Source organism: Stomoxys calcitrans, chromosome 1, assembly GCF_963082655.1.
Source record: "Stomoxys calcitrans chromosome 1, idStoCalc2.1, whole genome shotgun sequence".
Taxonomy (NCBI): Eukaryota; Metazoa; Arthropoda; class Insecta; order Diptera; family Muscidae; genus Stomoxys; species Stomoxys calcitrans.
The window spans coordinates 29,113,620-29,169,086 of NC_081552.1; the positions used below are offsets into that span (position 1 = coordinate 29,113,620).

Consider the following 55,467-nt stretch of genomic DNA (forward strand, 5'->3'; position numbering starts at 1 on the left):
CAATATTCAAAATGGTTTTAAACAAAGAGACAGCCTCTCTTGAGAGTTTTTTAATATACTGCCTCAGATGGCTCTCCCATACCCCCATCTTCAAAAACGTATTTGCATGCCACCGTATTGTTCCCCCAAAACATGAAATCGGGAGATCATATAAATCGATCTATAGAAGCTATTACAGGTTATGGACCGATTTTGACCGTACTTAGCATAGATGTTTGATGTCACAAAAGAACACTATGTGCAAAATTTCAGCCAAATCGGACAAAAATTTTGGCTTGTAAGGGCTCAAGAAGTCAAATCGGGAAATCGATTTATGTGGGAGCTATATTAGGTTATTGACCGATGTGGACCGTACTTGGCAAAATTGTCGGCAGTCAAAACAAAACACAAAGTTCCCAATTTCATCAAAATCGCACAATAATTGGGACTTGGTTTATATGGGAGCTATATCTAAATCTGAAGTATTTCTGTCGAAATCGATCGCTATCGTGATTTCGACAGACGGACATGGCTAGAACGATTCAGAACTTCGAGACTATATGTATACTTTATGGGGTTTTAGACAAATATTTCGATTTATTTTTATATCCTCCACCATAGGATGGGGCTATACGAATTTCGTCTCTCCGATTGTAAGACCTCGAAATATTCGTCTAAGACCCCATAAAGTATATATGTTCTTGATCGTCATGACATTTTAAGTCAATCTAGCCATGTCCGTCCGTCCGTCTGTCAAAAGCACGCTGTATATGGACCACATCGGTCCATGTTTTAATATAGTCCCCGATATAAACCGATCTTGCATCTTGACTTCTTGAGCCACTACAGGGCACAATTAGTATACGATTTGGATAAAATTTTACATGAAGTGTTTTTTAAAACTTCCAACAACTGTGCAAAGTATGGTCCAAATCGGTCCATAATCTGATATACAATAGATGCCATATAAACCGATTTCGGATCTTGACTTCTTGAGCCGCTTGAGGGTGCAATTATTATCCGATTTGGCTGAAAATGTTCATGAAGTGTTCTGCATTAATTTCCAACAGCTGTGCCGAGTATGGTCCAAATTGGTTCATAACCTGATATATTGGGTTGCCCAAAAAGTAATTGCGGATTTTTTTAAAGAAAGTAAATGCATTTTTAATTAAACTTAGAATGAACTTTAATCAAATATACTCTTTTTACACTTTTTTTTCTAAAGCAAGCTAAAAGTAACAGCTGATAACTGACAGAAGAAAGAATGCAATTACAGAGTCACAAGCTGTGAAAAAATTTGTCAACGCCGACTGTATGAAAAATCCGCAATTACTTTTTGGGCAACCCAATAGCTCCCATAAAAACCGATCTCCAGATTATACTTCTTGGTTCTATAGAGAGCGCAGTTCTTATCCGATTTTGCTGGAATTTTACACAGTGACTTCCAATTTGGTCTCCAACAGCCATACCAATTATGGCCCAATCGGTTTATAACTTGGTATAGCTCCAATAGCGTAGCAATTCTTATCCATTATCATTTGTTTCCCTATAAAGAGATATCGGGCAAATACAATAACTTGACAAATGTGATCCATGGTGGAGGGTATATAAGATACGGCCCGGCCGAATTTAGCACGGATGTACTGGTTTTCTCTTCACCTTCACACCTCTATCCCCTGGTCTGTGAGCTTACTATTTGCGGTATTTATATCTAAATTTTACAACATTTCATGAAACATATGTACATCACCCTATACCCCATTTTAACACAAATTCTATTATATTATGGCCTTATCAAAACATCATCTTATTTTACACTCTGTCTCACCATTTCTTTCCTCTACTAACTTTGACAACATAGTCTCATAATCTCATTCACTTCATGATTATCATAATAAGAGCCACCAATACCTGAAATATATTAAATTTTCCAAAAACTGGTAAAAAAAGTACAACGGCAAAATAGAGCTCTTTTTTCTTTTTAATAATCGCCCAGGTTGGGTGGAGAGATACGGGCTATTGGGGCTCTTCACAAAGTTTTGTTATGATTTAAGTTTTTAGCAACCACATATGACAAACGTTATCATGAGCAGTGTGTTGAGATTATTATTGCTCTTGATATTTTGTCCATTTAGTTGTTACCAGAAAACCGGTCTCGGTCAATGCGAAAGCCACAAAAAAAAAAAAAACATAACAAAAGACCAAAAGGTAATTACCCCTTGGTTCAACTTTTTTGGAATTCGAAAATTACATACAAGCATACCTTCACGTTCACGGCTCCAGCATGAAAGTAAAAATGCTTTGCCTTTTTTGGCAATGATGGTCCAGCTATCGACACTACCAACACCTTTACCACCGGTGACACACAGGTATTAATGTAACCAAAGGCATTGTTTATGGATAAACCAGTACCGGTAGATTAGCAAGGCCATCCGAAATGTCTGCCTACATGGCCTGTGAAATAATCAATGACGGCATTTTACAGCCTCAGCGCACCTTAGCAGAAAGTCTGCAGAAAGCAATGCCCTGAAAAGACAAATGCGCAGCTGAAGAGTATGGCCATGATTGCTGAGAAATTAGCTTCTGAAGATTGACCTCCAAAAGAGTCTGTCAATAGCCAATCACAAACGTTGAACAAATCACAAATCTTTTCAAATACGTCGGACAGAGAAAAGAAAAGACAATGCATGAGTTTAGGGTTGCCAACAAGTTATTTGTTTGAGAAAAGGGGCATTACAAAGTGTTGGGGGTTATGTTTTATTCCCTCGTGGAATTTGCGTGGACCAAAGACAAGTAAGAACACGTTGTTTAAAATCAAGAGTTTATTACATAAGGTGTCTATAACTACTGCAATACAAAATGTAGTATGTGTAACAAAGAAGATTCAAAAAAGTGCATGACAACATATGTTCATAATGGAAGTTCGAAACATATGGATTCTATTAACATTGTTTTAGTACATTTGAGTTGTAGTGTTGTATTTTATTGGCAACAATCGCCCTCTCAAATCAAATGCACTAAATTTTCCAAAATTCATCAAAAAGAAACAAAAATTTTCAATATTTTATAATTCAACTTTAAGTAATTTACAACCAGTTAAGTGCTTTTGCTTATTTAAACTTTTTGTTAAAATATCCGCAGCATTTTCATCCGAAGTAACATATAAAACATCGATATCCTTATCTTCATACTTGTCCCGTATGTAGTGGTAACGTATATCTATATGTTTGCTTTTCTTTTGTACGGTTGGGTTTCTGACCATAAATTGCGCTCCTTGGTTATCGCAATAGACAGGAGTAGGATGGACAACATAGTCTTCAAAACCCATCTCTCTCAATAGACCTCGATGAAACATGACGTCTTTGGTACCTTGGCAAAGTGCAATGTACTCGGCTTCCATTGTACTTAAAGCCACCACGGACTGCTTTCTAGACTCCCACGCAATGGGCCCTCCAGCAAAATATACAACATGTCCTGAAAAGGACATTCGATCGCTCGTATCATTTCCCCAGTCAGAGTCTGTAAAGCATTTGAAATTTTTATAAGTAGATAAATAAGATATTTTACCCTCTGGATTATTTTTGAGGTATCTCAAAACGTGCTTTGCAGCCTGCATATGCTCCTTGTGGGGGTGCGAGTTGTACTGAGATAGTTTGGATACCACATGAATTAAGTCGGGTCTTGTTACGACAGCCAGATACATCAAAGCACCAATTAAGCTTTGATAAGTCTTCATATCCAAATCTTCGCAGTTTTTCCCACACTTCGTCAATACTGTTCCGTTCACCCAAGGTGTAGCCGCTGGTTTACAATTCATCATTCCCCATCGCTCCAAAATCTCTTCGGCATATTTATTTTGATGGATGGTTATATCGCCTGTCAAACCTTTTCTATCTATTTCCATTCCTAAGTAGAATGATATGGGCCCTCTATCAACCGCATCCACATATTTGTTCAGATTCTCCACGATTTCTTTTATTTCCAGCTCACTTGATGATGCCAGCAATATATCGTCAACATAAATTGCAATAAAGCTTAAACAGTCATTTTTTCTTCGAGTGTAAACACAAGTATCAGATTTACATCTTTGAAAACCATTTTGGATTAATAAATCGTTGATACATTTATTCCATTCTCTTCCGGCTTGTTTTAAGCCGTATAAAGCTTTATTTAGCTTACAAACAAAATTTTTCTTTTTGGCATCTTCAAACATAGGCGGTTGGCTCATATACACCTCGTCTTCTACGGTTCCATTCAAGTAGGCTGACGCAATATCGATACGATTAACATACAATTTGTATTTTGCAGCCAAAGCCAACAGCAATCGTATTACCGAATGTCGTACCACAGGTGCAAAGGTTTCTTGGTAATCGATATTGTATTTCTGAGAACATCCATAAGCCACTAACCGTGCCTTATATTTTTCAACCGATCCGTCTGGCTTTTGTTTGACGGCGAATACCCATTTGCAGCCGATAATATTTTAATTGACAGGTCTAGGTACAAGCTCCCACGTTTTGTTTTTCATTAAATTCCCATATTCTATTTCCATGGCTTGTTTCCACATTTCAGCGTTTTCCGAATTTAGAGCTTGAGCAACCGTGACTGGATTTTCAATAATCGAATTTAACATTTCAGGTCCAGCCTCTGTACAATAAACCTTCCTTGGTCTTCCAACACCACCAGTTTTAAGAATTTTAGGCCTTCCTCTTTTCCTTTTGTTTTCGACAACTATTGTCTCTTCCCTGTCAGTTTCATTTTCAGACGATTCTTCGCTGACTGCATTATCCGAATTCTCATTTGCTTCAGAAAACATTTCTGGGTTTTCCCCACACGATATTTCCATAATTTCTTCATTATTACTATTTCCGTTTTCAACTGGCTTCAAAACTTCAATATAGAATGGGCTAGACTCGCCCTCAGCATCTACAACTTTCTCAAAAGACTCCTCAAAAAATATAACATCCCGCGCCGCTACTACTTGTCGAGTATTTGGGTTGTATAGCCTGTAGCCTTTAATATTCTCTGCATATGCAATAAATTTCAATTTCATACCTTTTGGTAAAAACTTTCCGCCTTTTGGTTTTGGGCCTTTCTTCAAAATTACGGCATCACAGCCAAATGTCTTAAAATAGTGTATGGACGGTGTACGCCCAAACCATTTTTCGAACGGGGTAACGTCTCCCAAAACATTGGTTGGAGTTCTATTTCTCAAGTACGTCGCCATGTGTATAGCTTCTCCCCATAAACCTTGTGGTAGACCAGAAAATTCCAACAAACATCTTGCCATTTCGCATAGGGTTCTATTTGCCCTCTCTGAAACACCGTTCTGTTGCGGGGAATATGGTACAGTGGTCTGATGTACAATACCACGTCTTGCGAAATGTTGTTTAAATTTGGAATTTACAAATTCCGTCCCATTATCGCTCCTAACTGCTTTTATTTTACGGCCTGTCTGCTTCTCCGCGATCGCAGCAAAATTGCAGAATGCTTCAAAAGCATCCGACTTCTTTTTCAAACAAAAAGTAGATATGTAGCGAGTAAAATCATCAATAAAAGTGATGAAGTAGTAAGAGCCACCCACCGACCTTGTACCCATCGGACCGCATAAATCAGTATGCACTAATTCCAAAATGCTTTTGGTCTGCACGCTAGTATAGCTCTTGTATGGCACAGATGATATCTTGCACATCGCACACGTCATACATTCAATCTCTTTAGATAATTTCAATGGCAACCCTTTAACCATTTTATTTGCCGACAATTTCTTTAAATCATTCATATTTAAATGACCCAATCTTTGGTGCCATTTCTTTGCATCCAATTCCTCTTTGATGGAATTTAAACATTCTTTTGCTTTGTTTATGCCCACATTTGCGACAAACATATCACCAACCAAACCAGCTGTTAATATCAATCTTTTATTTTCACTCAATATTCGTGCTTGACCCTTTTCAAATGTTACTGAGTGACCAGCCTTTATTACTTTTGTAATCGATAAAAAATTTGAGTGTAATTGGGGTACGTACCATACGTTTTGTAGAGTGAGAGTGGTTGTTTTATGAGTTCTAAGTTTAATTATTCCAATACCTTGAGCATCAATTGTTTCTCCAGAAGCCAAGACAATTTTTTGTTTTTGTTCTTTTAACGACTCAAAACACTCTTTACGCCTACACATGTGTGACGTCGCACCGCTGTCCAGAACCCACGACTCTTACTTCATTATCACCTTCAAACAAAGAAGAAACAAAATCATCCCGTTTATCATTGAATTTGCATTGACTACGTATGTGGCCCCTTCTCCCACAGCGAAAACATTTTATGTTGTTATTGTTGTATACTTTACCATCTCCCCCGCGTGTGTCATTGCTTGGATACCTGTGTTGCTTACTTCGATCATAGTTGTTGTTGGGCCTTTTGTTGGTCTTATGATCATTTCTTGAATTCGCCGCAAAAACAGTATCAACTCCACTTGTGTTGTTTTTGTCCCCTTGGCGCATTTCTTCTTCAAGAATTTTGGACACTAAATTCTCATATGGAGGCAAAGTATCACGACACTCAATGGCAACAACAAAACTTTCTAATTCGTCAGGCAAACAGCACAAAAGTAGGATACTTAGCAGATCTTTATTCAGATGGACTCCAATCTCCTTAAGCTCATCCACGGTCGAGGAAAATTCATTTTAATTGTGGGCCAAATTTTTCGTTGCTGTTTATTTTAAAACGAACTACCTTTTTAAATAATTGGACTTTTCTCGATGGTGTTACTGCGTTGTACACATTGCTTAGGGCATCCCAGGCTCCTCTTGCGGTAGGTGAATTTTTAATATAGATCAGCTCACTCGGCCTTACACATAGGGTTATCGTAGCAAGTGCCTTCTTATCGTTGTGAATCCATGTTGCTCGTTCCGGATATTTTTCAGGACATCTGTCTTCAATGGTGTTCCAAAGATCCAACGTTACCAATAGGCTTTTAATCTGGACACTCCATGTAGAGTAGTTATCACCGCTCAGCTTTTCAATGCTTGCAATTGAGCTAGCCATTTTACTTGTTTTTTAACACCGGATAAAACAATACAAAACCGAAGTAATTCCAATTGAATTATTTTAAACTTAAAACCAGACTTGAGCTTTGGTTCTCTGGGCCCATAACCTTTGTTGGGGGTTATGTTTTATTCCCTCGTGGAATTTGCGTGGACCAAAGACAAGTAAGAACACGTTGTTTAAAATCAAGAGTTTATTACATAAGGTGTCTATAACTACTGCAATACAAAATGTAGTATGTGTAACAAAGAAGATTCAAACAAGTAAAAGCGTGCTAAGTTCGGCCGGGCCGAATCTTATATACCCTCCACCATGGATCGCATTTGTCGAGTTCTTTTCCCGGCATCTCTTCTTAGGCAAAAAAGGATATAAGAAAAGAGTTGCTCTGCTATTAAAACGTTATCAATTATATGTTGGACACCTGTGTAAAATTTCAGCCAATTCGTATAAGAATTGCGCCCATTGGGGCTCACGAAGTAATATAGAGAGAACGATTTATATGGGATCTGTATCGGGCTATAGACCGATTCAGAATATAATAAACACATTTGTACAAACGTCGTACAAAATTTCGGGCATGTCGGATAATAATTGCGACCTCTAGGGGTCAAGAAGTCAAGATCCCAGATCGGTTTATATGGCAGCTTTATCAGGTTATGAACCGATTTGAACCTTATTTGACACAGTGGTTGAAAGTAAAAATAAAATACGTCATGCAAAATTTCAGCCAAATCGGATAGGAATTGCGCCCTCTAGAAGCTCAAGAAGTCAAATCCCCAGATCTGTTTATATCACAGCTATATCAGGTTATGAACCGATTTGAACCATACTTGGCACAGTTGTTGGATATCATAACGAAATACTTCGTGCAAAATTTCATTCCAATCGGATAAGAATTGCGCACACTAGAGGCTCAAGAAGTCAAGACCCAAGATCGGTTTATATGGCAGCTTTATCAGGTTATGAACCGATTTGAACCTTATTTGACACAGTGGTTGAAAGTAAAAATAAAATACGTCATGCAAAATTTCAGCCAAATCGGATAGGAATTGCGCCCTCTAGAAGCTCAAGAAGTCAAGACCCAAGATCGGTTTATATGGCAGCTATATCAGGTTAGGAACCGATTTCAACCATACTTGGCACAGTTGTTGGATATCATAACAAAACACGTCGTGCAAAATTCCATTCCAATCGGATAAGAATAGCGCACACTAGAGGCTCAAGAAGCCAAGACCCAAGATCGGTTTATATGGCAGCTATATCAGGTTATGAACCGATTTGAACCATACTTGGCATAATTGTTGGATATCATAATTAAACACGTCGTGCAAAATTTCATTCTAATCGGATAAGAATTGCGCATTCTAGGGGCTCAAGAAGTCAAGACCCAAGATCGGTTTATATGGCAGCTATATCAGGTTATGGACCGATTTAAACCATACTTGGCACGGTTGTTGAATATCAAATCAAAATACGTCGTGCAAAAGTTCATTCCAATCGGATAAGAATTGCGCACTCTAGAGGCTCAAGAAGTCAAGACCCAATATGGCAGCTATATCAAAACATGGACCGATATGGCCCATTTACAATACTAACTGGCCTACACTAATAAGAAGTATTTGTGCAAAATTTCAAGCTGCTAGCTTTACTCCTTCGGAAGTTATCGTGCTTTCGACAGACAGACGGACGGACGGACATGGCTACATGGCGGACTTTATGGGGTCTCAGACGAATATTGCGAGTAGTTACAAACAGAGTGACGAAATTAGTATACCCCCCATCCTATGGTGGAGGGTATAAAAAGTAACCTAGAAAAAAATTTTAGGTTGGGAATTCCCTGCTACTTACAAAATAATTAATTGTTTTCCATACCACTCCCCTATGTTGGTTCACGTCTGGCATCGTGTCTCCACCTAAATACCGGTATTTGTTAGCCTCGAAAGCCGGGCAATCACATAAGAAATGCTCCAACGTCTCATCATCTTCCCCACATGCTAGCACTTGCCACACGGATTTTGCATAAGTGAGCTCGTATACCTATATGTCCCGTTATAAAACCAAAAGCTATACTGACCTCCTTCTTATTTCCCTTCAGGAATAGCATCGTCCTCTCACGATCCGGATCACCCCATAGGATATTCGCCGTCCTACCGACTGTTTCGCTTTTCCACGGTGTTGTCGCCTACGTCCTTACATCGGACCGCCTCGACAGGCTTCAGGTTAACCAAGTTTATCAACGGTAGTTCTCTGGTCTTCACTGTCAAAACGTTTGCCCTTTCATTCCCCTTTACCCGTCTACCTAGTGCCCAACACCTGTGAGCCTTCTCAGTACGCTCCTCAATGTGCAACTTCCAATTAAGTTTCCTATCCAAGATCACTCCTAAGTGTTCGACCTTGTCATAAATATTTCCCGGTCCACCCGGTACTGGTCTAAGGATTTGATCAATGTGTCGGCCCTCACATTATTAAACTTCCTCTCGATGTCAATGCAAACCGCCAATATTTACGTTTTGGCATCGAAGAATTCTTCTATTTTATGCCTTGGCATAGGCATGCTGTTTATAATAAAGCAGTTCGCTTGATGTCCTACTCTTTACCATGGTATTCACAATGCGTTCCATGGTTTTGATTAGAAAGGCGGTAAGGCTTATAGACCTGTAGGCCTTCGGTGTCGCAAAATTTGTCTTGCCGAGATTGGGTATAAACACCACCCTTGCCTCCTGCTAGGCTCTCGGAGTATATGCAAGCCCTAGGCACGATGTGAAAATAGTGGCCAGACAACACGCCAGACAGTCGGCCTCCTTTTGTAGTAACGCCGGAAATATTCCATCAGTTCCGGTGTCGCAAAATTTGTCTTGCCGAGATTGGGTATAAACACCACCCTTGCCTCCTGCTAGGCTCTCGGAGTATATGCAAGCCCTAGGCACGATGTGAAAATAGTGGCCAGACGACACGCCAGACAGTCGGCCTCCTTTTGTAGTAACGCCGGAAATATTCCATCAGTTCAAGGCTTCCTTAAATTCCGTTATGATAAACCTTCCGTCAACCTCACTATTCCAAGATTCCGGTGTCTCTGTGAGTCCCGTCGTATCATGTGGATAATTCGATTTCATTAAAAACCTCAACATATCCTCCATTGTCTCTGCTCTCACTCCTATGTCGTCTACTAACGTTTCATTTTGGACATAGATTTTTGAGAGAAACTTTTTTATCTTGGCGTCGTTATTAACGCTATCAACCTGGTCACAGAAAAGCTTCCAGGACATTTTGCCGCTCAGGTAGTCTTATTGTATTCCTTCACCCGTGTGTAATACACATCCCAATATACTTCCGCATTTTTACGACGTGCTGCGGATCTCTTTGCCAATTCTGCGAAACTCTCCGGTCATCCTGGGTTTTTTTTGGGCCTATTTCCATTCCCGAGGAGGACAACTATCTTCGAAAGACTCCACTAGTGCAGTCACAATCCTGTTGACATTGTCGTCAATGTCTTCTATGCTTGGACAATCCAAATTACCTTGCCCAAGTCTTCTTCTGAGTAGTCGCAGAAGAAGTTTTCAACTTATTACGGAAGCACATCGGATGCGGCGCTGGCCGTGCTATTCTAAACCTGATGTAGCGATGGTCTGAGAAGGAATGCTCCATGGAGACCTTCCAATCCAGAACCTCATCGATTAGACTTTCCGAACATATTGTCACATCTAAAACCGAAAGAGAGATAAAGTGATGCCGGGTATGCTCCACCATCTCCATGTCTCACCACTGTTGCATCCGACGTTGACAACTATGGGGAAAATACATAATTTAAATGTTTGTGTCAAATAACGCAGGTCCTCGGCCGAGTACCAGAAACGTTGTTCCGTGTCGCCCCTTGCCTTGCTGATTTTCTCCATCCGAGCGTAAGTACCTGTTTCGCTCCGGTGGAGGTTTGTCTGGATGACCGCAATCATTGGTCCTCCATTAGATGGGCTTCTTGAGAGTGGGTGATGGTCACATCGTCTGCTCCCAGTTCTTAAGCTGCATTGAGTTTCCCGTCACTGCACTGCTTGATGTTTTAGTATTAGTATCTTTGCATATCCTAGTCTTCCGAATCTTGAGAAAATCTGTAATGGGTCCATAATCCGGTCCCTGTTCGATAGGCGTTAGTATTGAGTGTACCGTCCCTGCACTGTCTGATGTTCCAATATTAGGATCTTTGCCCATACTAGTCTTTCAAATCTTGATTAAATGGGCATCTTGGGAGTAGGTTACGGTCTCATCGTAGGTTCCCTGTGCGTTAGGCGGCATTGAGTTCTCTGTCACTGTACTCCCAAATGTATCAGCATAAGGATCTTTATCCATCGTAATCTTCCAAATCTCGATAAAGTCGTTGATGGTTCCGTCGTCGGGTCCCTGTTCGTAAGGCTGTGTTGGATCTCTCGCCCCTGCACTGCCTGATGTTTTAGTATTAAGATCTTTACTTATCTTAGACTTCCCATTATTGAGAGAGTTGGTGATAATCTCGTCGGCGGCCCCATGTCCGTTAGGCGTTATTGAGTGTCCCGTCACTGCACCGCCTGATTGCTCAGTATGAGGATATCTGCCTATCCTTGTCTTCTCAATTTTAAAAAGATGGCCAGGGACCCGAAGTACGCCATGCCTTTATTCTTAGCCAAATTTCTCACGGAGACTTGATCAATGTCCACCACAAGGAGAGTTTCTTCCTCCTTCTCCTCCCTGTAGAAAACCTCCCGTTTCTCCACGACCAACTCATGGTTTTGTTTTTTTAAGACTTCCATCATGCGTTCTGTCGCGATTTCACCGCGCATATGGGTGATGAAGACTGTCGCTCTTGTGAGCTGTGGGATGTGCATCTTTCTCACCAGGTCGATTTTTGTGCCCCAGGGAGTTTAAATACTTCCAACGAGTTTGTTGACGGTATACGGAATACATGCCGCTGACGCGAAGCGCAGCCTTGAGATGTCCCCTCTATACTCACAGCTTATAATTCGAATGGGTGGACTCCCTTCAGAGTTCAATACATGTTCCATAACCCGATGGTTGACGAAATGCGTCACCTGGGACCTACCGGATGCACAACCGATATCGATAACTGCATAAGTCATCTCATCTCTGTTGTGCTTCCTTGCCACTCCGGCGTAAGAGGGCGGCTGCTTACCTTTCTCAGTGACCATCTTCCCCTTCTGTGATGGATGTGGCATCTTTTTGGAAGTCACAGTCCTCCAGGAAAACTCAGGGACCGTGCGCGCTTCCTTCGTTGCTGTTCCGACTTTATCTTCCTCTACAGAACACTGTCTGATGTCTCCATTGCGAGAGGGCTGGTTTGGTCTTCCCACAGTACTTGAAAGCGGGGAGCTCTTTTTCTTCTTCAGCATTTAAGCAGTGCTATGCTCTCTATCCAGCTTCCATAGAAGTGCTTGGAATGTCAGGTCTATAACTTCCAACATTCAGCACTTTCGCCCGATTGCGCTGCCGGTACATACTTCTCTATCTCCTTCGTCGTGCCCCGGATCGTTTTACCGGTCTGCTTGTGAGCTTCACCTCTGCCGTCATCCTGTTGCCCTCATCTCTCGTTTCGGCTGTGATGACTGTTTCATTGATACTATCGCAGTCTGAATCCGAGTCGGAAACACCACCTTTACTTAAGGCTGGGGACGAACTGTGCATCCCTCTGGTTTATTCGTCTCTTAATCATTAATTAGTCTGACGACCAGTTGTGCGCTTGAAGCATTACTCTCGACTAGAGGTGCCAAGGCACCCACACCCATAGGAAGACAGGACAACATGCTGCGGTCTGACGCCACTACAGGAGCTTTTGGGTGTTTGGAGTTAATTTTGAGCCTACTCCAAAAAGGCTTTAACATTTTTTCGTAATAGGAAGTACCTATTCCCAGATGCGCATATTTTTCTTCGAGGAGCGAAATGAAAACACGTCCGCTAAACGAGTCAGTGTAGATATAGCATAACTTAGTTTGTTGGCTGCTACAGACCATTTGGGCCATTAGTCAAACTCAGAATGGATATTGATCGGCTCGATCTTCTAGGTTTATTTCATGGATCGATATTCTCCACTATAGAGTAGAGCCATATTCTCTAAAAGGGGACTGAATCCCAAGATGGCCTACTGGCTATCCGAAAGTGTGATCAGCCCGGTAGTGACGCATCGTTAGTATGGTGGTCGGCAAGGAAGTTCAACTTAAAAACATTACAACTGGTCCAACGGACATGTTGTCTTAACATTAGTGGAGTTATAAGAATTACGCCAACTGGTGCGTTAAAGATGAGTTTTAATATCAGGCCCATAGACATACAGATAAAGTATAAGGCATCCCTCGCGGCTAAGAGACTTAAGAAGATGGGGGACTTGATTGATAGGAGCATGTCTCACCATGGTCGGCTAATAGTTTCCATTAGGGAACGGGATGTGTGTAAAGGTTTTGGTTCGAATACCCGAGACGACAGAAATGGACGGGAGATGCCCAAACAGTAATGCCTACTAGTAGCTGCTGTTACACAGATGGCTCCAAGCTGGGGTAGAGAAGAGAAACGCCAACTTTTTAGTGGCAACGCGATTTAAGTTAAGGAAATTGGCATGGGACGCGCATATGAGCGGAGCTTTAGATTTTAGAGCACATCATTTCCCAATGCCCAGCTTTCGCAAAGAAAAGGTGCCACCGATTGGGATTAGCTGTGGGATCTTTGAATAACTGAAATTCTAATTATTTATGCAGCATTCTTAGCTTCTGCAGCATTTTGAAACTCTATGGGTTTTTTGCGGGGATGCTTTTATTAACCAAATATGAATTATGCAGCATTTCTTTTAAGATGGGGCAATGATGTACCATTGCTCGGCTATAACATTGGGACAAGGAGTGCTTTATTCAAGCAATTGGGTTATTCGTGTTGCAGCTTTTCAATATCCAGCTTACATGCGAACAACAAGGTAATGATCCAAATCGATGTTGGCTTAGTGGATCGATCACAATTTAATCACGCTGGATGCCCTCACCAATTTTGTTTCTCGGTGTTTGATTGGGGCGTTGAGAATATCATAATATTGGTACTCGTAAAATACATCATTGTCTGTTTGCCGTTGTCTTTTGTGGTGGCACCTCTAAACCATCGGGGCATACCTGGAGACAAGATATCAATGCAGAAACTTTCCGTTTTGTTCTGTCCCCTCTTCCAACCCATCGCACTTTCTGTAAGGTGGTAACTACGAACCTGTGCATTTCTAATACATGGGTTAGAAGTATACTGCATCTTTTCTTTATACCCAGTTGTGCAATGGACTACACTGAAAAAAAATTAGCTATGAAAACGTGCCAAAGAACCAATACTTTAAAATAAAGACGCTATCTTTAGATTTAATTTCCTATTAGTTAACGCACATGACCATCCATTTCAAATTTTGATCGCTGATTGATTCTTATTTTACTTCATAGATGACTGTCCCATTATTATTTTTGAAAATTCTTTTATCAAACTTTGCATCTTAAACTAAACCAAGTAAAAGCGTGCTAAGTTCGGTCAGGCCCAATCTAGGGAAGCCAAATTTGGCAAAACAAATTTAGTTGAAGCGCACATTTTTATCCTACATTCCAAACAAGAATGATCGAGAGATCGGTCCATATGGGAGCTGTATGAGGTTATAGATTGGTTTGGCACATTTGTTGAAAGTCGCAACAGAACACTATATGCTAAATTTCAGCCAATTCGGACAAAATTGCAACTTGTAAGGGCTCAAGAAGTCAAATAGGGAGATCGGTCTTTATGGTAGCTATATCAGGTTATAGACCGAGATGGGCAGTCTTTGGCACAGTTGTTGGCAGTCATAACGGAACACCACCTGCAATTTTTCAGACAAATCGGACAAAAATTGCAGCTTCCAGGGGCTCAAGAAGTCATATCGGGAGATCGGTTTATATGGGAGCTATATCAGGTTAAAGACCGATTTAAACCACACTTGACACAGTTGTTGGAAGTCATAACAAAACGCTACATGCAATATTTCAGCCAAATCGGATAAAAATTGCGGTTTCCAGGAGCTCAGGAAGTCAAATCGGGAGATCGGTCTATGTGGGAGCTACATTAGGTTACAGACCGATTTGGACCGTACTTAGAACAGTTGTTGGAAGTCATAACAGAACACCGCATGCAAAATTTCAGCCAAATCGGACGAAAATTGCGGCTCGTAAGGGCTCAAGAAGTCAAATCGGGAGATCGGTTTATATGGGGGCTATACCTAAATCTGAACCGATATGGCCCATTTGCAATCCCCAACGACCTACATCGATATTAAGTATCTGTGCCAATTTACTTACGCGTTCGACCGCTATAGTTATTTCGACAGATCGACTCAGGACGTCGAGACGATCAAGAATATACATACTTTTTGGGGTCTTAGACGAATATTTCGAGGTGTTCAAAACGGAATCACTATATTAGTGTACTCCCATCCTATTGTGATGGGTGCAAAAATGGCATATTTTTTTCATCTGATTTTTGTACGTAAAACGCCAGATTTTGTTTAATGATTTAGCTGACCGAAATGTTTGCTAATGCAGCAGCCCCATGTTGTAATTTCTTCTTTCCCATTTTAAGGAGACAAAATCTGCAGTTATAGCAAAATTTTTTGCTGTTTTTAATTGCGAATTTGATTTAGTGTATGTCTGTAAGGATTGTAAATGCATCAAATCGGTCCATGTCTATTTGAAGTTCTAAGAAACATCGACCGTCCTATAGTATGTTTTTATACCCACCACCGAAGGATGGGGGTATATTCATTTTGTCATTCCGTTTGCAACACATCGAAATATCCATTTCCGACCCTATAAAGTATATATATTCTTGATCAGCGTAAAAATCTAAGACGATCTAGACATGTCCGTCTGTCTGTTGAAATCACGCTACAGTCTTTAAAAATTGAGATGTTGAGCTGAAACTTTGCACAGATTCTTTTTTTATCCATACGCAGGTTAAGTTCGAAGATGGGCTATATCGGACTATATCTTGATATAGCCCCCATATAGACCGATCCGCCGATTTAGGGTCTTAGGCCCATAAAAGCCACATTTATTATCCGATTTTGCTGAAATTTGGGACAGTGAGTTGTGTTAGGCCCTTCGACATCCTTCGTCAATTTGGCTCAGATCGATCCTGATTTGGATATAGCTGCCATATAGACCGATCCGCCGATTTAGGGTCTTAGGCCCATAAAAGCCACATTTATTATCCGATTTTGGTGAAATTTTAGACAGTGAGTTGTGTTAGGCCCTTCTACATCCTTCGTTAATTTCGCTCAGATCGATCCAGATTTGGATATAGCTGCCATATAGACCGATCCTCCGATTTAGGGTCTTAGGCCCATAAAAGCCACATTTATTATCCGATTTCGCTGAAATTTGGGACAGTGAGTTGTGTTAGGCCCTTCGACATCCTTTGTTAATTTGGCTCAGATCGGTTCAGATTTGGATATAGCTGCCATATAGACCGATATCTAGGTTTTAGGTTTTGGGGCCATAAAAGTCGCATTTATTGTCCGATGTTGCTGAAATTTGGGACAGTGAATTGTCCTAGGCTCTTCGACATTATTTTTTAATTTTGCTCAGATCGGTTCAGATTTGGATATAGCTGCCATATAGACCGATTTCTTGGTTTAAGGTTTTGTGCCCATAAAATGCTCATTTATTGTCCGATGTCGCCGAAATTTGAGACAGTGAGTTAAATTAAGCCCCTTAACACATTTCTGCAATATCGCACAGATCGGTTCAGATTTGGATATAGCTGCCATATAGACCGATATCTAGGTTTTAGGTTTTGGGGCCATAAAAGACGCATTTATTGTCCGATGTCGCTGAAACTTGAGACAGTGAGTTACGTTAGGCTCTTCGACGTCCTTCTTCAATTTCGCTCAGATCGGTCCAGATTTGAATATAGCTGCCATATAGACCGATCTCTCAATTTAAAGTTTTGGGCCCATAAAAGAGGCATTTATTGTCCGATTTCACTGAAATTTGACACAGTGACTTATGATAGGCTTTCGACATCCGTGTCGAATATGGTTCAGGTCGGTTTATTTTTAGATATAGCTACTGTACTTATTAGTATTTGGTCCAAATCGGTCCAATAACTGATATGGGGCATAAGGTATGAAAGTTTCACCGAATTTTGATGAAAGGTGGTTTACATATATACCCGAGGTAGTGGGTATCCAAAGTTCTTGATTTAACTTTACGCCTTTTTATCTGTTTTTTTTTTCTTGTGTACGATATTTAAATACATAAAATTAGATTATTTTTACATATGCATGGTAACTCTATAACCAGCATACATGCAAATATCTGTGAAAGCTTATAACCCTCCAAACATTTGGAAGTGACTTTCTCACTCCCTCCCAGAATAGTCACTTTTTAGGTCCTTTTGTATGATAGTTTGTAGAGATTTCAAGATTTACAACAACAAAATACATTACTGTCGGAATTCTATCATTCATGTTTCGCTAATTAGTTTCTCATAATCAACTGTTGTTGCTGCAAATTTAAAAATAGATTTTTTGTTGTTGTTTTAGACGCTAATTTAAAAAACCTCAAACAAGAGAATGTATGTTAACTTAGCCTTCTGTAATAAAGAAAGGCCGGTAGCACAGAGGGATAGCATACGCCTCACAATCCTAAGGTTGGCTGTTCAAATCCCAGTCAGGGAAAATCATTGCAAATAAAATCTTCGATTATTAATCTTGATTTGGAAAAGAAATAAATTAGAAAGAGAAATAAAAATTAGCCTCACTCTAAAAGGTAAAAAGAAAAGAAACATTTGGCAAATAAAAATTTATTTTTATAAATGACGTTGATAATCGAATTTTACACTTTTTTTAGTCCCTATTTAGTCACTTATGGGTATATATCGCCAAGTGGCACGTTTTCTCCCGTACCGAGACACTAATTAGAGTAAAAAATGATATCGCCTGAGATTGTTTTCAACTTCCTTGAGTGCAGATTTAGTGACTCGCACGATAGAAAATGTTTGGAGGGAAAAGGTAAATATAAAATTACTTAACTAGAGCATTAGCCAATGCGTGGGCATATGGTATTTGACATACAATAAGATTATGTTCCTATTTATATTAACATTTAACAAAGACAACAATTAAACAAGTGATAATTTGTTTCATAAACGACTTTTTAAGACTTCTTAATTGTTAAATTGTTCAACAAACACTGCTGAGATTGAAGGGAAGAGCAAAGAGACTGCATACAAACAAAAATAAATGAGATGAGTGTAAATTAACTGTTATGGTTTCTCTTTTATATACAAAAGAGAGTACGCACTTGACACTTAACGATCGATGACTACTAGCCAACGAATGGCTTGCTTGCTTGTGAGTAGCAGCTAACCATCATTGTGCTGTTTATGATTTTATTGTAGTTGGGTTCCACATTTGTGTTCGGTATTTCAGTTACATTTTGTGACTCGCTGCAAAGTGTCGTATGGCGCGGCGGACGACATAGCATATTCACATTTTAAAAATAATACGACAATTTTTTCATAAATAAGGCAAACACGGGGTATTGGTGAACATTATAAAAATTGCATTCAATTGTATATCGTTTTACAGGAAGAACAGAGCAAAAAGTCTCGGGTGTAATAAAAAAAACTCGATATCTACTATAAAATAAACAAAACCAAAAATATTAAAAGAAAAACGTGAGTGATAACGGATAATATGAATGAGTCTGTGAAAAGTTGACATACATTCATCATATGACACAGTGCCTTACAAATTTTAAAAAGAAAACAAAAACATCATTTTAACGTAGGAGATCATTGATATTTCATAGTGAAGTAGTGAAATAATAATAGTTGAAAATTTGTTTAAATATTGGAAACTTCAGAAAATACTTTTGTTTTAAGAAAAGCGAAAATCAAAAATAATTGAAAGGCAACAAAATTTTTCTTTAACGAAAATTTATTTTATTGAAAAAAAAAAAAAGAAAAAAATCAAATTGAAGTCAAATTAATAGAAATGAGTTTATAGAAAGAAACCTGTATTTGCAAATAAAAAATGGTTGGAAAATTTTTTTTCCTAAAATTCACAAACTTCACAACTGAAGATTTCTGATGACGACCACCCCTTACGAAGGAGTCGAAACGAGTCAAATCAAAATTGTGACAAATGAGACCAATTTTAGCAATTAAAAATTTCGAAAAAAACCATGCTGCTAATTAAATTAGAACAGTAGCATATTAATAAATTAAAATAAACCTGGAAGATTGCAGAATAATAAAGTCAGCAATAATATTAAGTTGAGGTCATTCCTAGTCTTACTTTGTCGGAGGTTAATTTGATTAATGAGATTAATATACATTTCCTTTAACGTGGTATATAAAATTAATATAAAACAAGTAAGAGCGTGCTAAGTACGGCCGAGCCAAATCTTATATGCCCTCCACCATGGATCGCATCTGTCGAGTTCTTTGCGCAGTATCTCTTTCTAGGCAAACAAAGAATAATGAATAACGACGGAGGAGGAGGAGCTTTATCAAGTTACAGTTCGATTCGGGGCTCAAGAAGCAAAATCGGCAGATCGGTTCATATGGGAGCTGTATCAAGCTATAGGTTGATTCAGAACATATAGAATACGTATGTTGAAGGGCATGAGAGAAGCCGTTGTACAAAATTTGTGCCAAAACGGATGAGAATTGCGCTCTCTAGAGGCTTAAGAAGTCAAGATCCCAGATCGGTTTATATGGCAGCTATATCAAGTTATGGACCGATTTGAACCATACTTCGCACAGTTGTTGGAAGTGGTATCAAAACACTATGTGCAAAATATCATTCAAATTGGATGAGAATTGCGAGATCCAAGATCGGTTTATATGGCAGCTATATCAAAACATGGACCGATATGGCCCATTTCCAATACCAACCGACCTACACTAAGAAGAGGTCGGTTGGTAAATCGGAGGATCGGTATATATTTATGTATATATCTAAGTCTGAGCCGATCTAGGCCATATTAACAAAGGAAATCGAATGGCCTAACACAGCTCACTGTCCCAAGTTTCAGCGAAATCGGATAATAAATGTGGCTTTTATGGGCCTTAGACCCTAAATCGGAGGATCGGTCTATATGGCACCTATAGCGAAATCTGGCTTAACAGGGCTTAACACAACTTACTGCCCCAAATTTCAGCAAAATCGGATAATAAATGTGGCTTTTAAGGGCCTAAGACCCTAAATCGGCGGATCGGTCTATATGGGGGCTATATCAAGATATAGTCCGATATAGCCCATCTTTGAACTTAACCTGCTTATGGACAAAAAAAGAATCTATGCAAAATTTCAGTTTAGCGTGATTTCAACAGACAGACGGACAGACGGACGGACATGTTTAGATCGTCTTAGATTTTTACGCTGATCAAGAATATATATACTTTATAGGGTCGGAAATGGATATTTCGATGTGTTGCAAACGGAATGACAAAATGAATATACCCCCATCCTTCGGTGGTGGGTATAAAAAGGGTAACTTTTTAAGAGTTATAGGAAAGTTAAAAAAAAAAAAAAAACATAAAATACATGAAATCTTTATTAGAATCGATAGTACGGTCCATATAATTTAATTATTTCATGCAAATGTTGACCGTGACTCCGTCTCGAATGGTCCATCCTTTATTCCAATTTCGGAATACTCTTTCCAAAATTTCGGCCGGTATCTCACGACTAAATGCTTCAATGTTGTCTTCCAATGCGACAATTGAAGAGGGCTTGTCTGGATAGACATGAGCTTAGGCATTGCCCCACAAAAAATAGTCTAAAGGCGGTAAATCGCACAATCTTGGCAACAAATTGACCAGCCCCGAACATGAACTCGCCTCACCGAACTCGCCTCTCAATATGTCCATAATTTGCAAGCGCTGTTCGTTTGTAAGACGATTCATGGTTAAACTGTAGGCCAAACGAAGGTGTTTGACAATAAAACATAACACGAAATGTGCGTGAGGTGTTTAAACCAGTGATGCCAAAGAGATAATAGCTTAAAATTACCTTTTAAATATTTTGTTGGGTCTCAGATCAATATTTCGATATGTTACTAACGGAATGATAACATTATCTCTCAAATGACAAAAATCATTAGAGAACAGACAAATGGCTATTAGTTACAAGAAAACACAACAACAACTTCTAAGGCGCATACATCATTTGGTATTATTTACGAAAAAGGAAATATCCATGCCAAAGTATGTATTTAAATTTGCGAAAGCAGCAGGTCTCATAAGAACTTTTTGTTTGTTTTTTTATTTATAGCGTAGCGCATTCAGCAGATCGTAGTAAAATGAAGTTGTGGAAGGCGTTTAATATAGGGTGATTTTTTTGAGGTTAGGATTTTCATGCATTAGTATTTGACAGATCACGTGGGATTTCAGACATGGTGTCAAAGAGAAAGATGCTCAGTATGCTTTGACATTTCATCATGAATAGACTAACTAACGAGCAACGCTTGCAAATCATTGAATTTTATTACCAAAATCAGTGTTCGTTTCGAAATGTGTTCATTCACCGTAACGTTGCGTCCAACAGCATCTTTGAAAAAAATACGGTCCAATGATTCCACCAGCGTACAAACCACACCAAACAGTGCATTTTTCGGGATGCATGGGCAGTTCTTGAACGGCTTCTGGTTGCTCTTCACTCCAAATGCGGCAATTTTGCTTATTTACGTAGCCATTCAACCAGAAATGAGCCTCATCGCTGAACAAAATTTGTCAAAATTTGAACACATTTCGAACCGAACACTGATTTTGGTAATAAAATTCAATGATTTGCAAGCGTTGCTCGTTAGTAAGTCTATTCATGATGAAATTTCAAAGCATACTGAGCATCTTTCTCTTTGACACCATGTCTGAAATCCCACGTGATCTGTCAAATACTAATGCATGAAAATCCTAACCTCAAAAAAATCACCCTTTATAATCGTGTATCATAACATCAAAATAATGCCAAATAAACTCTAAATGAGTTTGTGTTACCAACTGAGATCTGCTTATGATTGGTAAACATTTTAGTTTGAATTAAGCTTCAACATTAAAATGAACTTGACGTTACTTTCAACAAGCATAATCTATTTTTAAATTAACAAGTAAATATATGCTAAGTTTGGCCGAGGCTGAATCTAATATACCCCACACCATGGGTCGCATTTGTCAAGTTCCTTGCCGGAAGGCAAACAAAGGATAATTTCTATGCTATTGGAGTTATATCGGGATATAGATTAATTCGGGCCATACTTGGCTTGGTTGTTGAAGACCATAGTAGAAGCCATTGTGCAAAATTTCACAATGATGAAGTATTGCGCCATCTAGCGGCTAATGAATTATATTCGGGAGAGTGGTTTATATGGGAGCTTTATCTAGCTTTAGACCGATTCTATTCATATCGAGTGCATCTGTCGGAAGTCATTGGGAAAGTTGATGTGCAAAATTTCAGCCAATTCGGACAATAATTACGCCCTCTAGAGGCTCAAGAAGAACCATATGAAAACCTGAACTGATATGGTCCATTTACAACCCCAACTGACCTACACTAGTTGGAAGTGTTTGTGCAAAATTTCAAGTGCCTAGCTTTGTTCCTTCGAAAGAAAGCGTGTCTTCGACAGACAGACGACAGTAGGTTGGACATGGCTAAATCGACTCAGAATGCTTCAGCCAAATCGGACAAAAATTGCGGCTTGTAAGGGCTCAAGAAGTCAAATCGGGAGATCGGTTTATATGGGTGCTACATCAGGTTGCAGACCGATTTGGACCGTATTTGGCACAGTTGTTGGAAGTCATAACAGAACACTACATGCTATATTTCAGCCAATTTCAGCGGCTCAGGGAGTCAAATCGGGATATCGGTATATATGGGAGCTATATTAGCTTATAAACCGATTTTGACCGTACTTAGTTAGCACAGTTATTGGAAGTCATAAACGAACACTATGTGATAAATTTCAGACCAATCGAACAAAAATTTCGGCTTCCAGGGGCTCAAGAAGTCAAATCGGGAGATCGGTTTATATGGGAACTACATCAAAATCTGAACCGATATGACCCATTTGCAATCCACAACGACCTACATCAATATTAAGTATCTGAAACACATTTCAAGGGGCTAGCTTTACGCGTTCGACCAACGAGAAACAATATATGTATGTATACTTTATGGGGTCTTAGATGAACATTTCGAGGTGTTACAAAAGGAATGACATCATTAGTAAACCCCCATTCTATGGTGGTGGGTATAAAAATAAGAAGAATATCAGGCTATGAGAAGAATTATTTATAGTTTTTGTCGATTCATCAACAGATAACGATATCTGCTAACTTGGAATTAGAGAATAAAATAGTCGTAGTGCAAACGAGTTTTTGTCAACAAATTTAACTAAATTCTGTTCGTTATAAGTTAAAGAATTGTTGTTAATACCAAACTGTTATTGTTTTTGGTACCAAACCGATATTGTTTTAATACCAAACTCGTTGTCACTAGTATATCCCACCCGTTAATGAACTAAAATAAAGAAACCATTGAAGATTATTATACCCTCCACCATAAGATGGGGAGTATACTAATTTCGTCATTCTGTTTGTAACTACTCGAAACATTCGTCTGAGACCCCATAAAGTATATATATTCTTGATCGTCGTGACATTTTATGTCGATCTAGCCATGTCCGTCCGTCTGTCCGTCCGTCCGTCCGTCCGTCTGTCTGTCGAAAGCACGCTAACTTCCGAAGGAGTACAGCTAGCCGCTTGAAATTTTGCACAAATACTTCTTATTAGTGTAGGTCGGTTGGTATTGTAAATGGACCATATCGGTCCATGTTTTGATATAGCTGCCATATAAACCGATCTTGGGTCTTGACTTCTTGAGCCTCTAGAGTGCGCAATTCTTATCCGATTGGAATGAAATTTTGCACGACGTGTTTTGTTATGATATCCAACAACTGCGCCAAGTATAGTTCAAATCGGTCCATAACCTGATATAGCTGCCATATAAACCGATCTTGGGTCTTGACTTCTTGAGCCTCTAGCGTGCGCAATTCTTATCCGATTGGAATAAAATTTTGCACAACGTGTTTTGTTATTATATCCAACAACTGTGCCAAGTATGGTTCAAATCGGTTCATAACCTGATATAGCTGCCATATAAATCGATCTTGGGTCTTGACTTCTTGAGCCTCTAGAGGGCACAATTCTTATCCGATTGGGATGAAATTTTGCACGACGTGTTTTGCTATGATATCCAATAACTGTGCCAAGTATGGTTCAAATCGGTTCATAACCTGATGTAGCTGCCATAAAAACCGATCTTGGGTCTTGACTTCTTGGGCCTCTAGAGAGCGCAATTCTTATCCGATTTGCCTGAAATTTTGTACGACGGATCCTCTCATGACCATCAACATACGTGTTTGTTAGGGTCAGAATCTGTTTATAGCCCGATACAGCTCCCATATATTTTACTTTTTGAGGCCCCAACATATAATTTAATTGTGGTCTAAACCGGATCATATCTTGATATCGCTCTAATAGCAGAGCAAATCTTTTCTTATATCATTTTTTGCCTAAGAAGAGATGCCGGGAAAAGAACTGACAAATGCGCTCAATGGTGGAGGGTATATAAGATTCGGCCCAGCACGCTTTTACTTGTTTAATTTATAATGTTACACCGTAATCAACTTCTATTATTTGTATTCAGCAATTGATTCCGTGTGCATGAGTTCCCAGAAGTGGTTTTTATTGTAATACTCCATCATAGCATCGTCCAAAGAGATCTTTAGTCTGGTATTAAAATGGTTTTAAAAATATTTGCTAAAAACGCGAATAAAACAATACCAGCCGGTATTGGCAAAGTATCGTCCTTATTCCATCGGTGTACCAATAGGCTCCCCGAAGTTCACTCCAGGGCTCTCTGATGTACATCGAGGCTATTTCTATTTTATATTTCGTACGTCTCTTCTTTCAAAAATGTTGAGCTTTTGTTCTACTATGGGCCAGTTAAACCCGAGCCTACTTTTGTATAGTCGCATATTTGTATAAATCAATATAATATATATAGAGTGACATCTTAAATTGATGTTCTGTATTCACAACAATAAACTAAAACTGGCTTAGTCTTGGTACATTTAGAGCTCAAAACAAGCCAATTACAGGCTCTGGTGTATGTCCATAGGGCCATGGGACGGATTAATATACGCATCTTCTTTTCAACCTAACCCAATCGTAGTACATCTTGAATTATTATAAAATCTTGTTTTATTATTTTTAGAATCAATATCAGTGGTACTTAAACTTGTATTTGCGCACTATTTATCAACTTTTTATCAACACTTTTTGCCCTGTGTGTAATTTGTTGACATTTTGCATATAATTTGTAACTAATTTATCATCATTATCAACATGTGATTCCCCTCATCAAAGTGTTAAGGTATTAAATTCAACGGCAAATAGGCAATAAAAACCCCAGCAATTTCACATGTCTATACTAAAACGTTGAACCGAATGCAATTTTGTAGTTTTTTTTTTTTTTTTTTAACAACATTTCTAGTCAATAGGAATAGAGAAAGGGGGATTTATAGATTATAGGGAAATAGAACAAACAAGTTCAATGTCTTAGCAAAGAATACTCGCAAGTTGGCAGTAAAATAATTTATTTTTAAATTAGGTAAAAAAAAGTTGCAATACAGAAATAAGGGAAAAAAGCGCTCGTGTCTAAGAAAAATAGTGGGACTGAATGAGATAAATCAGATCATTTCACAGAATTATCATGTTGATTGATTAGAAAATTGTGGCAAATGCACAGTGGGAGAACACCGGAAAGATGCTTAGCCAGTAAGGAAGGCCAAATTCGGGAGGTGCCGACTGTATTATACCCTACACCTACCCTATAAGTATAATGTGGGAGCTTTATCCAATTCTGAACCAATTTTAATGGACCTCGGCGGAAGTTTTCAGACGGGTTATAAAACGATCCGTATCAAATTTGGAGCAAATATATTCAATTTGTAATAATTATGGTTGACAAATGACAACATTATTGCAAATAACCCAAAATCTGACGAAAATATATATGGGAGGACAGCGTTGTGATTGGTCAATAAATGAGCTTGCAGTGGTTCTTGTAGTGAAAATCGGGCGATAAATATATATGGCAGCCATATCTAAATGTGGACCGATTACTATGGAATTCATCAGTAATGTCGAGAGTCATAAGAAAATCCTCCCTGGTGAATTTCGAGAGAACCGGTTAACAAATGAGCACTTTATGCAATATTCCTCAAAATCGGACGATATGAGAGCTATATCTAAATCTGAACCGATGTTAAGCAAACTTCTCAGATATTGTGGTAGTTGTCGAGGAAAGCATTGTACAAAATTTTGGGTAGATTGGTCAATAAATGCGCTTGCAGTGGGTAAAGGAGTGAAAATCGGGCGATAGATATGTATGGCAGCTATATCTGAACCGATTTCTATAAAATTCACCATTAATATTAAAAGTCATAAAAAAAATCCTTCCTACCCAATTTCGAAAGAATCGGTTAACAAATGAGCACTTTATTGCAATATTTCTCAAAATCGGACGAATATATACATGGGAGCTATATCTAAATCTGAACCGATTTCGACTTAACTTTATAGATATTGTGGATATCATCGAGGAAGGCGTTGTAAAATTTTTTGAAAATATTGGTGAATAAATGCGCTTGCAATGGCTCAGGATTGAAAATCGGACGATTCCCTTGAAATTTCGTAGAAAGGACTTTCTACCAAATTTCAAGGGAATCGGTTAACAAATGACCATTTATTGCATTATTACTGCAAATCGGACGAACAACACGAAGCCTACTATAATTGGAAAAAATCCGTTCAGATTTCGATATAGCTCTCATATATATGGGATCGGGCCATATACAGCTGCCATACAGACCGATCTCCCGATATTGAGTATTGAGCCTATAAAAGGAGCCTTTTACATCTAATTTTGATAAAATCTGAAACAGCGAGTTTTGGTACACCTTTTTGTTGAATATCGTCCAGACCGGACCATATTTGGATATAGCTGCCATACAGACCGATATCCCGATATAGAATATTGAGCATATAAAAAGGATAATTTTTCCTCCGATTTCGATGAAATTTGGCACAGCAAGGTTTGGTACCCCTCTGGAAGATCGGAACATATTATGCTTATAGCTGAGATACAGACCGATCTCCCCATATAGAGTATTGATCATATAAAAGGAGCATTTTTCATCCGATTTTTATGGAATCTGAAATAGTGAGTTCTAGTACCCCTCTGCACCTTTTTTTGAATATCGTCTAGATCGGACCATATCTGGATATAGCTACCATACAGACCGATCCCCCGTTATAGAGAACTGAGCCTATAAAAGGAGCATTTTTCATCCAATTTTATGAAATCTGAAACAGTGAGTTTTTATAACCCTCTACACTTTTTTGTTGAATGTCGCCCAGATAGAACCATATTTGGATATAGCTGCCATTTAGACCGAACCCCCGAAAAGGCTCAGAAAGTTAAATTGGGAGCTCGGTTTATATGGCGGCTATATAAGATTATAGACAGATTTAAATCATACTTGTCACAGTTGTTGGAAGTCATATCAAAACGAGATATGCAAAGTTTCAACGAAATGGGATAAGAATTGCGCCCTCTAGAAGCTCAAGAATTCTAATCGGGAGAACAGTTTATAAGGCAGCTATATCAAGTTCTGGACTGATTTAGACTATACTTAGCACAATTGTTGGAAGTCGTAACAGAACACCTTATGCAAAATTTCAGCCAAATCGGATAAGAAATCAATACCTAAGATCGGTTTATATAGCAGCTCTATCAAAACATGGACCGATTTGGCTCATTTACAATTTCAACAGAATTAAGTTCAAGCCCCTAGCTTTATTCCTTCGAAAGTTAGCGTGCTTTCGACAGACAGACGGACGGACGAACGGATCAACGGACGATCAAGAACATATGTATACTTTATATGTATACTCAGACGTATATATAGAGGTGTTACCAGCGGAATAACGAAATAAGTATACCACCATCCTATGGTGGAGGGTATAAAAAAAGGTATATATATACCCATTTCTACTAACGAGCCATATCGAAAAGTACTAATAACACCAACTAATTTAAAATTCTAAATGTTCAACCACCCGCCACTAAACGCTCATTGACCTTTGATCATGTAGCTAGATGTATGTTCGACTCTGTATATAGTCAATCAACCTTACAATATTCAATATAAATATTCTGTTGGGTATGACTTCCGTTTGGTAGAACAAATGAACGAGACAGAAACTTGCACGTTGCCAGTTTTTTTTTAGCAAATTTACTGCCGGGAAAGTTTAATTTGGTTTTCAGTACGAATATTTTGTTGTGACGCCAATTGTTTTTTATAACCAACACCATGGGATGGGGGTATACTAATCTAGTCATTCAGTTTGAAACATCTCGAAATATTAATTTGCGATCCTATAAAGTACATATATTTTGAATCGTCGCGACATTCTGGGTGTATCTAGCCATGTCCGTCCGTCCGTTCGTCTGTCGAAATCACGATAGCGGTCAAACGCGTAAAGCTAGCCGCTTGAAATTTTGCACAAATACTTCCTATTGATGTAGATCGTTGGGGATTGCAAATGGGCCATATGGGAGCCTCTAAAAGCAACCATTTTCATCCGATTTGGCTGAAATATGGAACAAAGACTTGTCTAATGACTTTCAAAATCCATGCCAAGTGTTATCCGAATCAGTCTATAAACAGATATAACCCCCATATAAACCAATCACCGGATTTGCATCCCCTAGAAGCCTCAATTTTCATCCGATTTGGCTGAAATTTAGAACAAAGACTTACACAAGACTATCAACATCCTTGCCAAGTATGATCCGAATCGGTCTATAAACAATTATAACCCGATCTTTCCATTTATCTTCTTGAGTCTCAATTTTCATCCGATTTGGTTGAAATATGGCACAAAGCATTCTGTTATGACTTTCAACACCCTTGCAAATACGATCTGAATCGGTCTATAAACAGATATAACCCCCATATAAACCGATCACCGGATTTGACTACTTGAGCCCTTAGAAGCCTCAATTTGCATCCGATTTGGCTGATATTTGGAACAGAGACTTGAGTTATGACTTTCAACATCCATACCAAGTATGATATAAATCGGTATACAAACAGATTGACTTCTTCAGCCTTTAGAAGCCTACATTTTCACCTAATTTGGCTGAAATATGGCCCAAAACCCTATCTAATGACTTACGACATTAGTGCTATGTTTTATTCGTCAATATGATGATATAGGCCCTCTAGGTACCAATATCCCGATATGACTTCTTGAGTCCATAATATTGCCAAAACAAACTCAGTTAATAAGGGTACATTTTTAGCGGAATTCATGATGGTGGGTATCAAAGATTCGGCCCGGCCGAACTTAGTACGCGTTTTCTTGTTTGTTTTGTTTTAGCGGTGTTTATTATGTTGGCTTATTTATCTCTTGCTTGTTTTATGCGATAAACCTATATTAGCATTTTTACCTTTATTTTTATTTGCTTAGCTTAATTTGTGAAAAAGCGGCTCGTCATGAATATGTTGTCATTTTTGTTTAAAAATCTGAACTTCTGAGAATACAAAAAAAAAATTTAATATTTTTGGTGATCTGAAGGTCATTTCTGTTTTGAAATGAATATCATCTACCTGTAGTGAATATTTAATGAATTCCAGTGAAACGCTAACAGGCAATTAAACGTCAACGTCATTTTGTCAGACTAGAACAGATGCATTTGAATTTCTTATCGTTTTCGACTGATTGATGTGGCAGCTCAAACACTTGATGATATTAATGGCAAACTGTAATGAAATTCTATTCGCAATGGTAGGGGGAAGTACTGCAATATATAGGACTTTGATTTTTTATACCCTACACAACTATTGCGGTACAGAGTATTAATTCTAGACAGGCGATCATGAGAAATGAAACAGATGTCTTAACATAGTCGCCCAAAATGTGTGTGACAAACATTATCGAATGGTTTAAACGGCCAAGGAGAAAAATAAGATAAATTCATCGTTTTTCAAGTTGGTTCTGATAATCCGGGGCAAAAGCTTTATGACTTCTCATATAAATATAATTTGGCAATTCAAACTATTTTGGAGTATATTTGGATTTATTTCAATGTTATGATACACGATTATATTGAAAGCCTTCCATTTTCGCACAACTCATTTTGGTTTTGATTATATTGATCTGCTGTATACGTTCTGCTATAAATAAAACTAAAAATTTTTGTTGTTGTTTTCGCACATTTCAACACCTACTATGTGATGGATATTTCTTAATGGCGTAATGTAACCAACCAAAATTCTTGTACCTGGCAGCCATTTGTATGTTGCTCTAAAGATTTTTGTTATTGGACATACCAGCATTTTTGTATCGAAACTTTAAAAATTTACACTTTTTGAGTTTACCATCCGCACTCGTCCGAGCTGCTCAATATACTGACTGCTTTTTGCTGAGTTAAAAAAAAAAGGAAAAAAATGTCTATGTGAGAAAGTGTATACCATTGATGATCACTCAATTGCAATTATCTCCAAGCCCATGGGCTTGCTTGGGAATATTTTCTTGTGTACGTACACGGTAATATGCAATAGTAAGAGTATTTTTGCTCATCACTTGTCTATACGCTCAAATAATCACTTCTTCTCTATAGCTTATTGGTCCAGTAAGCGAATAATAGTTTGCGGTTATCGAAACAATTTTGCCGGAATTTTTCGTCTTTTTAACGTAGGCGAAACTGCCAAAGGCTTTACAAACAAATAACTTAGTAAAGTTAAATCATGCTTCGTTTATGGCTAACGTTTTTTATGTTGAAACGAAATTTTAAAGAAATTTCGTACTAAAATTATTTTGTTTACCCTAAAAATGTTCCAAACGTTTTCTTGTTGTGCGTGTGGGTAGACCGATTTATGTGAATTTTTTAACCCACCACCATAGGATGGCGGTTTACTAATCTAGTCATTCCGTTTTTAACACCTCGAAATACTTCTTGATCCTCTATCAGGCACAATTATTTATCGATTTGGCTGAAATTTAGCATGAAATGTTTTGCTCTAACTTCTAAACACTGCACAAAGTATGGCTAAAATCGGTTCATAACTTTATATAGCGATCGATTTCCGATCTTGAATTCTTGAGCCGATAGAGGGCGCAATTATTATCGGGATTGGCTGAAATTTTGCAGGAAGTATTTTTATTTGACCGTCAACAACTGTACCAAGTTTGGTCCAAATCGGTTTATAACTTGATAGAGAATCCATATAAACCGATTTCGGATCTTGAATCCTTAAGCCGCAGTGTTTTGCTTTAACTTCTAAACACTGCGTATTTAGCATGAAATGTTTTGCCCTAACTTCTGAAATTTTGCATAAAGTGTTTTGGTTTGACTATCAATAGCTGTACCAAGTATGGTCCTTGGTTCATAACCTGCTATGGCTCTCACGTAAAGAGATCTCCCAATTATATTCCACTATAGGACACAAGTCTTAACTGATTTGGCTGAATTTGTGCACAATGACTTTCGCTTTGGTCTCCAACAACCAAACCAAATATGGCCTTAATCCGTTCATAACTTGGTATAGCTGATATAGCATAGCAAGCTTAAATCGGTACATAACCTGTAATGGCTGACATTTAAACCGATCTGGGGCCTTGACTTCTTAAGGCGCTTGTGGACGCTGTTATTATCCGATTTGGCTGAAATTTAGCATGACGTGTTTTATTATGACTTCATACTACTGTGCTAAGTATGGTTCAAATAAACCGATCTTGAATTTTCACTTCCTAAGCCACTAGAAGGCGCAATTCTTATCCGATTTGGCTGAAATTTTGCATGAAGTGTTTTGGTATGAATACCTGATAAAGTAGCCTGATAAAGTAGCGATATAAACCGATCTTGAATCTTGATTTCTTAAGCCACTAGAGGGCGCAATTCTTATCCGACGTGTTTTGGTATGATTTCCAATCACTCCGCTAAGTATAGCTCAAATCGGTCTATAACCTGAACCTTGTCTTTTTGAGCCTCTAGAGGTCGCAATTATTAACCGATTTGGCTGAAATTTTGTACAACTGCTTCTCCCATGACTGAATCGACCGACAGCCGTATACATCTCCCATATAAACCGATCTCCCTATTTCACTTCTTGAGCCGAATCGGACAATAACTTGATAAAACTTCAATAGCATAGCAATTATTTTCTTTTATTCTTTGTTGGCCTAAAAAGAGATATCGGCCAAAGAACTTGACAAATGGGATCCATGGTGGAGGGTATATTAGATTCGGCCCGGCCGAACTTAGCACGCTTTTACTTGTTTTATTATACCCACCACCGAAGGATGGGGGTATATTCATTTTGTCATTCCGTTTGCAACACATCGAAATATCCATTTCCGACACTATAAAGTATATATATTCTTGATCAGCGTAAAAAGCTAAGACGATCTAGACATGTCCGTCCGTCTGTCCGTCTGTCCGCCTGTCTGTTGAAATCACGCTACAGTCTTTAAAAATTGAGATATTGAGCTGAAATTTTGCACAGATTCTTTTTTTGTCCATAAGCAGGTTAAGTTCGAAGATGGGCTATATCGGACTATATCTTGATATAGCCCCCATATAGACCGATCCGCCGATTTAGGGTCTTAGGCCCATAAAAGCCACATTTATTATCCGATTTTGCTGAAATTTGGGACAGTGAGTTGCATTGGGCCCTTCAACATCCTTCGTCAATTTGGCTCAGATCGGTCCAAATTTGGATATAGCTGCCATATAGACCGATCCTCAGACTTAGGGTCTTAGGCCCATAAAAACCACATTTTATATCCGATTTCGATGAAATTTGACACAGAGAGTTGTGTTAGGCCCTTCAACATTCTTCGTCAATTTGGCCCAGAACGGTCCAGATTTGGATATAGCTGCCATATAGACCGATCCTCCGATTTATGGTCTTAGGCCCATAAAAGCCACATTTATTATCCGATTTTGCTAAAATTTGGGACAGTGAGTTGCGTTGAGCCCTTCGACATCCTTCGTCAATTTGGTCCAGATCGGTCCAAATTTGGATATAGCTGCCATATAGACAGATCTCTCGGTTGAACAATGACTTGTACTTATAAGCATTTGGTCTAAATCGGATGATATCTATAGAGCTGCTATGGGGCATAAGGTATGCATTTTTCACTGGATTTTGACGAAATGTGTATCACATATATACCCGAGGTGGTGGGTATCCAAAGTTCGGCCCGGCCGAACTTAACGCCTTCTTACTTGTTTTACATTGTTATAATACTGTGAACCAGTAATAATTCTCATCGGTAATAGATGTGTAACTAAGCCCAACAATTATTTCCTTTATGTATTCGAATTATAGTCCGTTAGTTTTATTATTTAGTCATTTTGGAAATAGTTTTTTTTATAAAATATGTTGATTTCGGATAATTGTTTTGTTTACCCTTAATAACTTTTCTATTTTCTATCTGAAATTACAGTAATACCTTCCTATAATGACTTCCACCTCGAATGAAGTGGTTGTGGCCCAGCCAACTGAAGGTCACCCAATACGTAAGGATAAGGGTCTGTGGCGTGATCTCACCTCCTATTGGATTTTGGGTTTGTGCAATAATTATGGCTATGTGGTAATGTTGAGTGCAGCCCATGATATTATAGGACAATTTCATGAGGTAAGTAATGAAAAAGAATGTTTTTTCTAAAAATACACAATTCACAATACATATATTTCAAGGATGCTCCTCCTAGTGAAGACGAAACAGGATCAGGTCGCCAATGTCATATTGTCTCAACTGGTGCTATTCTGCTAGCAGACATATTGCCTTCGTTGTTTGTGAAGATAATAATGCCTTTCTTTCCATTTTGGGTGAAGTAGGTGCACATTACCTTGGCTAACTTTACTTTCTGAAGCATGGGTGATGAATGTTTTATTTAATTCTCTAGCATACGCATTGGCATAGCGGTGGCCTTTTCGGCAGCTGGTTTTCTGCTGGTGGGCTTTGCCAATGCTGAATGGATGGCTTTGTTGGGTGTAATCATAACTTCGGCTAGCTCGGGCATAGGAGAGACCACGTTTTTGGCATATTCCTCGAATTACAATAAGTAAGAAATGAAGGTATGCCTAAAGGGGACTTTATTGATTGAATTTTTGTTTTCCTTACTCTAGAAATGTGGTTTCCACCTGGTCTTCTGGCACTGGAGGTGCTGGTGTTATTGGGTCCCTGTCCTATGCCACCTTGAGATCCTTAGATGTCAGTCCCCGAGATACTATGCTGATTATGTTAATATTCCCCTTTATAGAGGCTTTGTCATTTTGGATTTTATTGAGAAGGCCCTCCAAGGTCTTGCCTGTTACGCATGTGGATTCCACCGAAGAACTTATTGTGGATGAAAAACCATTGGAAGGATTTAAGGAGAAGTTTGTGTATATCAAGGAATTGGTCAAGTACATGGTACCATTGGCGTTGGTGTACTTCTTTGAGTATTTCATTAATCAGGGATTGGTAAGTGTGCCATAAAAGAATAGTCATATCATTTTAATTAAATTTTTTAATTTTTTGCTATATTTATTTAGTTTGAATTGGTGTTCTTTGAAAATTCCGCCTTGGACAAAGCCAGCCAGTATAGATGGCTTAATGTGGACTATCAGATTGGCGTCTTTATATCACGTTCCTCGGTTAATATCTTCCAGCTGGACAAGATCTGGCTTATGTCTGTCTTCCAGTTTATCAATGTGGTCTATTTCTTGACCGAAGTGATTTATTTCTATACACCCAGCATTTGGATAACCTTTGCCATTGTCTTGTGGGAAGGTTTGCTGGGTGGCGGTGCCTATGTCAATACCTTCTATAGAATGTCCAAGGAGATACCACCAGGACGTAGACAATTTGCCATGGCCATGGTTGTGCAATCGGATTCATATGGCATAGCTTTAGCCGGTTTCCTTTCGATACCGGTTCACAATGCTATCTGTTCCCTGCCTGCTGCCGTAAGAAGCATAACATGGTAGTTGTAATTTAAGGCAACAGATTTTTGGCTTATGTTAAGTTTTTGTTTAGTTATTATGTCTGTCCAGAATTGTAAACAGAACTAAGAAGAAGAGAAAATGAAGAATTTAAAACAAATTCACAAAATAAAAGTATTGCTAGAGAATGTACAAAGAATTTAGTAAATGTAAGTTGAAGAAAAAATAATTTGTAGTATGAAACCACAAAAGACAAAGACTACAAAAAAATTTATGTAAAAAAAAAAATATATATACTTTTACAATCTACTTCAGTTAAAACAAATTGAATTGTTTTCTTAAAATTTCTTTTAGCCTGTTATGGCGAAGATCATTTTATCCCATAATTCTCATTTCCATTTTTCTTTCGAGCCGAGCTCAATAATCGAAGAATGCTTTTTTCTCTATTCAATAGAAAAGAAAAACAAGAAGATACAACAACACCTACCATGTTGTTGTTGTTGATGTAGCAGTTTATTGTGTACTATCTTTCGTCTGCTTGATTCTGTTGAGTGTCAAGACCCAGGAACTCCGCGACTAAGATGGGGTGCGTCCACAGGGATCTGGGTCTGAGTCGAGTGGGTCTGGCCGGGCAGTTAAACAGGTGACGTGTATCGTGCGGTCCCTGGTTACAATCGGGACATACATCTTGCACGTCGGCATCAATCCTAGCTCTGTGGGAATTGAGGCGGCTGCATCTGCCGGAACGTAATTGAGCCAGATCCACTCTGGTTTGCCGGGGGAGGTCGATTTCTTCGGGTGCAATGGGTGGCGGTCGTTCTCCAAGGACTACATTCACCCGGTAGCCAATTAACGCGTCTGCTACCGTGTCTGCATGAATGTTGTTCAGACCCGCTTGATATGCCGCTTGATCTAGAGGTTCTCTCTTGTAGCGCTGGACCTCACGCTCTAGATCGTGTAGATCAACCTTAAGGCTTCTGGGCGGTGGGTATCTATCCACAAGATGATGATTTGGATGATTTCTGCGATAACAGCCCAGAAGGTATTGCTTAGACAGCATGTAGTTATGTCTTCGCACTGGTAGGATCTTTGTCTCCTGATGGAGGTGGTCCACATGAGAACTAAGGAGACAGCCCGTCGCAGTTTGGAGGGCGGCATTCTGACAGATCTGAATATTATTCCACTGCGTGTCACAAAGTTGACGTGACCACACTGGCGCTGCATAAGTTACCACAGACCGGCCAATTGCTTTGTACGTGGCCAACAAGGTTTCTTTGTCTGCACCCCAAGTGCTGCCAGCGAGTGACTTGAGGACCTTGTTTCTACTTTTGACTTTATTGCAGATTGCTGTGGCATGTGGGGAGAAAGTGTAGGAGCTGTCAAATGTGACGCCAAGTATTTTGGGACACTTGATGGTCGGAATCATTTCTCCATCGACCATCACAGTCAGCTCAGAATTCACCTCACGCGTATTTGTAGTGAACAGTGTGGCTGAAGATTTGGTGGCGGATATCTTCAGATTTCTTGCAACGAAATATGAGGCAAGCTCGTTGAGGTAGACGTTCAACCTATCGCAGATGTCATCAATGGGTGGGGGGCCTGATGCCATGATCGTACAGTCGTCCGCATATGATACGATCTCTATGCCGTCTGGAGGAGGTGGGATGGAGGATAGGTAGAGGTTAAACAGAGCCGGAGATATCACCCCACCTTGGGGAACTCCCTGTTTTACTCTACGGTGTTTTGACTTCTTATCCCTAAATTCCACAAATGACTGGCGGCCACTGGCTGGAGGGACGTGTTGGCGATGTCCTCAAATAATTTGGCATGGCTGACCGTGTCGAATGCCTTCGATAGGTCCAGTGCCACGAGGACCGTCCTATCACATGGCCTGGGTTGATTGAAGCCACGGCAAATGTGTGTGGTGATGGCATGCAAAGCTGTTGTTGTGCTGTGCAGTCTCCGAAATCCGTGTTGATGCTCGGCGAATGGAAATTCCCCTACGAGGCTCGGGAGGAGTAATGCCTCAAGCGTCTTAGCCACTGGTGAGAGAAGGGAGATCGGTCTGTACGACTCCCCCAAACTCGGGTCCTTACTAGGCTTCAGTAGCGGGATCACTCTGCCCATTTTCCAGACATCGGGAACTATAAGAGTGTTCAATGACAGGTTAAGGACTGTGGTAAGGTACTCAACTCCAGGTAAATCCAGATTCTTCAGCATCAATGTAGAGATTCCGTCGGGGCCCAACGCCTTGGAAGGTTTGGCGCCACGGATGACATTCGTAACTTCGCCCACGGTAAATTGTGATGGCTGTTCATCGGCTCGGAGACCACGAATACGGCGAATGGCTCTCCTCCTTGCCCTGTCTCTCTCACGGATGACATTCGTAACTTCGCCCACGGTAAATTGTGATGGCTGTTCATCGGCTCGGAGACCACGAATACGGCGAATGGCTCTCCTCCTTGCCCTGTCTCTCTCGGGATGCACAATAAATTGACGGTTGAACAACCTGGCGCATCTCTTCGGATCGGTCACGGTTAACTCGCCAAAAGTGACTGAGGTCCTGTCGTCCCGTCTACCGGGGTTCGAGAGAGATTTAATAGTGGCCCACAATTTGCCTGCACCGGTGCCTAAGTTACATTGCTCCAAGTGTTCCAGCCACAAATTCCGCTTATGTTCGTTGACTACCCTGTTTATTTCCAGATTAAGCTCGCTGATTCTGGGGTTAGCGGGGTCCATAGCACGAATCCCATCACGCTCGTCTGCGAGTACCACTGCTTGCGCCGGGAAATTGGGTCGCACTTGCGGTATTCGACCGGCTGGTATAAAGCGAGCGACTGCTGCGTTGATGATGTCTCGGAATTTCCTCTCGGCCACAAGCACATCAGAGGGGGGTGGCAGTTCATTGAAGCGGCGATTGGTATACTCTCTGAAGCCAGTCCAATTGGCCTTCTTGTAATTGATGAACGTCCGGCGCTCAGAGGTTATGAAGTCGGGTGGTCGGTCGATGGTGAGGATTATGGGGAGGTGGTCTGACCCGAAAGAGATGACGGCTTGCCAGCATACGTCACTCAGGAGATCAGGGGATGCGATTGAGATGTCTGGCGAGCTGCTGCACCTCCTCGTAATCCTAGTGGGGGCATCCTCATTCACCGTGCAAAGCGTGGAGCTATCTATCTGCTCTGCCAAAGCTATGCCACGCTGGTCGTTACCTAGGGGAAAATGCCATGACGAGTGATGTGCATTTAAATCCCCCAGAACCAGAAGACTATGGCCAGATAGCAACCCATTTATGTCGGGGCTGTAGGCCTGGCCATTAATCGGGACACAGCTACCAACCGGCGGTATATACACGTTGCATATCTCTAACTCGGCAGTACCAGACCTGACTGCTACCCCCATACATTCCATGTATGGGTCACTAGCGTCAAGCGCAGGCGAGATAGGTCTATACTGCACGGAATGGTGTATAACGAAGGCCAATCCCCCACCTCCATTCCTTGAGCGATCCTTACGTAGGACATTGTAGCCGTGACAACTGTGCAAGCTGCAGGTGTTAGTCAGCTTTGTCTCCTGGATCGCTGCGACCGATATGCTCTTCCGACTCATAAAATCTACAATCTCATCAATCTTGCCTCGCAGTCCATTGCAGTTTAACTGCAAGAACGATACATTTCCCGACACTGGCCTGGCAATAGTAGGGCTAGGGTGCTGTCGTTGCATAAATTGCCGTACGTGAGTGGTCGGGGGGGTCATATAGTCCGACGACGAGGACGCCGAAGGCGACGACGGCGACGCTTGTGACCCACTTCTGGCTATGTTCGCACAGCACCTAGCGACATAGCCAGTATGACTATACTCCCGTAGCGAGGTTAGGCCAGAGCAAGAACGGAAATGTACCCACTCCAAGCACCGGTTACACCTCACCGACACTGACCGATGATGAAGGCGGTTCTGGCAAACGGAACAGAACCAGGGTCCGGGGTTCTTTTCAATCCCGGCACGGACCAGAAGCATACGGAGAAGGCACTCCGGGATGTGCCTCTCCCATGACGAAAAGAGACGAACACGTACACTGAGGCGGCAGCCCTTGCCGATGAAGATTCCATCGGGTCAATCCGGTGCGTACAACCGGCTGCCATATTGTGACGTGTTTCGACCTCTTGGTTACGGAAGGTCATCCTCAGACACTTTTAGGTGTTAAGGCTTTAAGGGCTGAAAGTTGGTAGGATGTAGATTCGGCCCAGCCGAACTTAGCATTTTTCCACTTGTTTTAATTTTTCATTGAAAGTGTGTTTAAAGAAACACCAATTAGTTTTTTCGATGAATAAAAAGTGGAGTTTGGTTATTTCAATTATTGTGTCATTGACGGTCGTAATTAGTGGAGAATGATCAGATGATGATAGTGATGTTGAATTTTGAAAGTGTATGTAGTTTTTAAAGTATTTTTATACCCTCCACCATAATATCGACATTCCGTTTGTAACACCTCGAAATATGCGTCTAAGACCCCATAAAGTGTGTATATATTCTTGATCGTCATGATATTTTAAATCGACCTAGCCATGCCCTAAGCACGATATGGCTGAAATTTTGCATGAAACGTTTTGTTATGACTTCCAACAATTGTGCTTAGTATAGCAAAAATCGTTTAAAACCCTACTATAGCTGCCATATAAACCGATCTTGGCTTCTTTGGCATCTAGAGGGCGCAGTTCGTGTCCGATTTGGCTGAAATTTAGCCTAAAGTGTTTTGTTACGACTTCAAACAACTGTGAATAGCAGGGTTCAAATCGGTAAATAACCTGATATAGCTGGCATATAAACCGATCTGGGATCCTGACTTCTTGAGCCTCTAAAGCGGCGAAATTGTATCCGATTTGGCTGAAATTTAGCATAAAGTGTTTGGGTATGACTTCGAACACCTGTGCAAGTAGGGTCCAAATCGGTACATAATCTGATATAGCTGGCATATAAACCGATCTGGGATCTATTTCTTGAACCACTAGCGTGTGCAATTCTTATCCGATTTGGGTGAAATTTTGCATGAACTGTTGCGTTATGTCTTTCAAAAATTGTGCTACGTATGGTTCAAATCTGTACATAACGTGATATATAAACCGATCTGGGATCTTGATTTCTTAGGCGTCTGAAGGGCGCAATTCTTATCCGATTTGGCTGAAATTTTGCATGAAGTGTTTTGTTACGACTTCAAACAACTGTGCATAGCAGGGTTCAAATCGGTACATAACCTGATTATAAACCGATCTGGGATCCTGACTTCTTGAGTCTTAGGCGTCTGAAGGGCGCAATTCTTATCCGATTTGGCTGCAATTTTGCATGAAGTATTTTGTTATGACTTCCAACAACTGTGCTAAGTATAGTTAAAATCGTTTAAAAACCTAATATAGCTGCCATATAAACCGATCTTGGATCTTGACTTCTTAGGGATCTAGAGGGCGCAATTCGTGTCCGATTTGGCTGAAATTTTGCATGAAGTGTTTTATTATGACTTCAAACAACTGTGCAAAGCAGGGTTCGATACATAAATCGGTACATAATCTGATATAGCTGGCATATAAACCGATCTTTGATCTTGACTTCTTGAGCCTTATACGATTTGGCTGAAATTGTGCATGAATTGTTGAGTTATGACTTCCAAAAACTGTACTAAGTATGGTTCAGATCGGTACATAACGTGATATAGCTGCCATAAAAATCGATTTGGGATCTTGACTTCTTAGACTTCTAGAAGGCCCAATTCTCATCAGTTTTGGCTGAAATTTTCTAAAACGGTTCTCCCATGACCTTCAACATACATGTCCAACATGGCTTTGATCTTATTGATTGATTAAGGCCATGTTTGTTTGTTTGTTTTTTTTTTATACCCTCCACCATAAGATGGGGGGTATACTAATTTCGTCATTCTGTTTGTAACTACTCAATATTCGTCTGAGACCCCATAAAGTATATATATTCTTCATCGTCGCGACATTTTATGTCGATCTTGCCATGTCCGTATGTCTGTCCGTCCGTCCGTCCGTCTGTCCATCCGTCTGTCCGTCCGTCTGTCTGTCGAAAGCACGCTAACTTCCGAAGGAGTAAAGCTAGCCGCTTGAAATTTTGCACAAATACTTTTTAATAGTGTAGGTCGGTTGGTATTGTAAATGGGCCATATCGGTCCATGTTTTGATATAGCTGCCATATAAACCGATCTTCGGTCTTGACTTCTTGAGCCTCTAGCGTGCGCAATTCTTATCCGATTGGAATGAAATTTTGCACGACGTGTTTTGTTATGATACCAACAACTTTGTCAGTTACAGTTCAAATCGGTCCATAACCAGATATAGCTGCCATATAAACCGATCTTGGGTCTAGACTTCTTGAGCCTCTAGAGTGCCCAATTCTTATCCGATTGGAATGAAATTTTGCACGACGTATTTTGTTATGATATCCAACAACTGTGCTAAGAATGGTTCAAAACGGTTCATAACCTGATATAGCTGTCATATAAACCGATCTTGGATCTTGACTTCTTGAGCCTCCAGAGGGCGCAATTCTTATCCGATTTCAATGAATTTTGGCACGACGTGTTTTGTTATGATATCCAATAGCTGTACCAAGTATGGTTCAAATCGGTCCATAACCTGATATAGCCGTCATATAAACCGATCTTGGGTCTTGACTTCTTGAGCCTCTAGAGTATGCAATTCTTGTCCGATTGGAATGAAATTTTGTACGACGGATTCTCTCATGACCATCAACATACGTGTTTATTATGGTCTGAATCGGTCTATAGCCCGATACAGCTCCCATATAAATCAATCTCTCTATTTTACTTCTTGAGCCCCCAAAGGGCGCAATTCTTATTCGAATTGGCTGACATTTTACACAGGTCTCCAACATATAATTTAATTGTGGTCCAAACCGGACCATATCTTGATATCGCTCTAATAGGAGAGCAAATCTTTTCTTATATCCTTTTTTGCTTAAGAGGAGATGCCGGGAAAAGAACTCGACAAATGCGATCCATGGTGGAGGGTATATAAGATTCGGCCCGGCCGAACTTAGCACGCTTTTATTTGTTTTTTTTTTTGTTTGGTTGTTTGTTTACCCTTTTAGACTCAGAAACGGCTGAACCGACTTTCTTGAAATTTTCACAGATGGTGCATAATGATCCCGTGGTGAAAATAGGGTACTACATTTTTAATATATTAAACAGAAACACCAGATCTCGGAGATGGGTGGTGCGATTTAAGCGAAATTTTCTATGCTCTCATATAGTACCCCAAAAATAAAAATTTTGTACCCAAATTTTTGGTGGGGTACCTAGGGGGGCCGCCCCACCCTACAGCCTCTCACCAAAAACATCAACCAATGGGGACAAAATTTGCGACCATATCAATATGGCGCTCAAATGAAAGGTCTTAGGGAGTAAAGCACGAATTTGATATCAATGTTCGGGAAAAATATCTATGGGGCAACCCACCCTTACAACACTACCCAAAAAGGACGAATTTGCTCAATATTGCAATATGAGGCTCAAATAAGAGGGTTTTTAGAGTGGAACACGAATCCGATTTATATTTTCAAGTGCTGATATATTTTCCGGGGTTAGTGTTTGGGGGACCACCCCAATCTCCAAAACACTCCTAAATTGGGCATATTAACCGACCATGTCAATATGGAGCTTAAATGAAAGGTATTGGGGGGAAGAACAAGAACTGGTACCCATTTTCGGGACCAATTTTCTGGGGGTCTACCCCTTTCCCAAAATACCCCACAAACAGCAATTTTTTACTGACCATCGCAATATAGGGCTCAAATAAAGGTATTTGGGAGTAGAATACGAATTTGATATCCAAATTTAGGACCATGTATGTGGGGCACCACCCCTTTCCCAAAAACACCCCCCAAAGGGAAAAAATTTTCGACCATTCCAATATGTGGCTCAAATGAAAGATATTTGAGATTAGAAAAGGAATTTGATAACCGATATTGGGCCCAAGTGTTTGGGGGACGGCTCATCCTGTAAACTCCTCTTAAACCAATGGCAATATGAGGTTTAAATAAATGATATTTGACGGAAGGGCACGATGCTGGTATTTTTTCAGGGCCAAGTATCTGGGGGAGCACCTCTCCCTCGAAAACACCCCTAAATCGGGCTTAAATAAAGTATTTTAAGAATGGAGGGCACCTTACATCCAAACTTTTATTTGTGGACCAATAAGGATCATATGGATGCATTTAAAGCCACTTATATTGTTAAACTGTTAGTCAAGCGATATACTATTTTCGTAGTATGGTATTTCACCAAATTGTCGAAAATAAATATTCCAAGGAAAGTTTTGTTTCATATAATGTAAAAGAAGGCGCAGCGGAGCGGGCCCGGTCACCAAGTTTTCTATAAAAAAAATACATACATTCTGCTTAAATGACGTGCTTAAGTTCGCCTTCGAATTTAATTGAAACCGATCGAAAATCCTTTTCGGTGTATAGATGAGGTAAAAATTGCATGCAACTCAATACGCCTATTGCTCCCATATTTTGCTAATTTGTAGAGAAACAAGTAAAAAGACCTTTGGATACCCACCACCTTGGGTATATATGTAAACCACCTTTAGTCTTAAACCGGTGAAAAATGCATAATTTATGCCCCCACAGCAGCTTTATCGAAACATGGTCCGGCACGGACATTGAGAGGTCTAATGCAAATATAGACTGATCTGAACAATATACGACACGGATGTCGAAAAGCCTAACGTAAGTCAAATTTCATCGAAATCGGAATATAAATATGCCTTTTATGGGGCCAAGACTTTAAATCGAGATATCGGTCTATATGGCAGCTATATTCAAATCTGGACCGATTTGAGTCAAGTTGCAGAAAAATCGAGAGGTCGGTTTATAAGGCAGCTATATCCAAACCGATTTGTACCATATTGCAGAAGGACGTCGTGGGGCCTAACACAACTCACTGTCCCAAATTTCTGAGACATCGGACAATAAATGCGCCTTTTATTGGACCAAAACCTTAAATCGAGAGATCGCTCTATATTGAAGCTATATCCAAATCCGTACAGATCTGGGTCACATTGGAAAAATTTTCAACAAAATCGGAAAATAAATGTGGCTCGGATCGGTCTATATGGGGGCTATATCAAGATATAGTCCGATATAGCCCGTCTTCAAACTAAACCTGCTTATGGACAAAAAAAAGTATCTGTGCAAAGTGTCAGCTCAATATCTCTATTTTTAAAGACTGTAGCGTGATTTCAACAGACAGACGGACGGACATGGCTAGATCGACTTAGATTTATAAGCTGATCAAGAATATATATACTGTATAGAAATTTTTACTGACATTTTGTATCTATTTCATACCTTTTTGGTACCTTTTTTGGTACCTAAATGCACAAATTTCCAATTATAGTGACCCAATTAAGGCTACCATAGTGTATCTATGTTCCACAATTCAAAGTTTCAGTTCAATTTACAAAGTAAGTACTAAATAGCACCAATGGCGGTATTAAACGCAATATTTCTCCCACTTCAAGTACGATTTTAAAATTTGTATACTAATCTAGTCATTCCGTTTGTAACGCCTCGAAATATTGATCTAGCACCCCATAAAGTACATATACATTTTGGATCGTCTCATTTTGAGTCAATCTAGCCATGTCCGTCCGTCCGTCTGTCGAAATCACGATAGCGATCGAACGCGAAAAGCTAGCCGCTTGAAATTTTGCACAGATACTTAATATTGATGTAGGTCGTTGGGGATCGCAAATGGGCCAAATCGGTTAAAATCGGTCAAGAATCTGATATAGCTCCCATATAAAACGATCTCTCGATTTGACTTCTTGATCCCCTGGAAGCCGCGAATTTTGTCCCATTTGGCTGAAATTTTGTTTTGTTGCAAATGGTGTTTCGTTATGATTTCCAACGACTATGTTAAGTACGGTCCGAATCGGTCTATAACCTGATATAGCTGCCACGTAAACCGATCTCTCGATTTGACTTCTTGAAAACCGGGAAGCCGCAATTTTTATCCGATATGGTTGAAATTGAGCATGTACTGTTTTGTTATGACTTTCCACAACTGTGACAAGTACGGTCCAAATCAGTCTATAACCTGATATAGCTCCCATATAAACCGATCTCTCGAATTGACGTCTTGAGTAGAGCTGGCAAACAATCGATATACGCAACATTCGATATTTCTAATAACCAATAATGATAGTATCGATACTATCTTTAATTTCCCATCACCTACATTTCAATCAGAAATAGAGATGTTCAAATCAAGGGATCGATTTATATAGAAGCAATATCAATGCCCAGACTGGATAAAACCTAATTTAGTAAAATCAGTTGGAAACCATGAGAGAAATTATTGTGCAAAATGTTAGGTTAATCGGATGAAAATTGCGCCCTCTACGGGCGCAATGTATCTTAAAGGGTATATTCAGTGTCGGCTCGCTTATTCTTTTCCAATTTTGGAAAACAATTAACTTTCCCTATAATATCGATAGGAATAATATCAATCGATATTCAGACAAAAAAATATCTATTCTTGGGCACTTATAAGCCGCAATTTTTGTCCGATTTGTAGAGCTGGCAAACTATCGATATTCGCAACATTCGATATTTTCGATATTTTTCCAAAAAATATCGATAATTATCGATACTTTCGTTAATTTCAGTAACTTTCAAGCAAAAAAAAAAATAAAACGTGCTAAGTTCGGCCGGGCCGAATCTTACATACCCTCCACCATGGATTACATTTGTCGAGTTCTCTTCCCGGTATCTCTCCTTAGGCAAACATATGATAAAAGGAATGAAATCCTATGATCTTGGAGCTATAATATCAAGTTATCGTCCGATTCGGACCATAATTGAACTAAATGTTGGAGATCATAGTAGAAGTCGTTGTGTAAAATTCTAGCCATGTCCGTTCGTCCGTCTGTCAAACGAGTATAGCTATTTGATCCAAATTTTCAACATACACTTTTTACTGGTGTAAGTCAGTGGGGACTACAAATGGGACATATTGTCTCCGATTTGGATATAGCTCCCATATAATCCGACACCCATATTTGAGAATTTCAGCCCATAGAAGCCCCAATTTTTTCCGATTTGAATGAAATGTTGCACGGAGTATTTTTTGTAACTTCCAACATACGTATGGTCCAAATCAGTCTGCAAACTTGATTTACCTCCCTTATAAACCGATCACCCGATTTTATTTCTTGATCCGCTTGAAGTAAGATGCAGTCGAATACCCGTTATGCCATTGTCCTGCTGACTTGATATGTTTTTCTTACACTTTATATATAATAAAATCGGATATGTTTGTAAAAATTTACACGATATCTACGTGAGTTTGATTGAGGTTTTACTGTTGTGTGGATAAACTAATCGCTGTCGCCTAAAGGTATGCTTTGGCATTGTTATTAGATTTTTTTGGAACTGGCGATTACACATTTTTCCTAAGATAAATCTCAGGTTGAGTAGGTTAGGATGAATAGAGGGTGTGGATTTTAATATGCCCCATGCCACTATGGACATATGCAGCGTTACCGTTACCGGAATTTTGAAATAGTCGCACAATATTAAAAAAAAGGCACACCGTTTTGTTTTATGATTTTATTAAACAAAAACAATATAAACACTGGAGATTTTATAATATTTTTATACCCTCCACCATAAGATGGGGGGTATACTAATTTCGTCATTCTGTTTGTAACTACTCGAAATATTCCTTTGAGACCCCATAAAGTATATATATTCTTGATCGTCGTGAAATTTTATGTCGTTCTAGCCATGTCCGTCCGTCCGTCCGTCTGTCCGTCCGTCCGTCCGTCTGTCTGTCGAAAGCACGCTAACTTCCGAAGGAGTAAAGCTAGCCGCTTGAAATTTTGCACAAATACTTCTTATTAGTGTAGGTCGGTTGGTATTGTAAATGGGCCATATCGGTCCATGTTTTGATATAGCTGCCATATAAACCGATCTTGGGTATTGACTTCTTGAGCCTCTAGAGTGCGCAATTCTTATCCGATTGGGATGAAATTTTGCACGACATGTTTTGTTACGATATCCAACAACTGTGCTAAGTATGGTTTAAATCGGTCCATAACCTGATATAGCTGCCATATAAACCGATCTGGGGTCTTGACTTCCTGAGCCTCTAGAGTGCGCAATTCTTATCCGATTGGAAAGAAATTTTGCACGACGTGTTTCGTTACTATGTACAACAATTGTGCCACGTATGATTCAAATCGGTCCATAACCTGATATAGCTGCCATATAAACCGATCTGGGGTCTTGACTTCTTGAGCCTCTAGAGTGCGCAATTCTTATCCGATTGGAAAGAAATTTTGCACGACGTGTTTCGTTACTATGTACAACAATTGTGCCACGTATGATTCAAATCGGTCCATAACCTGATATAGCTGCCATATAAACCGATCTGGGGTCTTGACTTCTTGAGCCTCTAGAGTGCGCAATTCTTATCCGATTGGAATGAAATTTTGCACGACGTGTTTTGTTATGATATCCAACAACTGTGCCAAGTATGTTTCAAATCGGTTCATAACCTTATATAGCTGTCATATAAACCGATCTTGGGCCTTGACTTCTTGAGCCTCTAGAGTGCGCAATTCTTACCCAATTGGGATGAAATTTTGCACGAAGTGTTTTGTTATGATATCCAACAACTGTGCCAAGTATTGTTCACATCGGTCTATAACCTGATATACCTGCCATATAAACCGATCTTGAGTCTTGACTTCTTCAGCCTCTAGAGTGCGAAATTCTTCTCCGATTTGAATGAAATTTTGCACGACGTGTTTTGCTGCGATATCCAATAACTGTACCAAGTATGGTTTACATCGGTCCATAACCTGATACAGCTGCCATATAAACCGATCTGGGGTCTTGACTTCTTGAGCCTCTAGAGTGCGCAATTCTTATCCGATTGGAATGAAATTTTGCACTACGTGTTTTGTTATGATATCCAATAACTGTGCCAAGTGTGGTTCAAATCGGTTCATAACCTTATATAGCTGTCATATAAACCGATCTTGGGCCTTGACTTCTTGAGCCTCTAGAGTGCGCAATTCTTACCCAATTGGGATGAAATTTTGCACGAAGTGTTTTGTTATGATATCCAACAACTGTGCCAAGTATTGTTCACATCGGTCTATAACCTGATATACCTGCCATATAAACCGATCTTGAGTCTTGACTTCTTTAGCCTCTAGAGTGCGAAATTCTTCTCCGATTTGAATGAAATTTTGCACGACGTGTTTTGCTACGATATCCAATAACTGTACCAAGTATGGTTTACATCGGTCCATAACCTGATACAGCTGCCATATAAACCGATCTGGGGTCTTGACTTCTTGAGCCTCTAGAGTGCGCAATTCTTATCCGATTGGAATGAAATTTTGCACTACGTGTTTTGTTACGATATCCAATAACTGTGCCAAGTGTGGTTCAAATCGGTCTATAACCTGATATAGCTGCCATATAAACCGATCTTGGGTCTTGACTTCTTGAGCCTCTAGAAGGCGCAATTCTCATCCGACTAGACTGAAATTTTGCTCATTGTGTTTTAGTATCACTTCTAACAACTGTGATAAGTATGGTTCAATTCGGGCCATTACCTGGTATACCTGTCATACAGGGTGGCTGATGAATATTGCTACAATGATGAATATTGCTACATTTTTTTTTCGGTGTATGGAATACATTTTTCTTTTATTCATGTTAAATTAAATTATTAAATTAATTATTAAATTATTATTAATTAAATTAATTAATTAATTAATTAAATTAATTATTAAATTATTATTATTAAATAGAAAAAAAGTTATTACATTTTTTTTTGGTAGCGGCTTTCATCAGCCACCCTGTATAAACCGATCTTGGGTCTTGACTTCTTGAGGCTCTAGAGTGCGTAATTCTTATCCGATTAGAATGAAATTTTGCACCACGTGTTTTGATATGATATCCAACAACTGTGCCAAGTATGGGTCAAATCGGTCCATAACCTGATGTAGCTGCCATATAAACCGATCTTGGGTCTTGACTTCTTGGGCCTCTAGAGAGCGCAATTCTTATCCGATTTGCCTGAAATTTTGTACGACGGATTCTCTCATGACCATCAAAATACGTGTTTATTATGGTCTGAATCGGTCTATAGCCCGATACAGCTCCTATATAAATCGATCTCTCTATTTTACTTTTTGAGCCCCCAAAGGGCGCAATTCTTATTCGAATTGGCTGACATTTTACACAGGTCTCCAACATATAATTTAATTGTTGTCTAAACCGGATCATATCTTGATATCGCTTTAATAGCAGATTTTTCTTTCTTTCTTTTTTTATATAATTTTTTGCCTAAGAAGGATGCCGGGACAAGAACTGACAAATGCGCTCCATGGTGGAGGGTATATAAGATTCGGCCCGGCCGAACTTAGCGCGCTTTTACTTGTTTTCAATCTTCCCGACTTTTTTGCTCTTTTTTGCTTTTTTAATTTGTAGAGTTACTTTAGTTTAACACTTTACTATTTTTTATCATTTTCTTCAACTCAACACCTTTTATAACATTATTTGTGATCATTTATTCCCATCAGCGATACTGATGGTGGAATTTCCATTTGTAATTTGATCCTAAAAAATGGTGGTCTTAGCTAACCATTCCGCTAGGGACGGCGAATATGATTAGAATTCTGACAGGGCAACGGAGTGGTTCGAGGATTTGTCACATTAACGCCCAAATGTGGATGAACTTAGATTTATTTTTAATAATTCGAGTTTGGATGCTATTTGTGTATCGGAGACGTGGCTTTAACAGACAACTTCTGACTCTTTCATTAATCTTGAAGGGTATACGGTCGTCAGGGCTGATAGACTACGCAGAGCAGGCGGCACAGCGATTTATGCCCGCAGCAAAATAAGGACTCGCATGTGTGTCAGATCGGAAGGTGATGATAGCATTGAATATGTGTTCATCGTAATATCTACTATGGGCCAAACAACAACATTGACATGGTACCATTCATGAAAGTAGTGGAACACCTCACTATTACCTACTCGGATGTCATTATAGCATGTGATTATAATTCTAACATCCTTTTGGACTCAGGTCTCACCGTGCAAATGTCTTCAATGGGCTTATCACCGATCAACATGCCGACTCATTTTTCCTCCAGTTCCAGCACCCTTATAGATGTTGTTGTTATTTGTCAGTGAGATTTCAAATGTTTCCTTGTATGACCAACTCTCCGCATCGTGCTTCTCTAACCATATTTTAATTTTTCTGTCCTACAGCTTTGAAATTCTTCGAAGGGAGGAGTCTTATTCAAATAGAGTTTACAGTAGTCTGGACCACGAATGTTGCCTTCCTTAATTTCTGATATCGATTGGTGGTTTTAGTACCATATGGAATCGGTAGACGATCAGGTTAACTTTTTGTCTGAAAATGTGTGTGCTATCCACGATCTTATGCTCCCGGTCAGAATGAGACGAATTTGCCCAAGGACTAAACCTGGGTTTTCGACAATTCAACAATTCGACAATGTTTCAATTGAGACCCGAAACACTGCATACCGTAGATGGAAGCGTTTTGGGACGTCGTCGAGAGGTTTCACCTCTGCGATCGGTTTGAAGAGAAGAAGGTCGTAGATCCCCTGATAACTTCACTGATATGGATGTGGACGAACTTAATGCTACCTTTACGAATATTCCAGCAAACCCCATAGATTCTAGTTTCTATGATTTTGATTTCGCTCTTGAGGTTCGTCACAGTGACGCTTTTTAATTCTGGAGTATAGAACAAAGCGATGTGGTATTTGGTTACTCAATGGTGAAATCAGATGCAGTTGGATTCGATGGCATTGAACCAACATTTCTAAAGGCACTGTTGCCATATATTTTACCACACATTATCCACATTTTTAATAGTATTTTAACTAGGAGTTCATTTCCGGTGGCATGGAAGTACACTAAAGTTATACCCTTACCCAAGAATTCCAGGGAGGTTCGGCCCGTTTCGGACATTAGAAATAACTTGCAGAATGACGAATTGAACCTCCTTGTTCTTCTCGACCATTTAATCTCCATCTCCTCGACCATTCAACGGCATTCGATACAGTCGATCACAATATGTTGGCGGCAAAGTTAAAAACCCCTTTACGTTTCTCGTCTTCGTCTGTTCGCTTAATTATGTCATATCTCTCCAATAGTACCCAATCCGTGGTTTCAAAGTCATCTGTTTCGAGTCCCTTGCCTGTTATTCGAGGAGTGCCCCATGGATCAATTCCTGCCAGATCAGCTCTCATTTTGCAAGCCCACATGTATGCGGAGGAAGTGCAGGTCTATATAAGTAGTCCTAAGGAATATCTAGAAGACCATGTCGGGATGCTTAACCATGACCTGTCTCTGATTTATGAAATCGCACGAAAGTTAATCGCCTTAAAAAAGATCGGAATTTTAGACTTTATTCGCACAATGATAACACTGGACATACTATTAAGCCAGTAATCGACTTGTTGTGTGATCTAAATACTAAAAAGTAAACTCGAAAAAGAAAATTTAAGTCTAGGAATTCTGATTTTGGGATTTTTGTCGTCCTACAGGCAAAAAAAGAAAAACAATTATGAGCTAATTGAAAATAAGAAAAAAGAAAAATAAAAAAATATTGCATAAAACTTTTCCAAAACAATACAATACAATAGTCCATTACTATTAATACCAACGATATCCCTTCCAAATTCCAACGAGAAGAGATGGAGACTGGTTATCGACTACAGACAAATAAATAGGAAACTGGTAGCTGATAAATTCCCACTTCCATGAAAAGACGATATTTTAGATCAACTTGGTTATGCAAAGTATTTCTCTTGTCTTGACTTAATGTCCGGATTTCATCAAATTTCATTGGAGGAGAAATCCAGGGATATTACATCATTTTCGACAAATAATGGCTCGTACCGATTTACTAGACTACCATACGGTCTGAAGATAGCACCAAATTCTTTTCAAAGAAGGATGACATTTGCGTTAAGTGGCTTAAAACCCGATCAAGCATTTTTTATATACGGATGACTTGGTTGTATTAGGCTGTTCAGAGAAACATATGTTTACGAATCTTACCGAAGATTTCAGATTGTGTCGTGAAAAGAATCTAAACTACACCCCGGAAAATGTTAATTTTTTATGCGAGAGGTAACATATTTTGGATATAAGTGCACAGATAAACGAATACAGAAGATTCTAAATATTCTGTCATAGAGAATTATCCTACACCGAAGGATGCTGAGAGCGATTTATCGCTTTTTGTAACCATTACCGTAGGTTCATACCAATTTTTCTGAATATTCAAGACATCTTTCGAGACTATCGTAGAAAGGTGTTTCTTTTAGTACGAAGAGTATGACTTCACTGTAGAATTTCTTAGGGGTAAGGACAATTATATAGCTGACGCGTTATCACACATTACAATTGAAAAAGTGAAAGACATGAACAGAGACACAAATTGTGTTCTCAGGACAATTACAATATCTATGACTAAAAAGGAGTAAATAAAGCAGTACAGACAGACTTTAATAAGCATCATCAAGCGAATGATAGTAAGCACTGTATATATGGATTTAAACAATACTGACGTCGGAAAATATTATAAATTGAAAATTACTCCTGGACGATGTTAAATCTAAAAGGGTAAAGTTTCAATAACATATATACCAATGATTTTTTTATCAATGGACAATTTTTCCCAAGGCTCGAAGAAGTGGCCGGTAAACAACCCATTGACAAAATACATGTGGCACCTAGTGAGAAAATTTTCGAATTTGTCTCTATTCAGGAATTGATAAATAAGGGCAATAACAAATTGAATAAATTGAAAGTAGCGCTACTGAATAAGGTGATCGATATTGATGAAAAAGATGCGAAAACAATTCAGGAGGTTTTAAATAAACATCACGATGACCCAAAAGAAGGAGGTCACTGTGGTTAAAGATATTACTATTGGAAAAACATGACTAACGATGTAACAAGATACGTTAAAGCATGTTTAAAGTGTCATACTGCTAAAACTACTTGAAAACTTGAAAACACTTGAAAACTCCATTGACAATAACGCCAACACCAACAAGACCATTTGATATGGTATATGTAGATACCGTTGGCCCATTACCGAAGGCAGAACAAGGCAATGAGTATGCAGTCACATTGATATCTGATCTGACTAAATACTTAATTGCAATACCAATTTGTGAAAAAAGCGCCAAAATTGCCGCTTAGGCGATATTTGAGCACTTTATTCTCACCTTCGGTCCAATGAAGACGTTCATTTCGGACATGGGGACAGAATACAAAAATATCCTACCAATGAAGATATGCGATCTACTTGAAATTGAGAAATTAACATCAACATCTTATCACCATCAGGCATTAAGTTCAATCGAAAAAAGTCACAGAACTTTTAATGAATATGTAAGATCATATATTGGGTTGCCTAAAAAGTAATTGCGGATTTTTTAAAAGAATGTAAATGCATTTTTAATAAAACTTAGAATGAACTTTAATCAAATATATAATTGCCATTTTGTTCGATAACCTTTTGCCATCTTCCTGACAAATTTAGTATTCCACGCTCATAGAACTTCTGGCCTTTATCTGCAAAAAAACTGAACCAAGTGCGATTTTATAGCCTCATCATTGCCGAAAGTTTTACCATTTAAGGAGTTCTGCAAAGATCGAAATAAATGGTAGTCTGATGTTGCAAGGTCAGGGCTATATGGTGGATGCATCAAAAGTTCCCAGCCAAGCTCACTCAGTTTTTGGCGAGTGACCAAAGATGTGTGCGGTCTAGCGTTGTCCTGGTGGAATATGACACCTTTACGATTGACCAATTCTGGTCGCTTCTCCTTGATGGCTGTATTCAATTTGTCCAATTGTCGACAGTAAACATCCGAATTAATCGTTTGGTTCCTTGGAAGCAGCTCAAAATATACCAAACCCTTCCAATCCCACCAAACAGACAGCATAACCTTCTTTTGGTGGATATGAGCCTTTGAAGTGGTTTGAGCTGATTCACCATGCTTGGACCATGATCGTTTTCGACTAACGTTGTTGTAAACAATTCATTTTTCATCTCCAGTTATGATTCGTTTTAAAAACGGATCGAATTCATTGCGCTTAAGGTGCATATCACAAGCGTTGATTCGGTTTGTTAAATGAATTTCTTTCAATACATGTGGTACCCATATTAAAATTGACGCCAAACAAACAAATGTAAACAAAATTTCGCGCACTTTTTTTCTAAAGCAAGCTAAAAGTAACAGCTGATAACTGACAGAAGAAAGAATGCAATTACAGAGTCACAAGCCGTTGAAAAAATTTGTCAGCGCCGACTATATTACTACTATATTACCGACAATTACTTTTTGGGCAAACCAATATTTCAATTGACAAAAGTGACTGGGATGTATGGATACAATATTTTGGCTACTGCTATAATACTTCTCCCTCTACAGCACATGACTATTGTCCATATGAGCTCGTTTTTGGAAAAAAATCCAAATATGTTTGATCAATTTACAGAAATATTTCCATTATACTTAATATTTAAATGCCGATAAAATTTGTAAACTATAATTTTTTTTACTTAATATTTAAGGAATGTCCATAAAATTTGTCCATTATATGAAAAGTAGAGGTGTAACCTGCATACTCATAACATATTTATAGCATAAAGAAAATATTGCTCATGCCCGCCAACAAGAATGTAGTATAAACAAAAGAATATCAAATTGCATAAACAAACCAGCAATCACAGACCATGGTCACTATTATATTTCCGTGGTCAACAAACTCATTACGCTGTTGCTGCTATGAAACTCTTTGTGCTGATGTTGTTGCATTTTATTTACACTTTTCGGGAGAATGGATTGACCTACATAATTCCCACAAAGGGCTGTGGATCCATGGCATATTTTAATAAATGCACTAGATGCATATTCTGTACATAAACCTAGAAGTAAGAAATATTTGTATGATTAGATGTTAGTGTATTGAAAAACATTCACCATCGATCAACGTCGGCAGAGCCGATTATTTTGTACAAATTCGATGGCTTTTCCTCAAAACAATGAATTCAATAAAGCAACGCCATAGGGCATACATCTGCCCAATCCATCTTTACAATTTCAAATTTTTATTTGTACAGTTTTTCTTGGGCTGATTTCTTTTCCCGAAGAGGACAACTATCTTCGAAGGATCGCACCAGTGCAGTCGTAATCCTGTTGACATTTTCGTCAATCTCTTC

General features: G+C 39.2%; 1 protein-coding gene across 1 annotated transcript; it reads left to right on the forward strand.

The window, feature by feature from the left end:
• The first annotated feature begins 18,466 nt into the window (after positions 1-18,466).
• On the forward strand, positions 18,467-35,451 carry LOC106095023 (battenin). The gene is made up of 6 exons (XM_013262268.2): positions 18,467-18,729; positions 33,643-33,834; positions 33,897-34,033; positions 34,106-34,264; positions 34,329-34,665; positions 34,737-35,451. Exons 2-6 carry the CDS (start codon positions 33,658-33,660, stop codon positions 35,169-35,171), a joined length of 1,245 nt encoding a protein of 414 aa, XP_013117722.1. The 5' UTR covers positions 18,467-18,729; positions 33,643-33,657; the 3' UTR covers positions 35,172-35,451.
• The last annotated feature ends 20,016 nt before the right edge of the window (positions 35,452-55,467 follow it).

Excerpts from the sequence above, each read along its gene's own strand:
- LOC106095023 (XM_013262268.2), top strand. The coding sequence starts at position 33,658 with ATGACTTCCACCTCGAATGAAGTGGTTGTGGCCCAGCCAACTGAAGGT. Across the intron at positions 33,835-33,896 it reads TTATAGGACAATTTCATGAG|GATGCTCCTCCTAGTGAAGA; the intron begins GTAAGTAATGAA and ends ATATATTTCAAG. Across the intron at positions 34,265-34,328 it reads TATTCCTCGAATTACAATAA|AAATGTGGTTTCCACCTGGT; the intron begins GTAAGAAATGAA and ends TCCTTACTCTAG.